Below are 54,087 nucleotides of genomic sequence, written 5' to 3' on the forward strand. Positions count from 1 at the left end.
CCAGCGGTAGTGAAGTCGCACGGCTTCCTTACCGTAGAAGACTTTGATGGTTGACATGCTGGGCGCATGATCCCTTGCAGATGAATGTGCCGGTGGCCTTCCTCGGTGGAATGACTCCCACAGGTAGACTCCCTTGTCTTTGCACCCTGAGTCTTCGCATCAAGAGGCTGCCGCTACGGATCACCAGCTGCTATTCAAATCAGGCTACTGCCTATCAGCTGAGATTCCTAATCGAAACCGAAACTACTCCAGCAATGACGACCAAAACAAACAACCAACCAGATGCAATTAATCGAACCACTGAGTCACACCCACTCCCCGCTACGGGACACAGAAATGATCCGGAGAACGTTTGCCCAACAAACCACTAAATACTATTTAACAAATAAATTAATTACAGTGCCATGCAATACTACACAGACACACAACTGATTGTGTCTCTCCGCACAGCTACACAACATGAACGCGCGTCGGGAAAAAAGACGTAGCAAAACAACTACACTTACCTGAAACACCACAAGCAGCAGCGACGGACCTCCAATGCAAAATATAATGCACATTCATATACAAACAAAATATCAAACCTGTGACTTTATATATATTGCTGCCAATATCAGCTGCTGGCTGAGTTCTTGTTTCCATGCTGACTGAGGATGATGACCAACTGCCATGATGAACGAGATGTTCCATGCTGAGCTGGGGATCTAAGATACCATTTAGCAACAATATCATTATTACTTGTTAAACTGGCTTATGATTGTTATTTAATCTAGAATGCCCCGGAGGGGTGGGCAACCACTGGCCTGTGGACCCCCAGAGGTTTTTTCTCCCTCAACTTTCAGTTGGGAGTTTTTGTTGCTTTCCCTGGTGGCCAGTAGGCATACTTCTAGCTCTATAAAAGTACTTTATTATGGTAGCCATTAATCGACGGTCTTCTTTGTTTGTATTTGTTTTTCTTGCGTTATGCCTGTGTTAAAGCACTCTGTGTCATTGCGTGAGAAGAGCGCTCTATAAAAATAAATTGAATTGAGTTGAATTGAATTCTTTACTGGGTCAGAGGAGAAAAGGGAGCCCCAGGCTTCTACTGCTACTACTGTGACTACTACCCTTGGGATTGCTGAAATAACATCCAAATGCCTCCCAGAAGCCACTGTCTTCAGATTGATGTAGGGAATGCAGAGAAATCTCATCTTGGTGGTAAATATTTTATAATAAACAAATATAATATTTGTAATATTTTCTAATAAAGATTAATCTTGAGTAATGGAGCCCACACCTACCTTGGCTTGGTAAATGCTACTGCCTTCTAAGTAGCAATGCTCAGTGTTGGTGAAGGAAAATTAACACAGGGCAGGAAAATTACTTGTTCTGTATAAATTAATCTTCCTTCAAATAAATTTTACTAAATTGTGCAATCTTACAGATCTCACTCAAACAATTGTGTAGAGAATGGCATTTGGTTTTGAAAATTACAGATAAACCTGAAATAGACTGATAGTCAGGACGGATATCTTGATTAAAACTTTATTGTTCCCAAAGCAAAATTGTAGAAGGCTATAGTAGCGTACACATAACAAGTACTGACAGAAAACCCTGGAGTAACAGAAGACAAATGAAGAATGAAAAATAGACAACCGTTGCAAAAAGAAATATGGTGTATGGTATTGAATGCATTAAAGAAGTTAATAAAAACCCCACAGACTTCACAGTCCTGTTTGCTTTGTCCAAGTGGGATCCAACTCTGTTCAGTACTGTCTACTACAGTATGGCCTTGGAGGCAAACTGGAGAGAATCCAGGGCAAACCTGACTAGGGGTTTGAGTTGGGCCAAGACCAGCCTTTCTATGGTCTTCATAATTGGCATGGTCAGAGCAACTGGCTGACAGTCAATGAAAACTGACAGTTACTGCTTGTTGGCAACTGAAGCCAAGTAAGAAATTTTCCATATCACTGGGACCCTTTCCAGGCTCAGGCTCAGGCTGAACACGTACCAGAGAACTTCAAACAATTGTTCTACAAATACGTTCAACATCCTTGGACTAATGCCATTGGGTCCAGCAGTTTTTCCTTCGCTAAAGCCTCATCGGGCCAGCAGTGAAAAACCAGGATGGTCTGTTGGTTCAAGGACAGAGTAATGGCAACAGAAGGCTGAAGTCCTGATGAATGACTCGGCAAAGAGGGATAAGTGACAGTTTCTGCTGTAAAAGTTGGTGAAGTGAAAAATGCAAACCCATTTAGAGGAGGAGGAGGAATCAGGAGAGTAGTAGGGGTTAATATGCAGGAGTTCAAATTACTGTGAAGGCAGAGGAAGGGTGTGGACGAATAGAACGCACAGAGGTGTAAATTTGGGGACTGCAGAGGCAATGAACCTGTCGAAAAACTTATTGACCTTGTCATGGTCACTATCCCCTGAATGGCCACTGGACTGTTTATAGCCAGTGATCTTCCTCAGGCTCTTCAACACCTCCTGCACATAAATTCCTTCTCAGCTTGTCCTCCACTTTCCTACTTGAGGTGACCTTCCTCAACCTCAGCTTTCTGGGTACATGCCTCACTTCTTCTCTGTCATGGGAAGAGCCTAAGAGCCTTCAGATCACTTGTCACCGATGGTTTGTTATTAGGGAAGCAGTGTACGGTTCTGGTGGGTATGTTGGTATCCAAACAGAAACTGCATCTTGTCAGAGAGTCTGTAAATTCACCTCACATGGTACACATAGCACTTTCCAGTCAGTAGTCTCAAAGCTTCCCATCAGAGGCTGATCAGGACTTGACAACCATTTGCTCACTTTTACTGGCTTTGTTAGTTGCCTCATGTTACACTGGAAAGTAATTTATCAATGTGCTAATTGTCAAACCGCTTTTATAACTGATACATACTGCTAATTGGAATTGCTGACATAAATTCTGATAAATTAAATAGTTTGATCATGGAATCACCACTGTTGGTTGATTCTGAAGCTATGTTCTTACAACCAACAGTAAGTTAAAGGATCTAAATTACCCAGCTGAAGACAATACAATCACTTTTACCAGTCACTTGCTATGACATTTTCATAGATTTAAGGCAATGTTTACAATACATACACACACACACACACACACACACACACACACACACACACACACACACACACACACACACACACACCGTCTGAATCGCTTGTCCCATACGGGGTCGCAGGGAGCCGGAGCCTAACTCTGCAACACAGGGCATAACGCTGGAGGGGGAGGGGACACACCCAGGACGGGACGCCAGTCATGTTTACAATACTGAAATTTAAAAACTGTTTTACACCATGCCAGCATTTTTAAGTTGTAAAACAGCAACCTGTATTTATCGTATTCATGAGCATCTTTGGCAGTGCTGTGCTCTTCTTTTGTGACCTTACATCCTGGACAATGGCTCTGGATCCATTCCAGAATAAAGATGCTTTTGCAGAAACTCTATGATTTCCCCCCAGGAGTGCTCCTGTGCATCCGCATGTGGTTTAGTGCGACCTCCCCACAGTAAGGTCACTGCAAGACAAATAGCCCCAAAACAAAGATTCTATCAATTTGCAATAATCAGTAAAATTGAAATTTAAAATAAATCTAAAAATTTTAAAATTCGCTTGAGTTATATTAATCTTAGTCAAGAATAACTGGCTTGCAGTGTTACCTATGAAAGCACAGGGATGTGTTTTAGTGTGTGTATGGATTTAACTATCACTGCTACGCCGATGTGCCCATCACTGATACCCAGCTCTTCCTCTCATTTCCACCTGGAGCATCAGACATTTCCATGCATCACTGCCTGCCTGTCAGACATCTCTGCATGGATGTCTAATCACCACCGACAACCCAACCTCTCCAAAACAGGGACAGGAGCAGTTCTGAGTGAGAGGGGAAGGGCAGTACACCACAACGGAGCCAGAACTGAGAACCTCCGTGCAATTCTTTCCTGTCTGGTGACCTGTTTGGCCTGTCTTCCTGTCACAATCTCTCAATCAAACTGGACAGTTCACTCATTTTGCCTACATCCTCAGCTAAGAGTCTGGGAGTGATGATCGACTCAAGTCTTTCTCTCAGCACGTTGAAGCTACAACCCGGACCTGTAGATAGATCCTGCATAACATCTGCCCGTCCTTAACTCACAACCAAATCTGCCCAACTACTTGTCCAGGCCATGGTGACATCCCTTCCAGACTACTGCAATTCTCTCCTGTCTGGTGTTCCTACTACTGCCATCAAACCTCTACAGCTCATACAGAACACTGCTGCCTGAGTTGACTTGATGAAGCATTCCCATGTATCTCCTCTACCCATCTCTCTGCACTGGCTTCCTATACCTGCCCGGATCAAATTTAAGACCCTGGTTATGGCCTAGAAATGCATCAATGCAACTGCTCCTAGCTATTTACAAGACTTGATCAACCCCTACACCCCAACCAGACTGCTACGCTCTTCCACATCTGCCCACCTGGTGGTCTCACGCACGAAAGGTAAAGCACGGAGGTTCTCAGTTCTGGCTCCGTTGTGGTGGAATGGCCTTCCCCTCTCACTCAGAACTGCTGAATCTCTGTCCTGTTCTTAAAACTCACCTCTTCTGAACTCATTTTGCCCATGAACTCTTAAGTTCATGTAATGTGTAAATGTTGATACACTGTAACTTTAAGATCATGCCCGGATAAACCTTTACACAGCTACTCCTGTAACGTAACGTAAATGTTTATATATCTCAAATTACTAGGAAGGTGATTTGGAATCGTGGATACTTGGATAAAGTTTTATGCAGCTACTTGTGTGATGAACATTTGTTCATATGGTGGAAAGAAACAAAATGCACTTAAGAATCACACATCTGCATCTAAGTTTCTCTTTCTGCTAATGTAATGCACACATTGTATTTCCTATGAGATGTACATTGCTTTGGAGAAAAGCGTCTGCTAAATGAATAAATGCAAATGTAATACTGTAATAATGTGCTGTACTGTATATACAAAGCTGAAAATAGTCTGATATAATTGATATATCAAAAAGAAACTGATTTGCTTATAAATTTGGACATTACAATTTTTTTTCAGATTAAACTGGAACTTTGCTGGACTGAAATCAAAATTAAAATACATCCCTGTACTTTCAAAGGTACCACTACAAGTTTTCGTAACCATTCTTTTTCTGCTTATTGTTCACTTGCAATGAATACTAAAATTTGCTTATGTGTAATACTTTTTTTCCCGTGTTGCGGTGAAATATATCTGCTGGTACGACAGTGTGGGGTGTACGGTATCTCAATCAGGTGACCGGCTCCAGGGTAGGAGAGTGCAGTCAGCAGGTGGCTGTTTCCAGCTTCCTCCATCATCTTCTGCATCTGCAGGATGGAGTTGACAAGAGGTGTTTCATTTAAATGCATCTAACAGCATATTCATATACATAGCTCTTATGTGGGTGGCATGGTGGTACAGTGAGTAGCGCTGCTGTCTCATAGTGCTTGAGTAGTGTGAGAGGATGTGGGTTTGATCCCTGCTCCATCTGTGTGGAATTTGCATGTTCTCCCTTTGTCTGCGTGGGTTTCCTTCCACAGTCCAAAGACATGCTGTTACCGGTTCACCCATAGTGTGTCAGTGATCGAGTGTGTTCCACTGATGTATGGATGAGTGACCCAGTGTAAGTAGTATCTGTAAGAGTGTAAGTCACCTTGGTGAATAAGGTGTGTGGGCTGATAACACTACATAGAATTCATTGGCAGTTGCTTTGGAGAAAAGTGTTTGCTAAATAAATAAATGTGAGTGAAGACACAACTTGAGCGGTTTGAAGGGGTAGCGAATTTACTAAAATCTGGAATTGTCTTCAATTTACTTGGATTAAAGCCTAATGAGTCAATTAAGTTCTGAGACCTTCCAAAAAATAATCATCTAGAAGCATGCCCAAGCTTTTGCAAGTTATATTTGTGCTTTCTGTTTTTTTCAATCTCTTACAGTTCAGCAAATGAATAATGATTGAATATTAAAATTTGCAGAAACATGTTTATTTCTGAGTTGAAGAGGTTGCTTTAATCTCTTTTGACTTAGAACGTCAAAAATTCAAACAAGGGTGCCCAGCGTCTTGCACACAACTGTATGATCTAAAGAAATACAGCTCCTAAGAACACTCACTGTATCACGCTGCAAAGCATGCAAACACTATGCTGTTTCAGGTGCTGTGTAGTGTTACAGACAAAAGTTTGACATGAGGTCATTTTTACTTAATCGCAAGGTTAAGACTTTATTCACACTAGTGTAAGTGTATTCCTGCTATTAAAGCTCTTTATATGATTTTGATGCAAAAGCAAGAAGTGAGGAGGGGCAGCATCCATCACCTTCCCCTGTTGTAGGAAGACACACAGCCTGGAGAAGGGGACTACAGATCATGGCTCTGACATCAGGCAATTTGTTAAAATTAATTAGAATTGATTTAAAGATTATTATTAATTATAATAATGAATCTGCTGCTTCAGTTTTGATTTTAGATTTACATTAATCATGGTTGTAATTGGTTGACATTCTCAGAGTAAGATAACCCTATGATAAGCATAATTAAGTTTGTGTGAATTTGTTTAATTCTGTAATTTTCTGAAACATTCCCATCAGTGGTTATTCCGTGTTATGTGTTGTGTTGAATGATTACTCTGAACCCATAGCTGAGGAATAGGGAATTATCTATGTGGGGTTGAGTGCTCATGTGTGGCTATACTTTCAGTTGCATCTTTGTCAGGGTTACATAAAGCACATTTATCAAAGTAGAAAAACTGCATATCAGGCAAAAATTGTTTTAAGAAAATTAACACACACACACACACACACACACACACACACACACACACACACACACATTTTCAGAACCGCTTGTCCCATACAGGGTCGCAGGGAACCGGAGCCTAACCCAGCAACTCAGGGCGTAGGGCTGGTGGGAGAGGGGGGACACCCAGGACGGGACACCAGTCCATCGCAAGGCACCCCAAGCAGGACTCAAACCCCAAACCCACCAGAGAGCAGGACTGTGGTGCAACCCACTGCGCCACCGCACCCCCCAGAAAATTAACAACTAACCCTAAGTTTGTGTATACTTGAACCTCAGTTTATGAACAAAACTGGGAAAGAAGTGTATTTGTAACCCAAATTGTCTAAGTCCAACCACTACGTTAGTCTGTAAAAGCAAAATATAGCTATATATGATTGATTATTCACTTATTATACATGATTGATTGATTCACTGCTTAGGTTCTGTGAAGTCATATAAAGGTATAATGAATTAAATTTGCTGTAACACTTTATTTATGCTATTTTCATTCAAACTACCATAAGCCTGGCTTGAACCAAGCAGTTAAGGAAAGTAAATGAGTGACTTTTTTTGAACAGCTTACACAGTGCTAGGTGTCTGCAAACGTTGCGCATGACACAGGGAACTCTACAGACTGTTTATTTTATCCTTTATTAATGTGAAGCAATATTAATCTACTTTGAGAAAATGAAAGCATACAGTTCATTTCCTATTTACCAAAACACGAAAACACAACAATTGAGATGTACCTGTAATTATTAATTGGGTACGTTCTGTAAATAACAGATATATTAAATAAAAAATAGTCCTAATGAAATGCATCTGGAAAAGCTGTGACACAGCCTTCACGGCATACGTTTTCTGTTTATTAATGGCGGAAAGGGGAAACATGGGCTATTTTTGCTCTGCAACAGGGAATTTTTTTTTTAATGCTGAAAGAAATTAAAAATAAATGGGAAAATATTAATATCTGTGAAAATTCATAACTAGAATGTTTGTAACACAAGGTACAAGTATATTTTACTGCTACACTGCCTGTTGCTCATGCTGGCATAATGATGGAAGCACGAGTGAGTGAACTTTCCATTTCACTTTAGTTAGACGAATTTCAGAGAGATAACCCCAAATCACACTCACGTCCTCCATAGATTCTGCCACAGGCCAGTTCTCATCATCCAGCCCAATAATGAAAAGCAATGGACACTTTATCTTCCCAACCTAAAAAATTTAAAGATTGAGCCATGTGCCATCCAATAGTTAAAGCAGAAAAAAAATGTCAAAGATCTATTATAATGTCTAAGTGAGTGACCTCTGTTTTTAAATTAGGATCCGTTGGTACTGGTAACAGAATGCCTTTCATGATTGTACGATTCTTCTCATCAACATGAATTTTGTGCGTTTGTCTGAAAAGCAGAGTAAAGGTGCATTAAAAACTTAGTTGTTACCTGGTTAGGTCAGAACATATCAACCTGAGATGTTGTTCTCACTGAACCACATTGTCATTAGTGTGCCTTTATTTCCCATAGTTACAGTGAGCTGAACAGGACTCACTTCTCTAGTTCTTTAAGAACAGATAAAGTGGATGACTTCACAGGGTAGAGATGGGTTCCACTGATACACACACAACACTTCGGCTGGGTCGGGGAAAAAGACAGAGACATTACTGTGTGATTGGTGACTAAAATGTAAGACCATGTTCTAAAAACATCGGCTAACTGAGCTTGTAAATATTAGTAAAGCACAGACTATGGCGAGCAAAGAGCAGCGCGAGATACACACCTGTACAACTTCGGAATACACAGCCATGGATAAACACACATTGCACCCAAAGGACAAACCAAGTAACGCCACACTTTTGCTATCCACAAGGAAGTGCTCTTGCAAAAATCCGAAGGCTTTCTGAGAGAAATAAACACTCAATAAGACTAGTTAACATCTGCAGGGCATGTGCACATTATAGTATATATAAAAATTATTTTAAGGAACTGCTTACACATAAATGAGATGAACTTTCAAAGATTCATGGTGACAGCATAGTTTGCAACATTTTCTCAGAAGGATGAAAAATTAGACAAACATGGACAATAAAGGTTTTTGTTGTTCATACCAATAAACACACATGAAAATTGTACCTCAAAATAGGCCATATTAACATCACTCTTTCTTCCTTCATAAGGCATGTACTCCAGTGTCATGGAAGCAAAGCCATGTGATGCCAAGAGGGCAGAGCGATATTCCACCAGCCCTCCACTACCTCCCCAGATGTCCAGAACTGCTGGAAAGGGTCCAGGACCTTAAAGCAAACAACATGTTTCTGTGTGAAGATCTGATCTTGAACCAGCATTTACTCTGCTGTACAATGACCTGAGTTACCTGGAGGCAGGAAGAGGGTCCCACGGACCTCGGGATCTGTGACATCGACTCTCTGGACACCCGGGGCCATGTACCAGCGTTCAACTGTGGAACAAGCTAAGGCCACCTGCTTCCTGAACCCCTGACTGAGGTGACCCTTGTAAACAGAGATCTGGACCACAACTGGACTCTCAACATTCTCCTTTCTCAACCTGGATAGGAGTTAAACATTAAAAACATTGCTATACGAGTCATAACGATAGGAACAAATTTAGACGCATGGTGCTGGTGGCACTAATATTGACCTGAGTCCTGGTTTGCTCCCTGGTTCTGGTCTCATGCTCCACAGTAAACCCATGGCCTCAATGCCCTCGTAAGTACCTCCCACACTGGCATCCTCTGCAACTTTTAACAGAAGAAACAGAAAGTTTGCTTCTCACAACTGGTACCCAGGAGCCCTGACATGAAGGTAAATTTATGCTGCGGTTTGTGAGATATGGCGTACGAGTACCAGGTCTTTCAAGTGACATTTTGCTCTTTGAAAATCTCTAGCTGGAGGTGCAGAAATGGTTGCTAAAATACTTTTAAGTCCTTTAAAAACAACAGATATAGTTTTTATTTGCATATACCTGTCCTTGTTTTGAATTATGATTTTTTCAGGTGTACAAACATTTTCTAGCATTTTTATTCTTAATTACATTTTCTTAACATATTTTTTAAAAGTTGTCTTCTAGGCGGGTGCCTGCAACCTGTATTTACACGCTCACTCATTAGGCGTCAGTCCAAATGAGACAAAAAAAAAACGTGAAGCTGGATTAATTCAACCTGATTAAACCGTGTTGACAGTTTGTATCTTCTGTTTGTGAATATGAATCGGTAAGAAGACGGCAATGATCAGACACATGTCTATGAGATGAACATTAAGTATGAAAAGCATTTTTGTATACTCTGAGTTGTACATTGCTTCGGACAGAAAGTTTGTGGAAACTTGTTAAAATAAACAGTCTTCAAGAGCATTTTTTCAAATTTATTATATTTTTACAGAAGCTAACCTCTGAATTATCTGAGCGACGTCTGCACTGTTAAACTTCTATTGATTGTGACTTGTAGTAAGAGTGATGTTGGAGTTATGAACCGACAAGTTACAAACAGACTTTTAGGCTCAATTTTTTTCATAAGTTGAGAAGCTCGTGTAAGATATAAAACCATTTTGAAATTTGACCGAATTAAAAATAAATGTTTTAATTAAAAACTGCTTCATCTCCTTAGGCATGGATTCCTGCCTTTGGACCCAAAAGTTGCAGGTTTGAATCCCACCTTCAACTGTAGTCCCCTAGAGCAAAGTATTTACCTTAAATTGCTCTAGTAAATGATTATAGGTAGCTTTATATTCTAAGTTGCTTTGGAGTAAAACATCAGCTAAATATGTAAATTTACTACGCAGTAATTCTAAAGGATGTTCTTTCACAGTGGGGGATACAAGACTGGTTTTATGAATGACTTTTCCTTCAGGATTCCTGTTGTAAGAACGAAAGCAGATTTTTTTTTAAATATATACATATATATATAGGATTCTTTTTTTCTGGTTTTATTGCTTTTTAACCTTTAGAACTAATCCTAGAATCATATTTGTTATATTACTGGATTCTGTTGGAACTTCAGTTTTTTTGCACAGGTGGAATTAAGAATTTCATTGTATGATGTAACGAACTGTTTACTGTACATATGACAATAAACTCTTGAATCCTACATTTTTACAGTCAGTGAAAGCAATACATGTGCAAAAAACTGTGAAAATACCTAAAGAATTATAATGAATATGTTCAGTTTCGTTCAGTACATGATTAATAAATAAGAAAATTACAAAAATGCCCTTCCGCTGCCCACACATTCGACAGACTAGGATTGACTAGAACTTTCCTAAAACAAAGTGGTGCTGTAGGGCTCTCTGATAATGGATTGAAAGAATTGTGGAATCCTGTAGGACTGTATGTGCAAAATTTTAAATGCCATAGTGCTTTTAACTGTATATACAGAGCATGAAAATATAAAAATTATACCAAACCTTTGACTGCTCCTTTTGCATCACTGACATAGTATCCAAAGGCTTCCCAGTAATTGTTATCTTCAGACTGAAGTAGGGAATGCAGAGTAACCTCTTGTTTTGGAGGTAAATATTTTACACTAATTTGAAACTTTTCATCAACAAGTCCTCTGCATGGCTGGACTGTAAGCAGTGGACGTATTCTAGACATTCTCATCCAGTTCTTCACCTGTCAAATAAATGGCACATTTTTAAGCAAAACACTTTGACCCATTACGTTATCAGCTGCTTGAATGTGAGCGTCTTTATGGAATTTTTTTAATTTAGTAGAACCAATCTGTCACAGAATGTGGTGCACAGCAAAAGGATCACACATGATTAAAGATTAACCCCAGAACTGTTTGAAGTGTCTGCGTTTACATTTACATTTATTCGTTTAGCAGACGCTTTTCTCCAAAGCGACGTACATCTCAAAGAAAATACAATTTGTGCATTACATTAGGAGAAAGACACATGGCTGCAGATGTGTGATTCTTAAGTACAGTTAGTTTGACATTTTCACCGTATGCACCGATATAACTGCATAAAACTTTACCAGAATATCAACGACTCCTAATCATCTTCCTAGTAGTTTTTTTTGAGATACATATAAACATTTATGTTACATTGCAGGAGTAATTGTGTAAAGGAATGATCCGGGCATGATCTTAAAGTTACGGTGCATGAACAAAACGCGCACACACACACACATTGACTGAAGCTGTGTGTCCCGAGCAGGGTTGGGGCGAGCCGGAGCCTAACCTGGCAAAACAGGGCGCAAGGCCAGAGGGGGAGGAAACACACCCAGGATGGCACCCCAATACAGACTCGAACCCCAGACCAGATCAGGCACAGGTCAAATCTACTGCGCTGCCACACCCACCTTAGTGCATGAACATTTTTCTTTAAATGTATTCATCTGGGGGGGGGGTGTGGTGGCGCAGTGGGTTCGACCGGTCCTGCTTTCCAGTGGGTCTGGGGTTCGAGTCCTGCTTGGGGTGCCTTGCGATGGACTGGTGTCCTGTCCTCGGTGTATCCCCTCCCCCTCCGGCCTTACGCCCTGTGTTGCCGGGTAGGCTCCCGTTCCCCGCGACCCCGTATGGGACAAGCGGTTCTGAAAGTGTGTGTGTGAGTATTTGTGAATATGTGTGGCTACCCTGTGATTGACTGGCATCCTGGCCAGGGTGTAGTGCCCAGTGTTTCCAGTATAGTTTCTGTACTGCTATGACCTTGACCAGGACAAGTGGTTACTGAAAGTGTGAGTGAGGTTTTATAAAAATAAATTGAATTGTTGATGAAGAATTTGTATGCATCATTTTCACATTACTGTTCTTGGGGATTATTATTATTACTACATCATATTGAGGACACCCTACATTTTATTACAACATGAAGCATAACACACACACACACACACACACACACACACACTTTCAGAACCGCTTGTCCCATACAGGGTCACAGGGAACCGGAGCCTACCCAGCAACACAGGGCGAAAGGCCAGAGGACACACCCAGGACAGGATGCCAGTCCGTTGCAAGGCACCCCAGGAAGGACTCAAACCCCAGACCCACCAGAGAGCAGGACTGTGGTCCAACCCACTGCGCCACCCATGAAGCATAATAGTGTTTCAAAAATTTAGTAACAAAAAGCAATGTTGATATAAGATATGAAAAAGATGAAAAATTTGATTACCAGTAAGTGAAAGTGATGTAGCCCACCCGCTCAATTCTGATGTTTTTTTAACATTACTAGGACGGTACCAGAGTCTAGGCCGAGTCATAAAAAAAAAAAAAAAAAAAAAAAACGGGTTCAAGTGTTCGTTTTCTATTGTTGAGACTATGGTAATGTTATAATTAGTTAGTTTTATGTTAAATGTTCTTTGGGTTTACATTTACCTGAGTGTTTGTTGTGACATTCTGTGTCTGTGTGGGTAAGGGGTTTTTGTAAGGGAAAGAAAAAGGGGCGGAGTCTGCTAAATGTGATGCATGATGGAAGGTTTACGCTCACATTAACAGTATAGCTGCAAGACGCTAAGTGGGCCTCTCCTCACCCTAGTGAAAGTCATACACCGCAGCTGGGGAAGCAGCAGTAGAGGCATCCTCAAAGTTGGTTGTTGTAGACACCACTGATTCTCCACCACCGACGCAACAGCGACCTGTCCTCACATCCTTCGCTCTCCAGCAAGGGTGGAGTGATGAGGATGACCACTGGTGACTCTCTCTGCGGTCTGGTCATACTTTCCTCAACACTCCTCTCATCCCCCTTCCCCCTGTTTGGCTCATGTAGCTTATCAGAACAACGAAGTAAAATGAACTCAAACCAGCTCGTTCTTCTCAGAAAAAAAAGAAAAACTCTGGTTTTCCAATATCTTCTCTTGGAACATCCCCCCCGGCCAAGGTCGTGCACATTTTCCCAACCAGCATTGATTGGGCAGCCCCTAATGCCTTCCTGCCAATAAGCACCAAAAAACTTACAAATATAGGAACAAAAAAAAACCCATCAGATTACAAAACCATAACCCTCTCAGTATTTATACAACTATTTTACACCCATAACTTTACACACCAAATATACAAACATGAGAACAGATTGTGTAGGGGCTACAGTGGTAAAATGAGAAGGAAAGTGAAACAAAGAAAAGATATAAAAATGGTAATCCACACTAATACAAAGGGAAGATGTAATACTCAAAAACTTAGAAAAAAGAAAAAGTGGAATATTATCACTAAAACCAAGTTTTAATTTGCACAAAAATCTATTTTTAAGTAATTTATTGTTGATACACTGATTGTTTGTCTGCATTGATTCATCGATTATTTGATACTTATTTGAACTTTTCTTTTTCATCTTCTTTAATGGTTAATTGGATTACTCGTTCCCTGTAGCGCTCCCCGTGCTCCATAGATTGCCTGCTCTACTCGCCTGCGCAAATACTAGAGTACGAAAAAGAGGAGAATAATGTGAACTTAAAATATAAAGCACTTACAGCCTGGGAATGCTTTCTGGATGTGATCGCAGTGAGTGAAGACGAGTTGAGATCATGTATTTTTCAGAGGTGACAACTTAAACTGGCAAGCGCAAATGATTGATCTCCTGGGTTAAAGTACAGAGTATGATATTTGCAATAATAGTAAATTAAAGCATTACATAACAGCTGGTTAAGAATTGCTGGGGACAGCAGAAAAACTGCGACACACACACACACACACACACACACACACACACACACACACACACACACACACACACACACAACGCCGCAAGGCATTCCAAGCGGGACTCGAGCCCCAGACCTACCAGAGAGCAGGACCCCGTTCAACCCACTGCGCCACCGCACCCCCCTCACCCGTGTTTATTAATTTAATCTGGAACAGAATCAAATTCTCATTGAAACCATGTACTATGGAAGTTTAGCCAAAACTCTTTTCCATTTATTTCAGATTTTTGATAAACCATTCTAAAATAATAAAATAATCGACTGCTATAATGTAACATCAAACTGCGGAACTTCAGATCTGTGGAAACTCTGTATACATTCAAGAAGGGTCATTCAAAACTCACTTTTTTGGGACCCATTGCCCAAGATCTCTCCAGCTCATGTATGGTGTAAATGTTCATGCACCGTAACTTTATGATCATCCCCAGATAAGCCTTTACAGCCGCTACTCTTGTATTGTTATGTAAATGTCTTTGTACCTTTCTGGAAAAAAAAAACTGTAGGAAGGTCACCAAGGATTCATCTATCCTGCATTTTATACACCTACTCGAGCAATGAACATCGCCGGTGCATCAAGTGGAGAGTAATAAACTAGGTTTACTTAAAGAATCACATGTCTGCACCCATATCTCTTTCTCTTAATGCAATGCACAAATTGTATTTTGAATGAGATGTATGTCGCCTTGGATAGATAGATAGATAGATCCCACAAGGGAAATTATGTTAGATAAAAGCATCAGCTAAATGAATAAATGTAAATGTAAATGTAACAATAGGAGCTATTGTTATATATTGCAACGACCCGCGTTACTGTGTTTTAGGGGAAATGTTTTTTTTGTAAATAGTTGCATTATGGGAAAAAAGGGAAATGTAAGTGTGCAACTGCAACCACTGGGGGTTCTTCTGGGGGAAATGATGGGGTGTCTGTGTGTTTACCACCTAGGCTGGTTAAAAGTGCCGGTGTTTAAACAAATGTGTTCTTTGTACTGAGAGTATCTTGACCTTTTGGCTAAGTTTTTTTTTTTTTTTTTTTTCCCTCCTCTTCTTCTTTTTTTTGGCACCACAAGGTGCTGCTGCATAGCTCAGAGAAGATAGAGGTGATCCTAGTAGGTGGCTTGTCCGCTGCTGGCATCGGGTGATTCTCTATTCTATGGAAAGCTTTTTTTTTCTTTTGGATAGCCTAGCGATCCTAATGTGTGTCTAGTGGGTGGCATGACTGCTGCTGCTATGGGGTGAGCAGGAGTGTTTTGTTTCCTAAATCCCTTTATTAGTTTTATGTTAGTTTAAATATGAAGCTTTTGCCAAGAAGGACTCCATCTGTAATGGAGGAACTTTCGATGGGTAACGGTAGGTGGCGTTGGGTGGCCAGAACAATGGGCACTGGCAGAACTTCTTTCCCGCTGAATGGAATGCGGTCAGCGGATAGAGGACCGTTGAAAAATACAGCCGGTTTTTATTGGAGATCCCAGGAGTAAGATAGAGACTTCCATGATCGACTTACCTTTATAAAAGAGGTAATTTTAGGTCTCCTTGGCCTTACTGTGGAGGACATTATTTCCATTCAACGGAATAACCGGCTGCGGTTCTTTGACGTCACTCTAACTACAAAATTTTGTTTTAAAAGGATGACTGAGAGTTGCAGAACCCTCGCCGATCACTCTGCATTGAAATTTTATGATGTTGAGAACCGCTGGGTTAATAACCAGTGCATAGTGACTGTGCATGTTTTTAACGTTTTTATTACGGCGGAGTCGATACGAGAATTTTTACAAAGGCATGTTGAAGTTCTGCCGGGTCACAAAGACATGAGGGATGAACTTGGGTTTTGGAATGGGAAAAGACAGTTTCGGGTCTGTTTGCTCCCTGATCCACAAGGTTTTGATGGGTTTCACCACCCACCCGCTACTTTTAATTTGGGCACAAGCAAGGGCTATTTATTTTATTCTAACCAGCCACCCTTCTGCTGAGTGTGTCAGGGGTTTGGGCATACGGGGGCTGAGTGCACCAATATGCGGTGCAATAACTGTTTGGAGAAAGGTCATATGGCTGGAGATTGTAATGGTCCACGCAGGTGTAATGTCTGTGGGGCAGAAGATCATTTTGCCCGCACCTGCTCTCAGAGGAAACCCACCTATGCCAACGCCATGTCGGGGAGCAGGGTGTCTGGCGGAAGGGAGGAAGAAATGTTGGCTCAACCCGATGTTGCTGAGGAACAGGTGCATGCAGAGTTGGCAATAGAGAAGGAACACCTGATGTTTGTGACCCCAAGGACCACGCCCACCAAAGCCCAGAGTACCCAAAAGGATACAAATGGGAAAAGTAGTAAAGGCCCTACTCCAAAGGAATATAAGAAGACCAGAAAAGAGGAGGGGGTGAGCAGGAAAGAGGAAAAGCCAGCAGCAAAGATGGAGGAGGACCGAGATCAATGTTTGCTGGTAGGGGATGGAAGTCATACGGATTGGCCGGTTGTGCCTGCACCCCCCTACAGTATGATGAGTTCCCCTCTTTATTCAGACCAGAATGATGATGTTAATAGCAGCCATATGTTGCTGTAGACTTTCAGAGTATGATAGAAATGTCGGGAGGGGAATGATTTTGTTTTAAATTTGTTTTTAATGAATTTTAGTAGGGTTTTTATTGTTCTTATGGTTGGTTAATTATTTAATTTGCCCATTTTATGGCTGATTTTAAAATTTTAGCCTTGAACGTTACAGCAGTGTTTGACAGGCTTGCATCCTCTACCTTCCAGCTATGTTTTTTACAGGAAGTCCATCTTCAAGACCAGTGGGATGTGGCCGTTTTCTCTTCAGGTTGGAGGAAAGGTAGATCATACTGGAGTGTGGGTGGCGTCCACTCAACAGGTGTTGGCATTCTCTTTTTGGAGAACGAATCTTTGAGAATATAGGCACGTTTACAGTTCTAGAGGTTAGAGTATTGGGAGTGGACGCCACCTGGAGGGGACAGCGCATCTGTGCAATGTGTGTCTACGCTCCGGTAGAGGCCGCATCCCGCATATCTCTCTTAGAAGAGTTAACCCCCTTTTGTGTCTGTAATAGACACTTAATAATTTGGGGGGATTTTAATATATATCTGGAGGGTAAAGAGGATGTTAGCATCAAACATTTTAAGAATTTTGTGCTCAGATTTGGGCTTTCTGACGGTTTTAAAGTATGCAACCCCAGTCACCCGGGCATTACCTGGTCTAATAGTAGAGGAGCACAAAGTCGCCTGGATTATATTTTAGCTTCCGACTCTGTTGTTTTTGAACGGGTTCATCTCTCTCCTCATTGGCCGACAGACCATTTGATGGTAGAGACTACAGTTTCCATAGAGGCCCCGTTGCACGGTCCTGGGTATTGGAAACTGGACGTAGATGTTTTAAAGGAGAAAGAGTACAGGGACCTTTTTTATGAGCATTTTAAGGTATGGCAGGAGCTCAAATCCTTCTGTAGCTCTGCCTTGGATTGGTGGGAAGCCACCAAAATGAAGGTGCAAACCATTACTAGGCAGTACTGTGTTTGTAGGAGGGCTCGATCTCGCAGAGCCATGCGGAAAGTGGAGAAAAAGTTGGGAAAGCTCTATGTCCACCATAATAATGGAAAAGATTTTAACAACGACAGAGAAGCGGAATTAAAGGCGGAATTAAGGCGACTATATGACCAGCAAGCTAGTGCTCTCCTTGCAAGAGCCCGAATAAGAGAATTGGAGGAAGATGAAAAATGTTCCTCCTTCTTCTTTAATGAAATGAGGGGCTTTCAACATGATATGGGTTTTACTTCTTTGCGAACGAGGCAAGGAGAGCTAGTTAAGGATACGGCCCGGATGATTAAGATTGCTACAGAATTTTACAAAAGTCTTTTTAAGGGAAGGGAAACTGACCCTGTCACAGGGGTTTCTTTCTTCCAGCATTTGCGGGCGACCCTCCCGGCTGATTCCTGGGCTTGCCTAGAGGCACCCATCACTCTGGGGGAACTGTCTGATGTGCTTCTACAATGAACTGGAGGAAAGTCCCAGGCTTGGACGGACTGCCGGTGGAATTTTATTCCACATTTTGGCATGTCCTGGGCCCTGTGTCTTCCTTGAGGTTGTGGAAGAAGTGCTGACCCGAGGTAAGTTAATGAACAGCATGAGGTCGGGGGTTTTATCCTTGTTGCATAAGAAAGCGATAAAGCCGATCTGAGCAACTGGAGACCCCTGATCATGCTGTGTGTCCACGTAAAGTTAATTGCTAAAATCCTAACCGAGCGTCTGAGGAAGTTATGACCCTCCTGGTCCATGAAGACCAGATGTGCGGGGTTCCCGGGCGCTCGGCAGTCTGGAATTTACATCTTATTAGAGACGCGATCTCCTGGGTGGAGGACCGAAAAATTCCCCTAGCGCTGGTCAGCCTGGACCAGGAGAAGGTGTTTGACTGGATGGACCATACTTTTATGTTTAATGTTTTGGGCAGATTGGGATTGGGCTCCACTTTTCTCGGGTGGTCCGAACACTTTATAATGAGGTTGGTAGCCGAGTTATTATTAACGGCTTTCTCGGGGAGTGGTTGCCCCAGACGAGTGGGGTCAGACAGGGGTGTCCACTCTCTCCCCTCCTCTACGTTTTGTACATGGATCCGTTGGCGGCGGCAATTCAAGCCCACCCGGGAATAGATGGGTTGGGGCAGGACTGTTAAATTGGCCCAACATGCAGATGATACAGTCCTGTTTGTATGTTCTGACCGCTCACTCGCCCAGGCGCTGCGCCTGACTTGGACGTTCGGTAGGGCCTCGGGTTCGGCGCTCAACCTCGGGAAGACAGAGGTAAGGTACTTTGGATTCTGGGGAGCGCGAAAAGATACCTTTGATGCTCTCTCACTTTGTAGTGGTCCCCTCAGAGTGCTGGGTGTGAGTTTTCTTTGTTCAATGTTCAAAAGGAGCAGCTCGGGTCAACTGGGAGGAGCGTCTTGTGATAGCTAGGTGGAAGATGGGGCTGTGAAAGGCAAGGTCCCTGTCCTTCCTGGGTAAAACACTGATCTTGAAAGTTGACGTCCTCCCGACCTTACTTTATTTGGCTCATGTCTACCCCATGCCTTGGAATTTAAAAAAAGAGTTTGTGAAAGACGTGTGTGGCTTGGTATGGGGTGGGAAGCATGAGTTTGTGAGGAGGGCGGTGATGTACCTAGGGAAGGACAGGGGCGGAAGGGGGGTTCCTGATTTCCCCTTAAAATTTGATTGCCTTTTTCGCGCAGCACTGTTTCCGTCTGTCAGCTCCCCTGGAACACCCACACCAACATTTTATTCGCCTCTGGCTGTCTTTCCCGTTGCGGCATTTGGTGAATTCGCAGTCCAATGCTGGACCAAAGGCCGAGTCTCTGCCAGATCACTATAAACAGATGGTGAAATGGAGCAAGCTCATTCCAAGAGACACTGATGCAAATACCCTCCTCAAGCACAAAGTGTTATATAATGCCTTGTTGGAGAGGAGGGGAACGTGAGTGATGTTAGGCCTTGGGCAAGACATTTGGGCCCGAATTCAGCCAAAGGGGCTTGACAATAGGCTGCAGGATTTAAACTGGTAGTGCCTCCATGATAGACTACCTGTAATGGAGAAACTTTACAGGTATGGGTTGACCGGACGTCCCGACTGCCTGCAACCCCAGTGTTTGGGTGCGGAAACGATTAAATACGTTTTTTGGGATTGCGGTTATGCCGGGACAGTCTGGTCATTGGTTGAGCCCTTGTGCGAAGAGTTAGACGGTGAGATGGCATTGACTTTTGATAATATCATGAAGGGACTGTCCCCCAAGGTAAACAAAGCAACCTCTGGTAGGATTTGGTTGATTGTGTGTTTGACAAAGAAAGAATTGTGGAATACACGCATTAACCTTGTCCGAAAGGGGTTGAAAACGGGAGCTTATGGTGTCTTTTTAAAAATCCGAGCTGAATTGAAGTTCAGAATGAAGCGGGATCTGATTGCCTGGGGCTACCACGAGGCAAAGGACAGATGGAAAGGCCTCGTGGATAAATGTGTCTGAAGCTCTGAGGATGGGCATCTGCTTTATGGAATTGCATTCTTTTAAAACATATTGTACTTTCTTGTATCTTATCCCTTTGTATATTTATCTTCTTTTATATTTGTTTGTGTGGCTTTTACTTGTACAGTATTTATTCACAGATTTCAGTAATTTTATGTTGTTGGGTTTGTGCACTTTTAACTAACTTATTCTTTTAACTTGTGTGGGTTTTATTTGTATAGCGTTTTATCTACAGATTTTAATGGCCTTGTTTTATTAGGTCATTCTGTGCACTTTGAGCTTTTATATAGATGACTACTCATGTGTATGTCTGTTTTGTATTTATTTGTTTTTAGGGGTATGATCAAGTTTTATACTGTAATTTAGAAGTATTTTATGTGTTTTGAAGGAAGCATCTATATGATATGATGACTTCGGTTGAGCTGCTATTGGGGGACAGTCCTTGTGTGGGTATGTTGGTGTGGGGAAGACATGGGTCAGTTATATTTTTTGAAGCCAGAAAGGGGATTGTTATGGGAAAGACTTTGTCTTGAGAATATATTTTATGTAATAGTTGTTTAGTAATTTTGTTGACCAACTGTAGGAAAATGGTTTTGGGTTTCTTTGATTGTGGATTTTAATGTTTGTTTTTGGTTGTGTGTATTATTGATAACTTTATTTAGTAAAGTTTGGAATTAAAAAAAAAAACTTTGTACTGCGAGCATATTTCCTCGTAGGTTAGGTGTATGGTAGCATCCTGGGAACAGGGCGGGGGACCGCCCATCTTGAGCGGTAAATGTTACTGGGTAAGTTTTTCTTTGATTATTTATTAAGTATGGTTTTAAGCCTTGGGGTATGTCTTTTAGTGGTTTAAAGGTTCTGCCATGTGGTTCTTATATTAGTTGGTCTTATTGATTTCAGTATTCATTTTAAATTTTATTGTTTGCGTGGCAGTTTTTAGGATTAATTTATTTATTGAATAAAGATTTTAATTATCGGAAATGGTGAACGGAGAAATTTATTCCTGTCGAGTAAGACAGTGTGTGGAGCCAGACACCCTTGGGTGGGTTGTCGATCCATTCTTCGAGATTCAAGAGTTTATTTTCATGTGTGCAGTAAACAGTTCGTTACACCGTACAATGAGATTCTTACTCTGTGAATCCTCTCAATAGCCTATGACATAAATTACCAGGACATAAGGAAAGAAAAACACAAGGAGAACACAGGGCATAAATCACAAATTTACAAAAAGGCTGTGCTGGGGATGACTGTTGTCCTTGATGATATTAATGGCTCTCCTGATGGTTCTGGCCTGGTATAGGCTCTCCAGTGATGGTAAGGACGTTCCAGTGATGGTTTGAGCAGCTTTCACCACTTGCTGTAGCGCCTTACGATTCTGTACTGTGCAGCTTCCAAACCACACTGTGATAGAGCTGGTGAGGACGCTCTCAATTGCACACCTATAGAAGCTTCTGAGGATTCGGCTTGGCATGCCAAATTTCCTCAGCCTTCTCAAGAAATGCAGATGCTGACGTGATTTCTTGACCAGATGTGATGTGTTGTGAGATCTTCAGTAATGTGAACACCCAGGAATCTGAAGCTGCTCACCCTCTCCACCACTGTCTCATCAATATGCAGTGATGAGTGTTGCGCCCTCCTTCTCCGTGGATCTATCATCAACTCCTTTGTTTTGTTGACATTGAGGGAGAGATTGTTGTCGTGGCGCCACTTCCCTCCTGTATGCCGACTCATCGCCTCCCGTTATCAGTCCAATGACTGTTGTGTCATCAGCAAATTTGATGATGCTGGTGTTGTTCCGGAAGGCCACACAATAATGGGTGAATAGTGCGTAGAGGCATGGCGCTCAGCACGCAGCCCTGCAGAGCTCCTGTGTTTATGGTTATTGACCTGGATGTGTGGTTCCCAATTCTAATGGACCGGGGTCTGCTCCGTGTGTGTGTGTGTGGGGGGGGGGAATTCCTTGTATGCCGGTGTTCAGATAAAACGTTTGAGATGAGCGTCCTTCCACGTTCTTCCTTGCCCCCTGCAAACCCACGGTGCTGCGTGTCATAATATGCTGTTCCAGCAGGTGTCAGTTTTAGATTGTACATCTGGAGAAAGCTAGTCCAGACAGCATGAGTGTGTAAGTGCAGTGCTCTAAGTTCATTAAGCAGTCACTTTAGAACTGGGATTGTCTTATTTTTATGAAGACAGAATAAAACAAAACTAGTAAATATAAAGGAAAAGAAGTCTGACAAGTGCACATGAAAGTAGGCGAGTACATTTATTAATTTAGCACTTTTCTCCAAAAAGTGACGTACATCTTTTTTTGCCTTTTTAAAGATATATAACATTAGTTGTCCGTACCATAAGGTACTACCTGTCCTTTAGACCCAATCCCCAGTAAATTACTGAAAGCAGCAGTTTCCATGCTTGCAGAACCTATTGTTAATATTGTTAATGCGTCGTTACAAAATGGCTGTGTTCCAAAAGCTTTTAAAATCACCGTTATTAGACCCCTACTGAAGAAATCGGATCTGGATTGTAATAACTCATGTAATTATAGACCCATCTCTAATTTACCGTTTTTATCCAAAATTCTAGAAAAAAATCATAGCTTCCCAAATTGTAAAATATCTTCATCATAATATATTTGAAAAATTTCAATCTGGTTTCTGCACTGGTCACAGCACTGAAACAGCGCTCACATGTCTTAATGATATTCTTATCGCTTCTGATGCTGGTCAGATCTCTATTCTTATGTTACTGGACTTGAGTGCTGCATTTGGTACTGTAGACCATAGTATCCTACTGAGTAGACTTGGAAACCTGGTTGGACTAAGAGGTACCGTTCTGAAGTGCTTTGACTTGTATTTAGCTAACCGTGAACAATTTGTACTAAAATCTGATGACTGCACCCCCTCCATCTCAACTACGGTTCAGTATGGTGTGCCACAGGGCTCTGTGTTGGGGCCATTACTGTTCTCACTCTATAGGTTACCATTGGGTGACATTATTCGCAAACACAATGTGAATTTCCATCCGTATGCCGATGACACATAGCTATTGTATCGTTTAAGCCTGATGATCCATCACATTTGGTGTCTTTAGCTAATTGTTTTACCAGTATAAAATTATGGATAAATAAAAATGTTTTATCTCTAAATGCCAGTAAAACAGAGGTACTTGTGGTGGGTGGTGATGGCAAAATCTCGACATAATCACCTCAATCTTTACAACAAATGGTATTGGCTTCAAACATACAGATTGTGTCAAGGATTTGGGTGTCCTGCTGGATGGAAAGCTGTCATTTGTATCTCATGTAAATGCTTTGATTAAGTCGTGCTTCCTTCAGTTAAGAAACATAGCTAAATTGTGGTGATTCCTATGTAGACGGGATGCTGAGAAACTGGTTCATGTTTTTGTTTCAAGCAGGCTGGACTACTGTACTGCTTTGTTGTCGGGTTGTCCATACCAGACTGTATGCAGACTACAGTTGGTACAAAATGCTGCTGCGAGAATTGTCACTAGAACTAGGAAGTATGACCATATAACACCGGTACTTAAATCATTGCATTGGCTCCTGGTCACATTTAGAGTTGACTATCAAATCCTTCTTTTGATCTATAAGGCAATACATGGCATTGCTCCTGCTTACCTTTGTGAGATTACTGATTTTTATATCCTAGGATGATATCTTCGTTCATTGGATACAGGTTACCTTAAAGTACCTGTGATCAATAAGACCTCAGTAGGAGGTCGCGCCTTTAGTTATAGAGCACCCACACTGTGGAATAGTCTACCAGTTACTGTCAGAAATGCCCCGTCTGTTTTAGTTTTCAAATCCCAACTAAAGACTTACATGTTCATTCAGGCATTTCACCTCGAAATGTTATTCCACTTGCCTTGGTTGTTTATTACAAACATTACAAAAATGCATAATAAATCAACTTAAGTAACAAATTACTAACTGTGTTCTTTCTTCTTGTTGAGCATTGCCTCGCTACGTAAGACTTGAAGAGGCTGGCTGTTGGTCACAGACAAATCCCATGCTGACTGAGGATGATGACCAACTGTCATGATGAACGAGATGTTCCATGCTGAGCTGGGGATCCAAAATACCATTTAGCAACAGTAACATTATTACTTGTTAAACTGGCTTACAATTGTTACTTAATCTAGAATGCCCCGGAGGGGTGGTCAAACACTGGCCCGTGGACCCCCAGAGGTTTTTTTTCTCCCTCAACTTTCAGTTGGGAGTTTTTGTTCCTTTCCCTGATGGCTTGTAGGCATACTTATAGCTCTATAAAAGTACTTTATTATGGTAGCCATTAATCGACGGTCTTCTTTGTTTGTATTTGTTTTTCTTGCGTTATGCCTGTGTTAAAGTGCTCTGTGTCACTGCGTGAGAAGAGCGCTCTATAAAAATAAATTTAATTGAATTGAATTTTAAGATATGTAAATCTCACAGAAAATACAATGTTTGCATTACATCAGCAGAAAGAGAGACTTAGATGCAGATGTGGGATTCTAAAGCAGAGGTTACTAACATTTTGAAGTATGCCACGATCCCAAAGGTTATGAACCGTACTTTGGAGGAGTGCCGCAATCTTACTGGTTAATAAATAAGCTTCGGACCTGCCCTCGTGGCACTCCTCATCCATCCCTTGCGTATGTGCAAGCGGCAGTTTCAGTGGTCATTAACCAAAGTGTTAGACCCAGGCAGAACTGGCGACCTTTAGATTGTTCGCAGTAAGAAACCAAACACAGGATGAGGAACAAGATTCTCTCATTTCTTAATTTACAGAACTGGAACATACATACATACATACATCTTCAGAACTGCTTGTCCCATACGGGGTCACGGAGCCAACCCGGTAACACAGGGCGCAGGGCAGGAGGGGAGGGGACACACCCAGGATGGGACACCAGTCCGTTGCAAGGCACCCCAAGTGGGACTCGAGCCCCAGACCCACCGGAGAGCAGGACCATGGTCCAACCCACTGCGCCACCGCGCCACCACTCCCCCCCCCCAGAACTGGAACAACAAGACAAAAAATTCTAACAAGAGTTCATTTGGCATTTCCGAAAACAAAAGCATTATCAGCAGTATGTATATACACACACACACACACACAGAAAGTCTGAAACTGCTTGTAAGGTTTTCATATCTCTTTTAACACACTTCATTTAATTGCACAATTCTATATAATTTATAACACTTATTGCACTTGTAATTAGGCACTTAAATGACTACCTGTGTAGTGTGTTTGTATTAATTTATTCATTTATTTTATGCTTTAGTTTAGTGTAGTTTAGGTTAGTTTACTGTGTGTGGGTGTCTATTAATTTTCCTAATTGTGTTTGTATATTTGGTTAAATGTATATGTATTTGTGGGGGTGTGGTGGCGCAGTGGGTTGGACCACAATCCTGCTTTCCAGTGGGTCTAGGGTTTGAGTCCCGCTTGGGGTGCCTTGTGATGGACTGGTGTCCTGTCCTGGGTGTGTCCCCTCCCCCTCTGGCCTTACGCCCTGTGTTACTGGGTAGGCTCCGTGACCCCGTATGGGACAAGCGGTTCTGAAAGTGTGTGTGTGTGTATATATGTATTTGTATCATTCACCTGCTCCACTAAAACATCAATAGGGGAGACTTGCTGTAAAAAGAAAAACACCCAAAAATGGTAGGTAAAGTGTATGGTAACACCCTGGGAACAGGCCAGGGGACCGCTCCTCTTGAGTGGTGGAGTTACCAGGTAAGTTTCTTTTAATTATTTATGGTTTTAAGCCTTGGGTATGTTTTTAGTGTTTTAAAGGTCCTGCCATGCAGTCTTTATTTTAGTTGGTTTTATTTATTTTATTGTTTTATTCTTGATTTAATCATTGGCATAACGGTTTTTAGGATTTATTTATTGAATAAAGATTTTAATTGTTGGAAATGATGAATGGAAAAATTTTTTATCTGTTGAGTTGGACAGTATGTGGAGCCAGACACCTTTGGTGGGCTGGTAATCCATTCTGATCCATGAAAAAAAAAAGTGCTGTTAGAGCAAAAGAGGAAAATAAACAGTGCTGTATAGCTTATAGTATATTTTCCTGGATAGGGTTAATTGACATTCAAAGATATTATAAATTTGTCTCACAAATTGGGATTTGCTGTTATTCTCTTCTTAATATTATTACTATTGTTCTTTCAGCAGGGGGTGTGGTGACGTAGTGGGCTTGGCCGGGTCCCGCTCTCTGGCAGGTCTGCGGTTTGAGTCCTGCTTGGGATGCTTTGCAATGGACATGTCCCGTCCTGGGTGTCCCATCTCCCTCCAGCCTTGCATCCTGTGCTGCTGGGTTAGGCTCTGGTTTGCTGCGACCCCGCTTGGGACAAGCAGTTTCAGAAAGAGTGTGTATGTATTGTTTTTTTAGAATGTTGCGATTTGTTAAGTGTGAATGTGTGTCTGTTGATGTGAATCTTATATCTTTATTTTGCTGATGCTTTTCTCTAAAGCAAATTACAATTTATTCAACAAAATACTGATAACTTACAATTATTTTGCCATTCTTTTTATAGGCACAATTGATGGTAAACACTTTGCACAGAGCTACTATAGTAGGAAATGAATCTTGAACCTTCCAAACTAAAGGCACCAGCACTAAGCACTACGCTATCAACCATCTCTCAGCATGGTACAGATAGCAACTGTGAATGGTAAGCGCTGCCTTAAGTCTCAAAAAAGAGGAGAAGGTCCAAAAGAATCAAAAAAAAAAAAAGATGAATAAGCTGTAGATGATCCAATGGCTTCTACAGCTATCAGTTTTGAGCCTATTGGTGAACTGCTGCTTCTCTATCATCTTGTACCTTTATGTAATACCTCAGGTTTCAAGTTAATGTTCAGAAAAGCCTTCAATTTAGTTGACTGTACCTTGACTGTAGAAGAAAAAAAAAAATTTTTGTAGGAAGGTTATAAGGATTCATCTAACCTGCGTTTTATGCACCTACTTCAGTTATGAACATCAGTGCATCTATTGGAAAGTAACAAACTAGGTTTACTTAAGAATCACATGTCTGGGGCTATGTCTCGTTTTCCTAATGTAATCAAAAAATTTGTATTTTTGCTGAGATGTACGTCGCTTTGGCGAAAAGTATCTGCTAAATGAATAAATGTAAATGTAGATTTGACAAAAGCTGTTTAAGCTGTTGAGACAGAATTGAAAGATTGTGTTTGTCAGTGAAGGCATGTTTTAGACAATCTCCGGTGCAAGGTTGTGGTGGTCTGTGTGCATTTTGTATCCTGGACCCAAACACCAGATGTGATGTCATAAAACTTTTTTTTAAATGAATATCAAAACTACAAAATAAAAACTTTCTTAAAATTAATGAATATAAAAATTGTATAACCACAACCTTCCATTTAATGCCATCGAAAAATTCATCTCATAAGGATGGTCAGTGTTTTTCAGCTTCAGGCCAGTTTCTGCTTTCTTTTTCTTCTTCACCATCAACACATATTTCTATTCTATTCACACTATGTTTCACCGACTGTTGATGACATGTCATTTTTTTTTCTCTGAGCTGTATGTTGCTTTGGAGACAAATGTCTGCTAAAATTAAGAAATGTAAGTGTAATGGACCGAATCAATACAAGCTTAATAAAAAAGACATTTATCATTTATGGCTTAGATGAAATAAAAATCGTAGATATAATAATGGTAAATGGTAAAAATCTGGGGGCGCCCGCTGTCTAAGCGTCTGGAGACGCTCGTCGGGGGGGGTTCTGTCACGTCCCCAGCAGCCAGGACATCAGCGACACCTGCTGTTCCCTGATGGAAGTGGGGATAAAAGGGGATGCAGAACAGACAGGGACTCCGTTTCATTCCGGATTGCGATTCCTGTTACGCCTTCTGATCTTGACCTTTCTCCTGTGTGTTTTGACTGAGATTCTCGCCTCGCCCTGTGTACTCTGATTACTGATCGCCTGACCCTCGCCTGTCCCTCGACTACTCCCTTTGGATTGCGCTTGTCTGCTACAATAAACTTCTCTTTGAAGAACTGTGCACTTGAGTCCGTCCTCTCGGAACGCGAAACCATGACACCCATAGTGAATTCCGATAGTGAACTGACTAATGTCACAAGTGTGCGACGTTTTTCAGCTTGATATTGATCACAGGCACCCAAAGAAAATCCTTACAGCCATGGGGAGAACATATAAAGTCCACACAGACTGAGCTGACTTCAAACAGCTTGAACAATTCAGGCACTGTGAAGGAGCAGCACCAAATGCTGTCCCACCTTGCTACCCCCCACATGTATAATGTGATTGAAAACATAAAGAAATTTTAATTTGCACTTTGCACCATTACATAGTACATGTAAAATGAAGAAATATTCTATGTGGCGTGACTTTCATGTACAAGTAGGTGAACACAATGACTAATTATGATTTTACATTTTGTCATCAATATTAAACGTTTGTTAGTTTGCTGTGTACATGAATTGAGTAACTATCTCAAAGAGCTGTTCATTGTGCAATGAAGACGTTTTGTAGCTGAGACATACAAGATCGAAACTGTATAGCCGTGACAAACTGTATAGACATCACAGAATTGAAAGTTACTGAAAGATAAACAAGCCACTCTGTAAGCAGTTAAACAACTAACAAATTTCACCAAGAAACAAACGAAACCAGTAAGTAATATTTTCCTCTCAGTTTTTAGGTAATATGACAAATGATAAATTTATCATATGATCAAAGACAGATCTTCAGCAACATAGGACAAGCTTTAAGCTGTAAAACTGGCTTCATGTAGCCAGATTTTAACATGCGTATCATTGATGTTCGTCAAATCCACTGGTATGGGTGTGTACGTGGGGCAGTAAGCCAGAAGATAAGTGAAATAGGTGACATAAATGATCAGTTATTCAATTCTTCCCCCAACAGGAACTTTGGTATATACATCGTTGACCTTTATGGGACCAACTTATGGATCTACCTCACAGAAGTAATCTCTGATATGCAAACCACATAATTTGATTTGTAATGTACCTTGGAGGGTTTTCTTTGAGTCATAATACATCACACTTGGTAATAATTGATTTTACACAGTTTATCAGTTGTTCGATACTGATTTGTTTTACCAAACTGAAGGATTGTACTGGAAAAGAGTGATTCAAGAAAGAAATGATGATGGCATAGTAATTAGAGCTAATACATTTAGGCTCAAAGCTCACAGATTCAAATCCCACCTCCACCTGTAATACCCTTGAGCAAGGTATTTACTTTAAAAATACTCCAGTAAATTTGTATAAATGGGAAATTAGTTGTAGAGAGCTTAACACTATAAGCTGTCCTGAAGAAAGGTGTCAGCAAAATGAATTAATGTAAGAAAGCATGCCAATTTGTGTTGCAACAGTGTCATGTTCATATAGAGCCTTTTGCAGTGTTTCACTGTTCTCGTGTGACCTTATAACCTGGACAATGGCGCAGAATCCTTGCCGTAATACAGATGCTGCTGTAGGAACTCCAGAATTTTCCTCCATGACTGCTCCTGAGCATCAGCATGTGGTTTAGACTGGCCGCCCCACAGCATCATCACTGCATGTCGATCAAAATTTACTTTAGTCTCTTTAAACAGACATCATAGTTTGCCATCACCTCCTTATTAACATTAAAGATTTCTGTCGCTACTCATATTGACTGTACTACTTACATACTATGTGGATTCATGAAGCAAACTATGTATAGATATCTAACATACCATTAGCTTAACAGGGTAATGCTACACATTGTGACAAAAACAGACTGTGTTCCTATTAATTAATTAGATACAGTACTGTGCAGAAGTTTTAGGCACTTGGTTGGGGAAAAAGCTGTAAAGTGAGAATGCTTCCAAAAACAATGCTCTTAATAAACTTCCTACAAAGCTTAGTAACCATCCATCATCAACAAACGCTCGTCTTGAGCAGGGTCGTGGCGGGCTTGGCCAGCTCCCGCTCTCTGGTGGGTCTGGGGGTTGAGTCCCGCTTGGGGTGCCTTGCGATGGACTGGCGTCCCGTCCTGGGTGTGCCCCTTCCCCTCCAGCCGTGCGCCCCGTGTTGCTGGGTTAGCCTCCAGATCGCTGCAACCCCCACTTAGGATAAGCAGTTTCAATCTGTGTGTGTGTGTGTGTGTGCGTACTTTATTCTTTAACGACATACAAAACCCTTACTGTAATACTCTTAACTTTTTGCAAAAGGAATGCTTGGAAATCTAAAATATGCTCTTTCCCATTGACACTAATGCAGACAAAATTAAATAACCATCTAAAACAAATTTTTGTGAAACCTCTAAGTTCCTAAAAATTTTGCACAGTACTGTATCTGTTATTAGTTAACATTAACATTTACTGTATAGGCTGCTGTCCAAGAATAAGATGCTGGCACGACAATGTGGAGAGTAGGGTGGCTCAATCAGATGGCCAGTTTCGGGGTAGGAAAGTACAGTCAACAAATGACTGTTCCCAGCTTTCTCCATCATCATGTGCATCTGCAAGATGAGGGCCAGAGTTAAGCATCCCTTCACTTCTACATAGACATTATACTGTCAGAAAATTCTATACTGTATACATTGCCAGAAGAAAGAAATTGGCTCCTTTGTGATTTCTTGCATTATTAAAAAGTTTTGACATGGAATGTTTTCAGGTCAGGGGTGTGGTGGTGCGGTGGGTTGGACCACGGTCCTGCTCTTTGGTGGGTCTGGGGTTCGAGTCCCGCTTGGGGTGCCTTGCGGTGGACTGGTGTCCTGTCCTGGGTGTGTCCCCTCCGGCCTTTGCCCTGTGTTGCCGGGTAGGCTCTGGTTCTCCGTGACCCCGTATGGGACAAGCGGTTCTGAAAGTGTGTGTGTGTGTTTTCAGGTCTTCAGCTATCATTTAATATTAGATAAAGGGCACTTGACTGAACAAATAAGTATTGTTGAAAACCTGTGTGTGTGTGTGCTTGTCTGTGTGAAATTACTGTTTATATTACATTTATTCACTTAGTAGATGCTTTTGTCCAAAGCAACTTACAACAGGTACTATGTAGTGTTACTAGCCCACACACCTTATTCACCAAGGTGACTACATTGCTAGATACACTACTTACAAGGGGTTACTCATCCATGCATTAGTGAAACACACTCACTCCGTGACACTCACACACACTACGGGGGAACCTGAACAGCATGTCTTTGGACTGTGGGAGGAAACCAGAGCACCCAGAGTAAACCCACACAAACACAGACACAGGCAGAACATGCAAACTCCTTACAGACTGAGCAGGGATCAAACCCACATCCACCCAGGCGCTGTGAGACAGCAGCGCTACTCGCTGTGCCACCATGCCACCCCCCTGTTTACGGATAAACTTGTTTAACTTGATGAAGAAAATCCAGCAACAACTGGCATTGTATGGAGAAAGTAATTGCCCTTTAGTTAAATCAACCCAGTTAAGTGATAACTAGTCAGGTGACTTAAAACAGCCAAGCTTAAATTCAACCAGCCCTGCTCATGTCATGCCCATGGCTTCCACACTTGCCACTGATCAGAGGGATGGGTATAAAGGCACAATGCCGGCATACCTACTCGTGGCACCTTGTCCAGAGCAACTGTGTTGCCATTGTATCTATGGACAAGTGGCAGCCTTCCTACTGCTCCCTCATTCCTGTCTCTGTGATCCTGACCCTTGCTATTCTTCCTCAACCTTGTCTCGCCCATCAGAACCACGTCTTTCCCCATTTGGTTTGCTCCAAATAAATGCATCCGCATTTGGGTTCCCCGCAACACTGCCTCACCTGAATTGCTCCAGAAAAATTGCTAAGCTGTCTAAATGGGTAAATAATTGTAAGTAGCTTAACATTGCAAGTTTCTTTGGAGAAAAGCATCAACTAAGTGAATAAATAAATGAAACTCCTCTACAGTTGTGTAAAAGAACTGACACTGAATTATAGGAAACATTTGGTAGCAGTCATGGCAGCCAGTTAAGTAGAAGGGAAGATGTACTTTTCCACGCAGTTCTAATTTGTGTTGAATAACTTTCTTCATTAAATACAAATAACCAAAAGACTGTTGTACTGCTACACTATCGGCTGCTTCTATTAGAGTAATGATGAAAGCCCATCACTGAATGTTTGAGGTTACTAGTATACAGGTGCCAGAGAACTGACACTGTGTCGTACTCACATCTTCAGCAGATTCTGCTGCCGGCAAGCCCTGATCATCTAGCCCATTAACAAGTAGCAATGGGCACTTTATCTTCCTCACCTATAAAACAAATTAAACAACTGAGCATGATGAAATCCAATTAAAAGAATATGAAAAAGTCAAGGAACAGTGGTGACGTCGAAACCACTTACATCTAATTTTGTGTCAAGATCCGATGATATTGGTAAAAGAGTGTCTTTCCAGATTACACAATTCTCTTTGTCAATATGCATTTTGGACATGTTTCTGAAAAGCACAGTAAAGATGCATTTCAAAACAAGCTGTTATTTATTAATCAGTAAATTAGGTCATGTCAGTCTGAAACGGATTTTTTTCTCACCGCTCTATATTGCAAAGACCGTGGTTTTATGGGAACCCTTAAACTGGGATACACATACAGAAGAATACAAATGACATACAGCAAGACAGGACTCACTGTTTAAAGAACTCCCAAGGAGGTGCGAATGCTGTCTTCGTAGATTTGACATGGCTTCCACCGATACACACGCAACACCTGGGCTGGGTTTGGAAAAAATAATCAGTTTGCTTGGTACTTCACTTATGAATGATCAAAAACAATTTTTCAGTTTACACTGCACCTTCAAATTATAGACACAATTGGTACTGGAAGCCTGGTTGCAACCCTATTTGTTCATAAATCCAACTCTCAAGTCACACTTGAGGAAAATTTAATAATACAGACGCTCCTTATTTTATTCACAGGCTAACCTCTGCAAATACCTTAGATTGTGCTACAATGAATTAAAAAAAAAAATGCTGTCATTTGTAGGGATGTTGTGAGTTCTACAGCCTATCTTGATGTGACCAGCAGAATTACTTGAGGTCAAGGTGACTGTTGTGTTTACTCAATAAACACATTGAGAATGATATTGTTAACTGGCATTTAGCCTTGTTTAATGTTCACGCTGGGTTTTCACAACCATGTGCTTTTTTAGTATCTCCGCTAAATCCGCTTCCTTGCTGCCTAGGTATCCTTCCTGTACCTACCGAACACCTCTGCCCTCTATAGGTAATAACAGAAAACACAACTGATCACCACAGTGACTGTAGAGATGAACAGAGAACATCTTAGTGCACATGAAAAAGAACTCCTCTGACTCACTGCTGTCACGTCCCATGGGGTCACTGCCCCTCCTGGTCAGAGGCGGCGCCACTCAATGCCGCTAGGTAACGCTTACGTATCACCTCACAGTCTCATAAGACACGGAGGTATAAAAGGAGCCAGCAGAACAGAACTAGCGGATTCTTAATCAGCGGTTGTATTGTGCTCTCTTGGCGATTCGTAGTCTCTTGTTCCCTCAGTCTGTTTTCTAGGTGTTCATGTTCCAGTCCCGAGTGCCCGTCCTGTCTGTTCCTGCCTCTTGTTCTCCAGTCCTGATCCAGAGTTCCAGTCCGGTATTTCGTCACGTCTCAGGGTTGCAGTCATACTCACAGAGTAGCGTTTCACTGTTCACCGCAGTTCAAACACCGTGTGTGTATCCTGGTCTCGTGTTTCCTGTTTCACTTCCACCGAGTGTCTTGCAGTACGCACACTGCACGTGAGGTCATTTTACGTTTCGTCCGTGTTCAGACGTAATAGCAACACGCGTCCGTGTCGGACTCCCGTTTGGACGCTACAACTGCCTTCTTGACATAAGCATTACAAATGTTACACACCAGACCTCCTTTTCCCAATCTTGGTCTGGTCCGTCCACAGTTGTCAATGGAAGCACCCACTCTCCCCATGAACCCCAGCATCGAGCAGTCTGCTGCCAACACGTCTCACAATGACAGAGCAAGCAGATTCAAACCATGGAATGAATCACTTTCAACGCAACATGACATGCACAAAAAAGGCAGCAAAGGACATCTGACTCAGGCAGAGAGAACATGTTGTTTCCAGCAGAACTTGTATTTTTACAACATTTATTTTTTCTCCAAAGCAACTTCCAGTGAAATTTATGTAGTGCTATTTGCCCACACACCTTATTTACCAAGGTGATTTGCAGTGCTAGATACACTACTTACAAACAGCCATGCATCCATTCATCAGTGCAGCACACTCTCTCTGTCACTCACACACTAGGGGTGAACCTGAACAGCATGTCTTTGGAATGAAACCCATGCAGACACTGGGAAAACATGCAGACTCCACACAGACTGAGCCGAGATCAAACTCACACCCTCTTGCACCACCCAGGCGCTGTGAGACAGCAGCAGAACTCGCTGTGCCACAGTGCCACCTACTTTTACTGCAAAGCTGCAGATCACATTCGGGTCTCTTGTCCTGCACGACCATCCTGTGGATCCAGTGGTGTGGCTCTAATGGTGAGCAATGTTTCTCACAGTGCTTCCCAGTTATTGTTGCCAACTAAGTTGTCATGGGGCATGTACACAAAGGGGGTTAAGGCCCTGGTGGACAGTTGTGCAGCAGAGAACTTCATTGATATAAAAATTGCTGAGACTTGGGGTTTGCCCTGTATTCTATGCTTGAAACTCTAAGCTATCAGCTGTATAGATGGAGGACTAATTGGGTTTGGGCTGGTTAACCACCATACAGAATCTGTCACCAGGGGCAGAAAAGATTTGGTTTTATTTAATCAAATTCCTCTTAAACCCCATTATCCTAAGATACACATGGGTAGTTACCCATGACCCTGTCTTTTCTTGGAGTGCCAGCGAGTTGCTCTCTTGGGGAAAGCAGTGTTCAGAAAACTGTTTTACTATTCCACGTGGCTCCGCATCCATTGAAAGCCATAAAGCAGATAAGCCCTTGCAGAGTCCTCTGGAATATTCAGACCTAGCAGATGTGTTTAACCATTGACGGCACTGTTACAAGGAGCTCCGGAAACCATTCAGGCCTTTAAGGACCCGTTGATGCGTTTTACCACTGCTCCAATTCTGAAACACCCTGATCCGAAGTTACTCTTTGTGGTTGAAGTCGATGCGTCAGAGGTTGGTTAGCAGCAGTGCTCTCACAGTGTCAGGGAAACCCCCTAAGCTATATCCATGTGCCTATCTTTTGCTGAAATCGTCTCCCACAGAATGAATTATGATGTTGGAAACAGGGAGCTCTTAGCAATAAAATTCGCCTAATAGTATTGGAGGCATTGGTTAAAGGGTGCCACTCACCCATTCTTAGTTCTGACAGACCTTCGGAACCTGGAGTATCTACAAACAGCAAAGAGGCTCAATTCCAGACAGGCACAGTGGACCAGATTTAGCTTTACAAGTGACTTATCGCTCAGGCTCCAAGAATGGCAAAGCTGATGCTCTCTCCAGGTCATTTGAGGTTATGCCCAGACTCATGTCACCAGATACCATCCTGCCACCTGTGCAATTCATAGCTCCAATCCGGTGGGCTCTGTAGGATGGCATCAGAGCAGCTCAAATCCAGGAACCTGGTTCCATGGAGCAGCCACAAGAAAAGGAGTATGTCCCTTCTGCTGTCAGGTCCAAGCTTTTACACTGGGCCCATGATTTTCCTGGCACATGGCAGCCAAGGATTAACCAAACATTCAAACTTGTCTCTGGACACTTCTGGTGGCATCCATAAAACACGACCCAAGAGACTTTGTCCTTGCTTGTACCACTTGTGCCCAGGCTAAGGTTCCACAACAGCTACCAGCAGGGCTCCTTGAACTGCTATCAGTCCCTAACCGGCCATGGTCCAATATAGCAGTAGTTTTCACTATGGTCCTACATAGGTCAGATGGGAACACCACAATACTGGTGGTTATGGACCACTTTTTTAAAGCCTGTTACCTGATCCCATGGAAAGGTCTGCTCACAGCATGAAAGCTCAAATTTTTTGTTTCAGCATGCCTTCTGGTCCCTTCCTGGATCAGGGCCTTGGCGTGGCGGAAGGGTTGCGTGATCTAGGGATCTCCAGAGCTATATCGTCAGGAGCAATATGCTCCTGGTAGGGTCTCCTGCAAGGTCCAACATGTTGGTCGGGTGCAATGCTTTTCAGGCAGCAGGAGCAGGCAGGGTGGCGCTTGGTGTTGCGGCCCCTCAGGACAGAAACTGGCTCTTGGCACGTGGAATGTAATCTCAATGTGGGGGAGGAGCCGGAACTAGTGCGGGAGGTTGAGAGATACCAACTAGATATAGTTGGGCTCACCTCCACTCACAGTGTTGGCTCTGGAACCAAACTCCTCGATAGGTGGTGTTCTCTCTGCTACTCAGGAGTTGCACAGGGTGAGAGGCACCGGGTGGGTGTGGGGATTTTCACAAGCCCCTGGCTGGCTGCCATACAGTTGAAGTTTATCGCGGTGGATGACAGGGTCACTTCAATGCGACTTAAGGTTGAAGGGAGGAAAACTTTGGCTGTTGTGTGTGCTTATGCACCAAACAGCAGTTCAGAGTATCTGACCTCCTTAGAGAGGATGAGTGGGGTTCTGGAGAGGGCCCCACCTACAGACTATATAATCCTGCTTGGGGGACTTCAACGCTCACATTGGCAATGACTGGGAAATCTGGAGGGGGTGAATGGCTTGCCTGATATAAACCCGAATGGTGAAATGTTATTTGACTTCTGTGCTAGTCATGGTTTGTCCCAAATAAACATCATGTTTGAACGCAAGTATGCTCATAAGCGTACTTGGCACCAGAGCTCCTTAGGCCAAAGGTCAGTTATCAGCTTTGTAATTGTTTCAACTGACTTGAGACCACGTGTTCTGGAGACTCGGGTGAAAAGAGGTGCCGAGCTGTCAACTGATCACCATCTGGTGGTGAGTTGGATCAGATAGCGGGAAAACTGATAGACAGACTCGGTAGACCTAAGCATTTAGTGAGGGTGTGCTGGGAATGACTGTCAGAGGACCCTGTCCGGAATGATTTTAACTCACACCTCCGGAAGAGCTTCTCCCATGTCCTGGAGGAAGTAGGGGACATGGAGTCTGAATGGAACTGTTCAAAACCTCCATTGTGGAAGCAGCCAGGCACAGCTGTGGCCAAAACCTTGTTGGTGCCAGTCATGGCGGCAGCCCAGGAACCCGTTAGTGGACACCGGTGGTGAGGGAATCCGTCAAGCTGAAGAAGAAGGCCTTTAGGGCCTGGTTGGCTCTGGGGACTCCTGACTCAGCAGACAGGTGCCAGCAGGCAAAAAAGGTGGCAGCGGCTGCGGTTGCAGAAGCAAAATCCAGAGCATGGGAGGACTTTGGAGAGGCTATGGAAAATGACTCTCGGTCAGCCTCAAAGAGGTTCTGGAGAACCATCCAGTGGCTCAGGAGGGGCCGGAGGAGCTTCACTGAAGCTGTGCTCAGCAAGAGTGGAGAAACTCTGACCTCTAATGAGGACATTGTCAGGAGGTGGAAGGAGCACTTTGAGGAACTCTAAAACCTGAGAGATATGCCTCCCTTGCAGGAGTCAGGGCCAGAGGCTTCTGGGCTATCAGAGTCCATTTCCCTGGTGGAAGTCACTGAGGTAGTTGGAAAGCTCCACAATGGCAAAGCACCGGGGTTGAATGAGATTTGCCGGGAAGTGCTTATGGCCCTGGATGTTGTACAGCTGTCGTGGTTGACACTCCTCTGCAATGTTGCATGGATCTTGGGGACAGTGCCTTTGGATTGGCAAACTGGGGTGGTGGTCCCTATCTTTAAGAAAAGGGAGGACTGGAGAGTGTGTGCCAACTATCGGGGTATCACATTTCTCAGCTTCCCTGGGAAAGTCTATGCCAGGATGCTGGAAAGGAGGCTCCGGCCAATATTTGAACCTTGGGTTGAAGAGGAACAATGCGGATTCAGTCCTGGCCCGGGAACAGTGGACCAGCTTTTTACCCTCTCACAGATAATTGAGGGGGCATGGGAATTCGCTAATCCAGTCTACATGTGTTTAGTAGACTTGGAGAAGGCCTATGACCATGTTTCTCGAGAAATTCTGTGCGAGGCGCTTAGGGAGTATGGGGTGCCGGGGCCACTACTGCGGACCATTCGGTCTCTGTACACATGGAGCGAGAGGTGTGTCCGCATACTCTGCATTAAGTCAAGCCCATTCAATGTGGGTTTTGGACTCCACTAAGGTTGTGCCTTGTCTCCACTCTCGTTTGTGGTTTTTTTATGAACAGGATATCAAAGCATAGTCAAGGTCAGGAGGGCATTCTGTGTTGGAGTCGGAAGGTGATGTCTACTTTTTGCTAATGATGTTGTCCTTTTGGCAGCGTTACATGGTTGCCTCCAACATGCCCTGGAACGGTTTGCAGCCGAGTGTGAAGCGATTGGGATGAGGATCAGAACCTCAAAGTCTGAGTCCATGGTTCTCTCACGAAAGAGGATGGCATGCCCCCTCCAGGTAAGGGGAGAGAATTTGCCCCAGGTGGAGGAGTTTAAGTATCTTGGTGCGGTCGCTATACCGGACTATAGTGGTGAAGAGGGAGCTGAGCCATAAGGCAAAGCTCTCTATTTACAGGTTGGTCTGCATCCTTACCCTCACCTATGATCATGAACTCTGGGTAATATACGAATGAATAAGATTGAAGATACAAGCGGCTGAAATTAGTTTTCTCCCCAGGGTGTTGGGACTCACTCTCCGTGACAGGGTGAGGAGTTTGGACATCCGGGAGGAACTCAGAGTAGAGCCGCTCCTCTTCCACATTGAGAGGAGCCAGGTGAGGTGGTTTGGGCATCTGATAAGGATGCCCCCTGGGCGCCTCCCTTTAGAGGTATACCAGGCAAGGCCAACTGGGATGAGACCTCAAGGTTGGCCCAAGACCTGCTTGAGGGATTATATCTCACAGTCGGCTTGGGAACAGCTGGGGATCCCTGGGCTGAGCTGGAGGAAGTTTCAAGGGACAGGGACAGCTGGGCCTCTCAGCTCTCCCTGTTGCCATCGCTATCGTGGAAAGACAATCGGGCAAGAAAATGGATGGATGGATGGATGGATGGATGGATGGATGGATGGATGGATGGACAGATGCCTTCCGGCTGTACGGTATACCAGACAATTTTGTATTAGACAGGGGACCACAGTTCACCTCCAGGGTCTGGAAGGCCTTCTTTTCCCATTTAGAGGTGTCAGTCAGCCTTTCTTCTGGATATCTAACGCAGTCCAACGGGCAAATGTAGCGTCTCAATCAGGAGATAGGGCGTTACCTGTGGAGCTACTGCTACGAGCACCAGACTATTTGGAGCAGATTCCTCCTTTGGGCAGAGTATCCCACAAACTCTTTGGTCCACTCGTCAACTAACGTGAGACATTTCTAGTACATTTTAAGTAATCAGCCCCCATTGTTCCTGAGGACTGCAGAAACCAGTGAGGAAGACTGGTACAGGAGGAGTGAATCGGTGTAGGAGTCTGCGCATGTATGACTCCAGGAAGCGGTGTCTTCACAAAAGAAGAAGGCTGACAGAAGGCGCAGGACGGTGTTGTACCAAGCAGGGCAAAGAGAGTGGCTGCCTACACGAGACATCACGCTGCGCCTTCCGTCAAGGAAATTAGCTCCCCAGTTACTAGAAGTCATTTTACATTAAAAGTCTATGAAAACAGTACAAATTCACAGACATTAAAAGAGGTAATCAGTTATGCTGAGTAAATACTGATTAATCACTGGAATGCTAGGTCATGTTCTGAAACTACAGCTAACTGAGCTGGTAAAGATTAATAAAGGACAGAATAAAGAAGAGCTGTGCTAACTCACCTGTGCAGGGACTTACCTTTGCAACCTCAGAGTGCACAGCCATGTATAAGGAAATATAGCAGCCATAAGATAAGCCAAGCAATGCCACACATTCACTGGCTACCAGGGGGTGCTCTTGCAAAATTCTGAAGGCTTTCTGACAATAAATACACAAAAGCAACAGAATTATCCTCATTTGTATTGCAAACCAAATTTCATATCTATAAATGCTAATTTTCTAATAAGAAACCTGACTTTATATGGGTCTCAGATGAAATCAAACACTACATTACTATTATTCAAGACATTATTAATAAAATAGCGATTAAAACTATTATTTTTTGTAAATTTTCATCTAACTTTGTCTTTTTATATCTTTTTATTGTCCTTCTCTTTGTTGCTGTCTTTTTTTCTGCTGTGTTGTGTTAGTAATGAAAAAAAGATTTAGCCTCCAATTAACCGAAAATAAAAGTAAATATTTATTACATTGTTCTGCAGAACATGTATACACTACATTATACAAATTATTTTAAGAAACTACATTGACAAAATTGAGCAGAGCATCATACACTTTTCCGGATCAAGGTGAACGGCCACAGTAGAGAATTTGTAACATTTTCACGGAAGGATAAAATTTACGAGACTAACATGAAAGTAAGCAGGTTTTTGTGTTTCACGCCAATCGAGACACATGAAAATTTTACCTCAAAATAGAGCAAATGAATATCAGCCTTTACTGTTTCAGCAGAATGATACTCCAGTGTCATGGAGACGAAGCCATGGGATGCCAAGATGGCAGAGCGATATTCCACCATCCCTCCACCAGCTCCCCCTATTTCCAGAATTGCTGAAAAAGGTCCAGGACCTCAAAGAGGACAACATGTTTTTGTGTGAAGACCTGATCTTGAACCAGCACTTACTCTGCTGCACAAATACCTGAGTTACCTGGAGGAAGGAAGAGGGTCCCACGGACCAGGGGATCTGTGACATCGACTCTCTGGACACCTGGGGCCATGTACCAGCGTTCAACTGGGGAACAAGCTAAGGCCACCTGCTCCCTGAACCCCTGGTTGAGGTGACCCATGTAAACAAAGATCTGGACCACAACTGGAGTCTGAACATTCTTCTTTCTCAACCTGGATAGGGGTTAATACAAAAAACAGAACACGAGTTAGAACCAGGGTGGCACTGTGGTTAGCGTCAGTGCCTCACACCACCTGGGCTTTGTGACTAGTTGTAGGTTTTACAACTGTGCTGTTTCTGTAGGTTGTGCTTCCAAGATAGGCGGTTACTGACATTAAGTATTGATGCAAGATGAAAGTAATAATAATGTCTACCTGAGTCCTGGTTTGCTCCCTGGTACTGGTCTCATGCTCCAGAGTAAACCCATGGGTTCAATGCCCTCATAAGTACCTCCTACACTGGCATCGTCTGTGCCTTTAAACAAATGAAACACATTAGCTATTAAAGCCCTGCCGTCATTGCTGTTACACAAGGTTGCCTGATTTAATCCTGAGTTCTTTTATAGGAGAAGGGCAAATTTGTGTGTAACTGCATTGTATTACGTAAGCACACTGCTGCCGTGTGTAACATTAGACTTACAGATTCTCAAAGATATGAGTACTGCCCCCTTTATTTGTTCAGATTTAAGGGCATGTTCTTCCCTGTTCTACTTTCTAAAATTTCCATCTGTTGCAGAGCTAAAGAAACCTGCATTTTCACATCCAGGCATCAGCTGGCAAAATAATGTGCTCAGAACAGAAACAGTATAGTGCAGGATCGCTGTCATTCAACTCGCACGCATGATGATTACTACTTGTATCTGGTGTTCCTGAGTGCTGTAGAGATCAATGCCAAGACGAAGAATGCTATTCATGTTTATGGGATAAAACAGTCAACTGCCAGTTTTTAATTTTTTTCAGTTTGTAAAAATTTTGAAAATGAAAAGTCTTGTAAATAAGCTTATTTTGTTACAGGTATAGCCAAGATTTTTACAGAATTTAACATGTGAGTAACTCAAGGCATGTGCTTTATTATGCTTTTATTGATTTGCAGATGAAAAGTTGAAAGTGGCCCGAAGCTGACAAAAGCCATATGTATACAAAATATTTTGATCAACGGCACTGGATGGGAGGCTATGGAGATAACATGTTTTTAGTTTTATATAATTTTTAAACAAGTTGTTTTTTTGAAAATCGGAATAATAAGCGATACACTGCAATGCAGTGGCATCACATCCGTGGTGTACTCAGCTTGCTGCTATGGGCTGCTGGAAGAGGCCAGGGACACCATAACCCTGTATTAGATAAGTGGTATTTAATCATGGATGGACAGCTGAAAGTGTCAGAGTATTTTTTCTTTTATTTTTTTTTCGCTTTGTCTGAAATTGAGAACTGAACCCTGGGGTATCCAGCCCTTGGCTTGCCACCTCATGTAATGTAGGCTGCAAGAACATGTGTAAACTATGAATATACTGTATGCTACAGCTGGCATAAATACCATAAATTCTGCTGAATCACTTGGTAATATGGATATAGTGAGAATCATAATGAGAGGGACAAATGTGTTCAGCTTGTTTAGGATTGCAACTTTAGAGTCAGAAGTTACTTTGGCATTACCAAATCGAGTACATAATCGAGTTATGAAGAAACTTCGGATCCTACGTTTATGTGTTAGTTGAGGATTTAGTATACCTGAAGGACAAGAAATTCTTCGGGAATAGCAATTTAACACTTTTTAGTTTGGAACATCTCTAGCAGAAATTTTACTAAATGTTACTAAGCAGCATTTCAGTTGTAACCTATGAAATTATGTGTTTACAATTTGCAACTGGCATTTAGAATGATATCCTGAAGCTTGACCAGTCAACAAATACTGATCAGTTTCAGTACCGGATGTCAAAATGTACAAACACAATATCAAACCTGAGACTGCTCCTTGTGGGTCGCTGACATAGTGTCCAAATGCCTCCCAGAAATTCCCGTTTTCACACTCATGTAGGGAATAAAGAGTAACCTCTTGTTTAGGCGGTAAATGTTTTACAGTAATTACAAACTTTTCATCAACAAGTCCTCTGGATGGCTGGACTGTGAGCAGTGGACAAGTTCTAGACATGACCTGTTAAATAAAAAGAAAAATTAGAAGGAAAGTGATCAGCTCATTAATTTACTACCTGTTTTCTGCCATGACACCATTAAACACACATTGCTCTTAAATAGTAGAGTCCATGTCTACCGTGGCACGGTAAATATCACTATCTTTGAGGTAGCCATGTCCTGTATTCTGAAGGAGGATGATAATCTTACAGACAGGTGGATGCGAGAGTAACTTGGTCTAAAATTGCTTTAAATATATAGCTGCTTGAAAGTATGTGAACCCATCGTGTCCCTTACAAAACGGTTATTTAATGAGAAGCAGTCTTTCTCATCTGACATAATAGGTGAGTCATTAGCAGTTCCTTTAATACAATCCCTGGAGAAGTACTGACTCTTTTAAAGAACTGCAGTTGTAGTCCATTCAAGCTCCGTGAAGCTGTGAAAATTAGAATTAGTTTTGAGATATTAACAACTATTTTCCCAGACTGTTGACACTTGTGTGGACAGAGACCAACAGGGTTACAGAACAGTTAAATAGCGGTTAAAGAATGGTTACAGTGTGATTACAATACGGTTAAAGAGCGGCTACATTGTAGTTACATAAGGATTAAAGAGTGGTTACACTGTGGTTGCAAAATGGTTAAATAGTTACACATATACACACACACACAGTCTGAAACTGTTTGTTCCAATTGAGATCGCGGCGAACTGGAGCAGAGCCCGACAACACAGGGCACAAGGCCGTAGGGGGAAGGGACACACTCAGGACAGGACACTAGTTCATCGCACGGCACTCCAAGCAGGACTTGAACCCCAGAGCCACCAGAGAGCACCACTGTGCCCCCTACATTGTAGTTACAGAATGGTTAAAGAGTGGTTACATTGTGGTTGCAAAACGGTTGAAGAGCGGCTACATTGTGGTTAGAGAACGGATCAGTAGCGGTTACATTGTAGATACAGAGCTGTTAAACAGTGGTTATACCGTAGTTACACAATGGTTAAATAGTGGTTAAATTGTAGTAACAAAATGGTTAAATAGCAGTTACAGAGTGGTTAAAAACCTGTTACACTGTAGTTACAGAATGGTTAAATTTCAGTGTTTATGTCTAAAAGAGACTGTTTCAATCGGAACAGTTTAGCAGTATTACCACAACTAAACTATTCATCTGTTTTTATTGTCTGTTATTTATTTTATAAAAATTGTTCTCTTCTGAAGAGCCTTGTTTGAACATTTGACCTTTTTAGGTCACCGATTAAACTCGCTTAGGTAAAAGAAAAACGAATTTTTGCTTTTTAAATTTTTATATATAATTAATTTTGTGTTCAGTGACAGCTGGTAGCGTAGTGGTTAGGGTTACTGTCTTTGGATCTAAAGATCGATTTGGCTGTAGTACTCTTGAGCAAGGTACTTACTCTGAAATTGCTCCAATAAAACACATTATTCATCTGTATAAATGGGTAAATAATTGTACTTTTAACATTCAAAGTCATTCTGACTGAGTGAATTTAAATGAGTAAATTTAAACATTAAGGGATATGGGTGTCTCTCCAGTGAGGTCAAATTCCCCTCCACACAACACAGTTATATTTCACTGCATGTTATCGACATTATCTTTAAGTTGGCTGACTTACACTGCTAGATACACTATTTACAATGAGGCACTCATCAATACACACTTTCTCCCCGTCACTCACGCACTATGGCCGCTTTTGGAAGTCACCAGTCCACCTGAACACCATGTCTTTGGACTGTGGGAATAAACCGGAGCACCTGGAGGAGGCCCACGCAGACACTGGGAGAACATGCAAACTCCACAGAGAATGAGGGAGAATAGAAACCACATCCTCCAGCACTACTACCTCGCGTCACTCATTTTTCGCCTTTCGTGCTCAGTTTCGATTAGATAAACATTCCTGGCAAGTGTGGTGTGGTAAAAATACTACTCTAAGTACTCTAACCACGTGTTCTCGCCTTCTTCTTAAGATGATTTCGACGTACCTACATTGACAGCACAGCTTACACTTGGATTCAAATACTTAACTGCTTTTTTGTCCTCGTGTCACAAATGGAGACTCCTCCACAGACTGTTTTCCCACACGACGACAGCGGAGTATTGACCGTCTATCTGTCTCTTTCTTTGAGGCGATTGCAACACACGGGTTGAACTGTACCGTGGGGCGGTCAGTACAGCAGAAAACCATCACAAAACCTTAATTACACTGTGGTGGGCAGCCCTCTGTGTTTGGAGGGAGGGAAGTAGGATGCAGAGGCAGTGTTCATTGCAAACATTGCATTACAACACCGGCACACAGAGAAATAATGCTCTCGGTCCGAGGACCCCTTTTCCTCAACGATCTGCATCCCAAGCCAACCTTCCCAGCTTGCTTAGTGCCCCCCACAGGCTTTCTCTTCCTCCCACTCCCGAACATGTTCACCCCTTTATTTAGCCCGTAAGTGTTTGACCATCCTAACGCCGGCCATGCTGCCGGTGACCATTTCCTGCACATACGACAGTGAACCTGGACCGTGGCCGAGTACGCTGGAGTTCTGGACCCTGGCAGAGTAGAGTGGGTGGAACACTACTGACATATACATAACTGATGAGGAACAGTCTCAGAGTCGTTTTGAGTGATTTTTAACGTTGATCTCTCTCTCTCTCTCTCTCTCTCTTACACACACACACACACACACACACACACACACACACACACACACACACACACACACACAGTCTGAAACCGCTCATCCCAAGCATGGTCGCGGTGAACTGGAGCCTAACCCAGCAACACAGGGACCAAGGCTGGGGGAGAGTGGACACACCCAGGATGGGATACCAGTCCGTCGCAAGGCACCCCAAGCAGGACTTGAACCCCAGACCCACCAGAGAGCAGGCACAGGCCAAACCCGCTGCATCACCACGCCCTCTAGCTAGCCTAATGAACAGACACAAATTCAAAAAAGTTAAATTTGCATCAATGAAAAGCACATGCTTTGATAAGCTTAACATCCTTAAGCACAGCAACTGATTGGAAGTAGACTGCATTTCACAATTTTTTATGAACAGCGCAAACAAAAGTGCAATATTCTGACCGGTAAAAGTGCAAACAAAAAAAGCCCCTTCTCTTTCCTTCTCAGATCTTCCTTACTTCTCACATGACTTCTCAAAAAGGATTTAAGAGCAGTCAGTCCAGTTCTGCATGAGGCGAATGATTGGAGTAACGTAGCAACGCCCAACAATGACAGTCGGACTCACACACACAACACACAGCTCTGTTTCACATCCATTTTTTGCGATTTGTTTTCCTAATCTTTTAACACGTATGCAAACTGCGAAGTTTATGTATGCAATAAATATATGTAATAAATACTTTTAAATGTCTCGGTGTGGAAGGTTAGAATACGGGACAAACCGCGTTCCGTTTGGTTTTAATATGGAACGTAACTCTTATCCACAAGTATGGAACGATTCTGCACGGGATGGCTGGCAACCCTAGTCACCTCGGCTACGGTGCCCTGCCCGTCCGTCATCAAGGCATGCCGTTCAGCACATTACCTGACCTCTTCAGGAAATCGTCGCTCTCCGCAGGGCAACTTTTTCCAGCACTGCGCTCGGAGGTGGTTCGCTGCCTCCTTCTGCCACTTCTACCCTACTAGGCGCTCCGCCATCTCCACCACAGCGCGTGCTTCCCCAGGGTCCCTCTGGAGACTCGTTCTCCGCCACAGCTGCTCCGTGTTGACCCCCACTGTCACACGTACTTCTTTCAACAGGTGCTGTTTTTTTCATCCCACTGGCTTCTCATTTTTCGGTGTTCAACAGCTCCCGAATTCAGTCTCTTATCACCCTGCCCCATCCCACCTCAGACATCCAGTGGTGCGCACAGGCCTGGCTTCAGGTATGAGATGAAAAGTCGGCCGAGTGTTCTTCCTGGTGGGCCCGGGGGGGAGGGGCTGCTGGGGTGTGGGGGTGTTATCACTTGGAATATCACAAAATCTAAAAAGAAAATTTTTTTATTTGTTTCTTGTTGTTTTTGTTGTTTATTTTATTGTTTTTGTTTTTCATTTTTAATACATATATTTTTTCATTTATTTTGCATCTATTTAGTAACTTTAGATTTTATAAAAGGGGCAGGTCTTTACAGAGACTGGTCTTTATCTTTTTCCAACGTGTATTTAAACAACTTGGCAAAAAGCCCTGCAGCTATGCAATCCTCCTCATTGTCAAATGTTTCCCGATCCCCATGTAGTGGAAGGTCATTGACTGCTAAAAATTTCACAATACCTGCCATGCTTTTTTATTTAATAGCGATTCTTTTCTATCTGTTGGGGGCCGAGCAAACATGCTACGGTCTCCTCTGACACCTGTCAGCGGCAAAACTCTGTCTATGTTGTCGAGGCTTGTAAATGAGCCTGGCTACAAGCATGTTTTTGAAGACTGTGGTCACATTCTAATGCTGCTTTCCAGTTTTTAAAACCTGTTGAAACAAAAGTTCTTCGGTGGGCTCACCACCTGCCGGAGAAACCGTAAGGGGCCGGTGCATTGTTATTTGGGCGGTGGTCGGGGCCGAGTGCCCGGCCGACCCAAACCTCGGGCGCCAACTCTGGTTTCTGGGACTTGGAATGTCACCTCACTGGCGGGGAAGGAGCCTGAGCTGGTGCGGGAAGTTGAGAGATACCGTCTAGATATAGTCGGGCTCACTTCCACTCACAGCTTGGGTTCTGGAACCACTCTTCTCGATCGAGGGTGGACTCTCCACTATTCTGGCGTTGCCCAAGGTGAGAGGCGGCGGGCTGGTGTGGGCTTATTAATAGCCCCCCAGTTCAGCCGCCATGTGTTGGAGTCTACCCCGGTGAATGAGAGGGTCGTCTCCCTACGCCTTCGGGTCAGGGAACGGTCTCTCACTGTCGTTTGTGCTTATGCGCCTAGCGGCAGTGTAGAGTACCCGGCCTTTTTAGAGTCCCTGGGGGGTGTGCTGGAAAGCGCTCCCACTGGGGACTCTGTCGTTCTACTGGGGGACTTTAACGCCCACGTGGGCAGCGACAGTGATACCTGGAGGGGCGTGATTGGGAGGAACGGCCTCCCTGATCTGAACCCGAGCGGTGAGTTGTTATTGGATTTCTGTGCTAGTCGCGGTTTATCCATAACGAACACCATGTTCATGCATAAGGGTGTCCATCAGTGCACTTGGCACCAGGACACCCTAGGTCGGAGGTCGATGATCGACTTTGTAGTCGTTTCTTCTGACCTTCGGCCATATGTCTTGGACACTCGGGTGAAGAGAGGGGCTGAGCTGTCAACTGATCACCACCTGGTGGTGAGTTGGATTCGATGGCGGGGGAAAAAGCTGGACAGACCTGGCAGGCCCAAACGCATAGTGAGGGTCTGTTGGGAACGTTTGGCGGAGGCCCCTGTCAGAGAGGTCTTCAACTCCCACCTCCGACAGAGCTTCAACCAGGTCCCGAGGGAGGTGGGGGGACATTGAGTCTGAATGGACTACGTTCCGTGCCTCCATTGTCGGGGCGGCGGTTCGGAGCTGCGGCCATAAGGTCTCCGGCGCCTGTCGCGGCGGCAATCCCCGAACACAGTGGTGGACACCGGAAGTAAGGGATGCCGTCAAGCTGAAGAAGGAGTTCTATTGGGCCTGGCTGGCTCATGGGACTCCTGAAGCAGCTGACAGGTACCGACGGGCCAAACGGAGCGCGGCTCTGGCAGTCGCCGCGGCAAAAACTCGGGCTTGGGAGGAGTTCGGCGAGGCCATGGAGGAAGACTTTCGGTCGGCCTCAGAGAGATTCTGGCAAACCGTCCGGCGACTCAGAGGGGGGAAGCGGTGTTCCACGAACACTGTTAACAGTGGAAGTGGTGCGCTGCTGACCTCAGCTGAGGATGTTCTCGGGTGGTGGAAGGAGTACTTTGAGGATCTCCTCAATCCCTCCGACACGCCTTCCGTAGAGGAAGCTGAGGCTGGGGACTCGGAGGGGGACTCGTCCATTACCCTGGCTGAAGTTGCTGAGGTAGTCAAAAAACTCCTCGGTGGCAAGGCTCCGGGGGTGGATGAGATCCGCCCCGAGTTTCTCAAGTCTCTGGATGTTGTGGGGCTGTCTTGGCTGACACGCCTCTGCAGCATCGCGTGGAGTTCGGGAACGGTGCCTCTGGACTGGCAGACCGGGGTGGTGGTCCCTCTTTTTAAGAAGGGGGACCGGAGATTGTGTTCCAACTACAGGGGGATCACACTCCTTAGCCTCCCTGGGAAAGTCTATGCCAGGGTACTGGAAAGGAGAATCCGACCGATAGTCGAACCTCGGATTCAGGAGGAGCAATGCGGTTTTCGCCCTGGCCGTGGAACACTGGACCAGCTCTATACCCTCACTAGGGTGCTGGAGGGTTCGTGGGAGTTTGCCCAACCAGTCCATATGTGTTTTGTGGACCTGGAGAAGGCATTCGACCGTGTCCCTCGTGGCATCCTGTGGGGGGTACTTCGGGATTATGGGGTTCGGGGCTCGTTGCTACGGGCTGTTCGTTCCCTGTATGACCGGAGTAGGAGCTTGGTTCGCATTGCCGGCAGTAAGTCAGACCTGTTCCCGGTGCATGTTGGACTCCGCCAGGGCTGCCCTTTGTCACCGATTCTGTTCATTATCTTTATGGACAGAATTTCTAGGCGCAGTCAGGGAACGGAGGGTGTCTGTTTTGGTGGCCGCGAGATCTCGTCTCTGCTTTTTGCGGACGATGTGGTCCTGTTGGCTTCATCAAGTCAAGACTTGCAGCGTGCACTGGGGAGGTTTGCAGCCGAGTGCGAAGCGGCGGGGATGAGAATCAGCACCTCCAAATCCGAGGCCATGGTTCTCAGTCGGAAAAAGGTGGATTGCTCCCTCCGGGTTAGGGGGGAGTTGCTCCCTCAAGTGGAGGAGTTTAAGTATCTCGGGGTCTTGTTCACGAGTGAGGGAAAAATGGAGCGGCAGGTTGACAGACGGATCGGTGCGGCGTCCGCAATAATGCGGTCATTGTACCGGTCTGTTGTGGTGAAGAGGGAGCTGAGTCGTAAGGCGAAGATCTCAATTTACCGGTCAATCTACGTTCCTACCCTCACCTATGGTCATGAACTCTGGATCATGACTGAAAGAATGAGATCGCGGATACAAGCGGCAGAAATGAGTTTCCTCCGCAGAGTGGCTGGGAGCACCCTTAGGGATAGGGTGAGGAGCTCAGTCACCCGGGAGGAGCTCGGAGTAGAGCCGCTGCTCCTCCGCATCGAGAGGAGCCAGTTGAGGTGGCTCGGGCATCTGTTCCGGATGCCTCCTGGACGCCTCCCTGGGGAGGTGTTCCGGGCTTGTCCCACTGGGAGGAGGCCTCGGGGCAGACCCAGGACATGTTGGAGAGACTATGTCTCCCGGCTGGCCTGGGAACGCCTTAGGGTTCCCCCAGAGGAACTGGAGGAGGTGTGCGGGGAGAGGGAAGTCTGGAGGACTCTGCTCGGACTGCTGCCCCCGCGAGCCGGCCCCGGATAAAAGCGGAGGAAGATGGATGGATGGATGGATGGATGAAACAAAAGTGTCTTTTTCGGAAAAAGCAGCACCAAACACTCGACACGGAAAACAAAAGCATGCATCGCGCTCTACAGAAAATTCAAGCCAGGGTCGTGACTGATACCAAGCGGCCGAAAAGCATCTCTCCCTCCCTCCAAAAAGAGCTCAGGGATATGATTTCAGAACTGGCTGATGAGGATTTGCCCTTTTTTAAATTGTTTGGGACAGAATTACTGCATTTTTGAGCGGGTGTAATTGTGATTTTTGACACCATCGGAAGCTGCTGATGAACTTGACTCTTCTATTTCTCCGACCTCATTGCCACAAATCATTGGATGAGGTGGTAGTTGTGTCCTGCTGAGCTAAAGTGGTTTTCTATTGTCCTTTCGGAACAAGAAATCTGTACATGTTGTGTTGTCTTAGGCTATTAAAGTGTGTAGTAGTAATAAAGTTCACTAATAATTCTAATACAATTCACTGGCTGTTTCTACCATTGCTTCATAATTCAGCATGTCCGTTAACCTCGAAGGTAGTGAAGTGAATGAGGCTAAGGCTATTCGACAGCCAAAATAAAAAAAAAAAGAAAAAAAAGGAAAGAAAAAAGAAAATCTCTGGAGCTGAACTGAATATCGCACCAATTTCGTGATTGGATGTGGGGCCAGGGTGGGCCAAGCTTCTGATTGTGTGGGCCTGGCCTGGGTGAGTAGTGCTCTGGGTTCGGATGGGGCGAAAAAGGATACACAAACAGCATTCATTATAATGTTTTGTTAGAACACCGGCACTCAGAGGAATAATGCTCTTGCTTTGACAATCTCTTTCCTTTAAGGACCTACACTTGAAACCAGCCTGCTTAGCACCTCCTCACTGGCAAACACAGTCACTCCCTCATTTTCCCCCAAAGTTACCCTAGTGGTTGCACACTTACTTACATTTTTCCCATGATCCAGCTATTTACAATAAGTAGGTTTCCTGCTCAAACTTGCAGTAATGTGGGTCATTACAGTATTATACATATATACTAAAAAATAATTATGATTTATTACAAAAGCAAATGCCATTTCCAGCTGTGGTGAAACATTGTTATGGCATGGTTTGCGGGCATGTGTGTCTCTCTCTCTCTTTCTTCACAGGTGATACTGGGAAAATTAATTGCAATTGTAAATAGTTCATTGTGAAACAGCAACTGCTGGAAGGGGTGAGTGTCATTTTCTTTTGTACCAGTTTTCTTCTTTACTTAGGAGTCAGATATGGATGAAATTTTAAATTGTGCTATTTGTGCTATATTGTGTTGTGAGCCAGCACTGTCCTAAGAGTATTGTGTAGTGGAAAAGTACTGAGGACAACAAGTTTGCACAAGAGAACATTATGTCCTGCACAAGGACTGTTGACTGTTCTGTACGCAAGGGATAAGGCAAATACCAGAGTGGAAAAGTACGGGGAAAAGTATGGAGAAAACACAAGCGCGCGCGCGCACGCACACACACACACACACACACATACACACACACACATACATACATACAGTGTCATGTTCATATAGAGCCTTTTGCAGTGTTTCACTGTTCTCGTGTGACCTTATAACCTGGACAATGGCACAGAATCCTTGCCGTAATACAGATGCTGCTGTAGGAACTCCAGAATTTTCCTCCATGACTGCTCCTGAGCATCAGCATGTGGTTTAGACTGGCCGCCCCACAGCATCATCACTGCATGTCGATCAAAATTTACTTTAGTCTCTTTAAACAGACATCATAGTTTGCTATCACCTCCTTATTAACATTAAAGATTTCTGTTGCTACTCATTGACTGTAGTACTTACATACTATGTGGATTTATGAAGCAGACCATGTATACATGTCTAACATTCCATTAGCTTAACAGGGTAATGCTACACATTGTGACAAAAATACTCTCTTTCTGCTGGTCATTAATTTGATCTATCATATGATTTACTGTCTAGGCTGCTGTCCATAAAGAAGATGCTGGTATGACAGTGTGGAGTGTAGGGCATGTCAATCCGATGGCCAGTTTCGGGGTAGCGGAGTACAATCAAGAAATGACTGTTCCTAGCTTTCTCCATCATCATGTGCATCATGACATGGAATGTTTTTGGGTCATCAGCCATCATCTAATATTTGATAGGGGCATCTGAGTGAACAAATAACTATTGAAAACTTGCTTTCTGTGTATTTTTATATACTGTCTGCAAATAGTAAAGGCTTCTCTTGCCTTAGCTAAGTTCGGTGCTCATAACTCCTCAATCAGAAAGACAATGGGCAAAAAATAGCCTTCATGGGAAAGTACGTACACACACACACACACACACACACACACACACACAATTTCAGAACCGCTTGTCCCACACAGGGTCACAGGGAACCGGAGCCTACCCGGTAACACAGGGCGTAAGGCCGGAGAGGGCACACCCAGGACGGGACGCCAGTCCGCCGCAAGGCACCCCAAGCAGGACTCGAACCCCAGACCCACTGGAGAGCAGGACCCGGTCCAACCCACTGCGCCACTGCACCCCCCTCATAGGAAAGTAGCAAAGCAGAAACCACTGTTAACCAAGAAGAACAAGAAATTTGTCTCTCACTCACCAGGGAACACCTGGATGATCCCCAAACCTTTTGGGAGTATATTCTATGGACAAATGAGTCAAAAGTGGAACATTTTGGATGAGATAGGTCCCATTATGTTTAACATGCAGCAAACACAGCATTCCATAGAAAGATCATCCCAACAGTCAGACATGGTGGTAGCAGTGTGATGGTGTGGGCACGCTTTGTCTTAGAAACTGGTTGACTTGCCATCAGTGAAGGAACTGTGAATTCTACTCAGTGTCAGAAAATTTGTATCCAGAATGTCTAATCACTCATCTGTGAGCTATAATGCAAATAATAATCCAAAACACAAAAGTAAAGTCACATCAGATTGGCTGAAAAAACAGCAAGATGAAAGTTTTGGAGTGACTTGGTGAAAGTCCAGACCTAAACCAAATACAGATGCTGCAGCAGGACCTGGAATGAGCAGTTCATTCTCAAAAAGCTACCAGTCCATCTGAATTAAAACAGTACGGAAATGAACAGTGAGCTGATGACATAGTGGTTACAGGTATTATCTCTGAACCCAGAGGATGTAGGGTTAAATCCTACCTCCAGCTGTAGTATTCTTGCACTAGATACTTGCTCCAGTACAACTGCCCAGCTA

General features: G+C 43.5%; 2 protein-coding genes across 4 annotated transcripts; both read right to left on the reverse strand.

Moving 5' to 3' along the window:
* Positions 1–3,384: 3,384 nt before the first annotated feature.
* On the reverse strand, positions 3,385–11,404 carry LOC108933858 (bile acid-CoA:amino acid N-acyltransferase-like). Its single transcript, XM_018751228.2, has 10 exons — positions 11,215–11,404; positions 9,455–9,554; positions 9,171–9,361; positions 8,930–9,090; positions 8,577–8,696; positions 8,349–8,431; positions 8,107–8,200; positions 7,935–8,015; positions 5,208–5,349; positions 3,385–3,515 (listed from the first exon to the last, which is right to left on the reverse strand). The coding sequence occupies exons 1-10, from the start codon at positions 11,402–11,404 to the stop codon at positions 3,385–3,387; spliced, it is 1,293 nt and encodes a 430-aa protein (XP_018606744.2).
* Positions 11,405–29,750: 18,346 nt separating this feature from the next.
* Positions 29,751–47,271, reverse strand: LOC108920762 (acyl-coenzyme A thioesterase 4-like). 3 transcript variants are annotated; one of them, XM_029247352.1, is made up of 11 exons: positions 46,918–47,271; positions 43,188–43,380; positions 41,601–41,700; positions 41,209–41,399; positions 40,968–41,128; positions 40,301–40,420; positions 33,085–33,167; positions 32,801–32,894; positions 32,628–32,708; positions 30,817–30,955; positions 29,751–30,025 (listed from the first exon to the last, which is right to left on the reverse strand). In XM_029247352.1, the coding sequence occupies exons 2-11, from the start codon at positions 43,375–43,377 to the stop codon at positions 29,895–29,897; spliced, it is 1,290 nt and encodes a 429-aa protein (XP_029103185.1). In that variant the 5' UTR covers positions 43,378–43,380; positions 46,918–47,271; the 3' UTR covers positions 29,751–29,894. The 3 variants fall into 3 exon arrangements, with proteins under 3 accessions (XP_029103185.1, XP_029103184.1, XP_029103183.1); XM_029247351.1 differs by having other exon boundaries at positions 46,913–47,271; XM_029247350.1 differs by lacking the exon at positions 46,918–47,271 and adding an exon at positions 45,401–46,017.
* Between the last annotated feature and the right edge of the window lie 6,816 nt (positions 47,272–54,087).

Source organism: Scleropages formosus, chromosome 21, assembly GCF_900964775.1.
Source record: "Scleropages formosus chromosome 21, fSclFor1.1, whole genome shotgun sequence".
In the NCBI taxonomy this organism is placed as follows: Eukaryota; Metazoa; Chordata; class Actinopteri; order Osteoglossiformes; family Osteoglossidae; genus Scleropages; species Scleropages formosus.

Excerpts from the sequence above, each read along its gene's own strand:
- LOC108933858 (XM_018751228.2), bottom strand. The coding sequence starts at position 11,404 with ATGTCTAGAATACGTCCACTGCTTACAGTCCAGCCATGCAGAGGACTT. Across the intron at positions 8,016-8,106 it reads ATCCTAATTTAAAAACAGAG|GTTGGGAAGATAAAGTGTCC; the intron begins GTCACTCACTTA and ends TAAATTTTTTAG. Across the intron at positions 3,516-5,207 it reads ACCGCAACACGGGAAAAAAA|TGACCTTACTGTGGGGAGGT; the intron begins GTATTACACATA and ends TTTGTCTTGCAG.
- LOC108920762 (XM_029247352.1), bottom strand. The coding sequence starts at position 43,377 with ATGTCTAGAACTTGTCCACTGCTCACAGTCCAGCCATCCAGAGGACTT. Across the intron at positions 41,129-41,208 it reads GACCCTCTTCCTTCCTCCAG|GTCCTGGACCTTTTTCAGCA; the intron begins GTAACTCAGGTA and ends GTCCTCTTTGAG. Across the intron at positions 32,709-32,800 it reads ATCTTGACACAAAATTAGAT|GTGAGGAAGATAAAGTGCCC; the intron begins GTAAGTGGTTTC and ends TTTGTTTTATAG.